This window comes from Amblyomma maculatum, chromosome 6 (assembly GCF_055883805.1).
Source record: "Amblyomma maculatum isolate TAMU_Amacu chromosome 6, ASM5588380v1, whole genome shotgun sequence".
NCBI classification, from domain to species: Eukaryota; Metazoa; Arthropoda; class Arachnida; order Ixodida; family Ixodidae; genus Amblyomma; species Amblyomma maculatum.
In genome coordinates this window covers 114,650,845-114,722,933 of record NC_139349.1, presented here as the reverse complement: position 1 = coordinate 114,722,933, position 72,089 = coordinate 114,650,845, and the positions used below count along the sequence as shown (strand labels likewise).

General features: G+C 44.2%; 2 protein-coding genes across 2 annotated transcripts in view; both read left to right on the top strand.

Moving 5' to 3' along the window:
- Positions 1-4,969, top strand: part of LOC146186628 (glycoprotein-N-acetylgalactosamine 3-beta-galactosyltransferase 1-like) — a 12,621-nt gene extending 7,652 nt beyond the window's left edge. Inside the window, exon 4 of the mRNA XM_084605714.1 lies at positions 4,616-4,969. Coding sequence (XP_084461840.1) covers positions 4,616-4,771 — 156 coding nt within the window. The 3' untranslated portion in view covers positions 4,772-4,969. The remainder of the gene's footprint in view (positions 1-4,615) is intronic.
- Positions 4,970-43,927: 38,958 nt separating this feature from the next.
- Positions 43,928-60,610, top strand: LOC146186627 (uncharacterized). The gene is made up of 6 exons (XM_084608067.1): positions 43,928-44,018; positions 44,068-44,439; positions 55,197-55,544; positions 56,081-56,101; positions 57,207-57,298; positions 59,127-60,610. The coding sequence occupies exons 1-6, from the start codon at positions 43,928-43,930 to the stop codon at positions 59,142-59,144; spliced, it is 942 nt and encodes a 313-aa protein (XP_084464193.1). The 3' UTR covers positions 59,145-60,610.
- The last annotated feature ends 11,479 nt before the right edge of the window (positions 60,611-72,089 follow it).

Genomic DNA, 72,089 nt, shown 5'->3' with positions numbered 1-72,089 from the left:
CCAAATAAGTGACGCGTCAGGTCATTCTCGGGGTCAACTTTTGTGTAGAATCCAAAACACCACGGATGCAAAACATCGACAAACAAAGATTGAGGTGGTAGTTATGAAGTACCGAAGGTGAACAGATTGAAATATTAGAGTTGATCCTAGTAGCGAATGGGTACAAAGAGTTGTCCTAAAATAGCTCGAGCATTACGCAATACAGACTTTTGTCCTTATTATATCCTTTTGTCCTTATTAAGCGTATATCAGTAAAGAGCAGAGTACTGAAAGAGAGAACACTCATGACACTAATAAAAGCGTGCGTGATTAGCAGAGTTAGTTATACGATTTCATACTTGGATATCAAAGCAACGGAAAAAGTCAGGATAGACGGACTCATTAGCTCATGCATAAAAAAAGTAGGGCTACCCAAGAGTACCTCAACGCACAAACTGCTCGCGTTGGCAGTGCATAATATGTAAGGAGAGTTCGCGTGGCGGTTATTCTCTCAAATAGAGATACAGCACGACGAATACGGGCAGGGTAAGTCTTTAAGAACTAAGAATAAACTCGGAGAAAGGTTTCAGAACGAAAGTGGACATTACAAGGAGAGATAAAGAATGGCCTGGTAGTAAGCTTCGCAATAAATTTGATTTACAAAGTGTGAGAGTAACTCAGAAACAGCTTTTTCATTATTTTAGTTAAGGAAACCTCGCAATAAGAAAATTCCGCAATATGAAAATAAAAAAAAAAACTACCAGCTCATTCGCGCACCTCAATTTTTCTGCTCTGAACCATGATTTCCGCGAATGAAACAACCTGCAACCCTAACTGGATGGCCCACATCCAGCGTAGGCTGATATGCTTGCGTTGGTGGCTTCGCATCAGCGTTTTGGCGCCGTCAAGGCGCAAGTTAGAACGCGCGCGCCTTTCATTCCAATGGCGACAAACACTACAAAGCTCTGAGCGTATAAATGAGAGGAGCATTATTTGTCAGTCGTTACCAAAATAAGGAAATATACTCGTGTTCAATGGTGGTGACACGGGCGAAGAAACCATGGCCAATCTATAGCTCTATAGCTCCACCGGGCCGTCGAGCCGATTCCGCATTTGAATTATGTGGCAACGTGATATTTGTAGTTTCGGGGTTTTCTTTATATAGTAAAAATCGCACACGTGAGAGTTCTTTATCGCAAATAATAGAGCACAGGTCTGTTGAAATGGTGTTCAGCGTAGCTATTCTCATTTATTGTCTACAGTAAATGTTTAGCAATTTAGGTTGATAATGTCAGTTTAGAATTTTGAGCAAAAACTTTCTTCTGGCACTCAAACTAGCTGCTGCCAATATTTAACTCGCTTCCTTCTCCTGCGCCTGAAATTTCTTTTTTGCATGCGTGTAAAAAGTAATGCACCCGATATTTCAATTTATTTCAAATATCATTCGATGACTACAACAGCGAACCTCAGCACTGATTACACCAAGGATAGTTATAATAATCGCCTGACAGCCTTTTATCACTATTACCAGGCTGTACAATTGTTCTTCTATGTATACAGAATGACAGGCTTTATTCTGTCATCTATTTTCCAGGAAGCATGAACAGGGAGAACGCCCTCCTGAGTGAGGTCCTATTTGTGAATACCGCGACGACAGCAGTCAGGCGATAGCTCGTAACAGCAAAAGAATGAGAAAATGGGTCCAAGGAGCAAAGAAAGTTAATATCTTCAACTCAGCCTTTAGACTGAAATCCGGAATAAATTAACGTGAAGCCTCACAAACATAGTAATTTGGCATGAAAGTTCTACTTTCCAATTACAAAATGTTTGGTCCTGTTTTGATTTTTTAAAGCAAAACACTCAATAAAATTTCATTTTAATTATGCCTTTGTTGGTGTGCAGCCCTTTTTCAGCTAGACACGTATGGGGTACTTTTCACCCACTCGAATGACTTCGTCAATATATTTTGTCGATTCCACAATTCAATTCCCGCATCCAGCAGAAGCTGCGCATTAAACTGCTGTCACAACAGTTTCTATGCACAATCGAGCTGTGCGCGTTGCATTGGTAAACCACGGGCCAAACGAGTAGACCATTTGCCAGGTACGGATACACCACAGGGCAGGAAGTACCGCCGACGTGACCAGACAGCGGCCGTGGTTGGGCCACGCGTGGGTAAGCCATTGCCAAAGCATGAGCCGACCGCGGCAGTAGGCTGGCCAAGTCGGCCATCTATGTCGGCTCGAGGTCTATTCCCGACGATCGGCCGTTCTAATGTCTTTGTCAATCCCCGAACTCGGGCGGAGTGAGCGGCCGATCTCGGGCCGATGAGTTTTAGCTGGCAATATTAGCAAGGGCCGAGCGCAGGCTGACCATAGGTTGGCTGCTTGGGACATAGTCCTGTGGCGGTGCTACTACGACTACCAACAACTTTCGCTCAAAGCTCGACAAACTTTCTAATACGGCAACTGCAACGCGTCCTGTTGCTCAAAATGTCCTCGACAAAGAATACTATATCACAACGCCCACATCAAGTATAGAAGTATTCGTGGGGGCCAGAGACACTTCTGGCATGACCAAGCATGGGTTAGGGTCAAGAACTTCACTGAAGGATACCGGCACGACAACAAGGGCAAAACGATCGTTTTTCTTTACGACCTGCAGGGATCCGTGTAGTAGTCGCCCTCCCCAACCAAATATAAGGCTAGCAACCAACCGAGGCAATCAGCCCACGCATCGACATTACCCCAGCACCAACCGGAGCTTCTAAGACCAGAACCGCACTCTTGAGAGCTCCAGCGAATGTTTTCCGTCAATGTTGAAGGTAATAACAAACTCCAGTGCCAAAGCTCCATATGATCATGCACGAACACGTTCGATCTCTTCGTCAGAAACCTACCGTGCATCGCCGCGGGAACGCCAGGCCACCCGCGACTACGTAGTTGAGGATAAGTTTCCTTATGACGTCATCCAGCCATTAAACAGGCCCTGGGAGGCACAAGTCATTCTGGTAGAGAAGACTGCACACTCGGCTTATGCTTCAGTTACCGCCACGTGAACAACTTAGTGAAAACGAATGTACATTCCATCCCCCGCATCGACGACACACTCGACTGGATCTGCAACGAAAATAGTTTGTTATCGATTGACCTTAAGAGCGGCTACTGGTAAACAGAGATGGAGGAAAAAAATCACGAGAAGACCGCGTTCGTCACTCCCGACGGCCTGTTCAAGTTCAAGGTTGTGCTATTTTACATGTGCGCCGCACCAGGAACGCTACAGCGCGTCATGGAGGCTGTGTAGATACATTTGAAGTGGGAAATATTGTCAGGTATGTATCGACGACATCGTTATCTTCTCGTCAAATTTGAAAGACCAACTGGAAAGTCTTCGCATAGTCCTGAGCCCCACTAAGTCATCGGGTGTAATATGAAAACCAGAAAAGTGCCCCATCAGCTACAGGGAACTGTGATTCCTAAGCCGTATCTTAACTAAGGATGGCGTTAACCCGGACGCGCAGAAAACGCTGCGATCGCATAGTTTCCACAACCTGGCGATAAGAAAGCTGTGCCCCACCTCTTTTGTCCATGTTCATAATACCGGACATTTGTGAACATTGGCGCATCACCAAACCCCAAGCGACAAACCTATAGTCGTCCGCGCCTGGCCATTGCCAATATGGCCATCAAAAACTCATCAGGCAGAGCAAAGCCTCCCACTTCAGCCCGAGGTCAAAGGTTAACAATGATATAGAACGGCCGACCTTCGGCTCCGGACCTCGGGCCAATGAGTATGAATGACTTTGACACGCTACTACCATGGTCGGGTCAAGCAAGGGCCATGGGTTACGAATGCATGGCCTAACCACGGCTGCAGTCAGGCTACGTCAATGGTATTCGCTGCATTGTGGTTTACCCATGGATGGCTAGTGCTCTGCTAATTAATCGTCCGTGATTTAAATAAAGTCTAAGCTTCAATCACGCATGGAAATTGCTGCTACTGCAGCATTTTTATGCGCAGCGTCGGCTTAAAGCGGGCTCTAAGTTGCTAGCATCGACAATATATAATGCCCAAGTTCTTTTGGGTAGGGGAAAAAGAAACCATACATAAGTAGTTTCCATCAAAGGAGGGGCTAATTTGGCAGCGTTTCACCAAGTTCAGCATGAAAGCAACGTGAAAGCGATGCATTCGGAAGCATGGAGCGTGCTATCTAATGGCAGTTTCAATCTTCCTGAAGTATCATTTGTTCCAAATTAAACGGCTTGGCTAAGGTCAACTGGTTAAAAACACCAGTACCATTTTTGTTCTCGTCAACTTTCCTACTCACGTACTTGCGTTTAAAGCCCTGTTTCAAACGGCAAACATTAGTTTTGACCAAATATTTATGTAAGCGGTACGAACAAAGTTAATGTCACTTTGTATTAAAACAATTGGTTAGATTTTATTTAAAAAAGTAATTTTTTATATGGGTTCTTAGCTGAAAACTATATACATAATCTCAACGTCTCCGTCTGTGCGATATATCAGACCTGTCAAACTTACCCGCATCTGTATACCGGTCACCTTGTTGACAATGTCTGGTTTCAAATTTAATACCATGAACTAAATACAGAGTCTTCATGCTCTATATTTGCAGGGTAAAAACTGCTGCAGCGACACGGCAGTGGCCTTCCACTACATGACGCCGCCTACGATGTACCTGTACGAATTCTTCCTGTACCACGCACAAGTTCTGGGTGGGCCCGACCGGCGCGTTCATAGTAGGCGCCCACCGCCGCCAACGGAAATATGAGCCTCGATAAATTCTTACAGGCGGCTATATTTTCCCGAAATATATTAGGCTGGCTTTTCAGCGTCACACTGATTTTTCTACATGCAATATATTCAACACCTGAACCAGTGTTCAGCGCTTTCGATTCAAGACCCTAGTGCAGAACATCTTATGCTAGGAATCGCTATTACTCAAAGCTGACGCGCACTATCTCAGGCAAAAGTGGCAGAATGCAGTAATTGCGAGGATTAGCACTGCACACTTAAATCCCTTTGGGCTTACAGCACACTGCATCCGTGCATGAAGGACCATGATTGCAATCACATAGATGATACACAGTTACTCGCGATTATAGCAGCAAGGATATAACTGGGTACTACTGCGACGTTATGGCACAGAAGAATGCCAGGTGAACAGGTAGTGTACAGGTGCCTGATATTAATTCCTGTCTGCCCCTACGAGAACACTTTTTGGAGCGCACTGCTTTCAGTCACTCCTTTTTGGCACAATAAATTTAATGACAACTGACAGTTAATGCGGGCATTGTTAGTGCAAATGTACGTACCTGCAGCCTTACACACTATATATCCCTGATTGCCTGTTCCCTGTCCCTAACCTAGTGTTACTATCATATTGATACCGGGAAACGCGTGACCTGAATGATGTGCTCACAGACAACGATGACGACCGAAGAATGCGTGGACGGCGTAGTGTTCTGAAAGATGACGACGCTGACAGAGTGAATACTGCACGACTCCTGAAGTACTTGCGCCGATCGAGTTCCGCCCATCGCACCGCCAGTTACAAAAATTGGAGGCTTATCAAGGTTAAGCCCAGTGGATGCGAAGATGTTAAGCAGCTGCCTCAGTGTGGATGGGGCTAAGTAACGGAGACGTGGTTTTAGGTTAATCGTCGTAGGCATCTTGACCGCATACACGCCCGGTGCAAAGACGCTGGCGCGGTTGCGGGCACAGAGACTGACGCGACGGCGGGCGCGCGCCGCTTCATCCAAGGTAGATATACAATGGTAGCGAAGGTTCCATAGGCTCCCATTGGTCCAAAAAATGGCGGCTCATGGGCACCGCCATATTGGGGGGCAACTACGTATGAGTGACGTTGAATGACGTCACGCATACGTATGTTTTTAGCGCGAATTTTAAAGTGGTCTTTTTATAGAACCCGCCTTTTCAAGCCGGTATCTCATGAAGGTTGCCTTTCAGTGCGCACCAACCTTTTCCAGTCAAATGTGCTGGAGTTCCTGCTAGTTATGGCCTTGGTAATGTGCAATTCGTAACCCAATGAAAGTTACTGGCAAAGAAGGCAGCATAGAAAGGCAGCAACACTTTCTGACGCTAGCTTATCTTGGCTGGCTAAGAATGCAATCATGCATGATTCGTAGGGGAAACCTTTGTGGAAATACTGGTGCTAGTACTTTTGAGTACAAGGTATGATGCACAAAGCACAGGCTCAAGTTCACAGTTTGCAATACAGTGTACGGCAAGTATGGTTTTCATATTCATGCTTTATTACAGCAACCAAACAAATACAGTGATAAAGCACACCAACGAAAAATACACGTCACAGGCAGCTCAAGCAGCAGTTTCTTTAAGCTGGCTATTCATCTTAATGGTCACAGTGGGGATAGAAAAAGCCCTGCAGTTCCACGAACGTTGCCAGGTAGGAAATTGAAAAGCATAGAAGACAGGGCTGCTTCAATTGAGGCAAACATGACATGACATAAGTAGGCGCATCAACACGGGTCGCAGCTTTTTTGACGACAGATACGCAGACGGTTCGAAGTGCTTGAAAAAAAACCCCGCAAGTCTCGCAGCTGCCATGGTGTCTTCTTCTCCGGGCTGACGTTGTGGTAGCACCCACGCTCACGCTCGGCAGCTGGACGTGATGCAACGTGCACGTTATTCACAATTGCGCCGTAAGGAATACTGCATACTCCAAACGCCAATGCGTCATTATTCCTGTCAATGCTAACTGCAGTACATTATATTTCCATTATATCTGAACTATGGTAGTAAATTCTCGCCCCAAGCTCTCAGCGCCTAAGAGTGCGGTTACGTACGCTCGTCCTCATGGCATGCGGGTAGCTATACTTTTCTATGGTTAAGGTTGACGAGAATGAAGTGCGTTTAAAGTTACCCTAACGATCATGCATATGCAGGATAGCAATAAGAAGACAGGCAGTAACTCCTGAGTGAGTTCAGTTAAAGCACCCTCAAGGCCGCGCATATACACGTGGCTGAATTTTGATACTACCAGTTGCGAGGGTCAAATTGGCTTCGCGGTGTTGGAAAACTATACAGTGTTGTGCTCGGACTTGTCAGGCAGCACAATTGGTTTTAAATTGGCCTTCCGGTCAGTGGCATGCGCGTGGTTGCTCCTGAGAGCCCGGTATCAAGTTAACGCTGGTGATAGCCGGCTGCATGAAACTCACCGTAAATCAGACAAATGATGGGCCTAGTGGGCCTCCTTCGCACAGCTCAGCACTTAAAGTGTGTGCCCTGTAGTGTATTACATAAATATCACCGAAAAAATGAAGCCACGTGCGCACGAACTGGTTACAGAAACAGAAGCCCAAAGAAACAGAAACAGAAGAAACAGCCCAACGAAAGCATTCGGAGCATACCTAGAGCAGACGCCTCGTAGCAGACGACACTGACAAGAGCTCACCTGTGAAAGTCCAGCTGGAAGCGGTGTAGCTTGACACCGACGCCACTGTCCATGCTGTCGCAATGTGCCACGGCGCATCGTTTCTTCACACGCCGCAAGCTCATCTTGAAATAAAGCGCTAAGCGCTTCAAAAGAACAGCGCGAAGCGTGCAAAGACGGAAAAAGACTTCGCACTGGCCGCACGTCGAAGGAAACGACAAAAACCGAGCAAACTGCCGCAGCGGTGCGGCGGGGTGCAAATTTTACAAAACGGTGACAGAGACGCGACGCGCAAGGACGACGAAAACTTCGCAAAAGGGGCATTTCGAGACTGGCGATAAGAAACCGCTTCGTGAGCTCCCGCGGCCACTGTGGCTGGGTGCCGAAACAAGGCCTGCTAAGTCAAGCTGCAAATGCACCGCACACTCATCAACAGGGGGCGTAACAAGAACGTTGCAAAAAATTAAAAATGGGGAGTAATGTTTTGCTAAAATAGTTTACCTATTTTATAAAACGTGGCATTAAAATGTGTATTTATTTATGTTGTTTTATAGCGTTTTTATTTGTGCCTTTGAATTTCATTACCTAAGTGTTTTGGCCCCCCCAAAGTGGCTGTGCTGCTGTCGCGCTGGACCGTTTTTGGGCCCAGCCTTCGCTACCATTGTATATATACCTTGCTTCATCCCTGGCGTGACGTCACACATCACTTAATGCAGCGATGGTGGCGCCGCCGCCGCGTCGCGCGCGACGGCGCGAACCGAAGCGGGGAGGCCTCCGCCGGGCGACGTGGGAGGATGTTTTTGCAGATCGACGATGCGCAATCACGTGACACACAGGTGACGTAGCCTACACGTCACGTACGCGTATCTCGCAAGGTATCTCGCGGAGTATTTCTTTTTTTTTTTCCTTGTAAGAGGAAGCGCTCGCGGCAGTGTCCACGCCATGGCTCCTCCTCCAACACAGTCGTCTCCCCTCCCCCATGGCTCCAAGCAGTAAACAGAATTTTTCTCCCCCGGGGGAATGAGTGAGCGCAGAGTTTGTGCGTTCGCAGTCTTTTGCTTTCGTTCTCTTTCTTACGGTGGTCTGGCGGGGTTAGAGTTGGTATTCGAAGCGACGCAGGGACTTCGAGTCGCGAGTCTGCTTCTTCGCAGCGCGCTGCAGGGATTGTGATTGCTTCCTCACTACAATGAAAACGTACAAGGGTACTGACCTTATGCGGGGCCTCAAATATATTGTGTATCTGCGCATGAGTTATTTGCACACATGCGCGCCCACACACATGCAGTTTTTTAGTGGCAAAAAGCAAATAACTTTACAGCATCTTGCGGCGCGTAAACGTTGATGTTTGGAATTAAGCTGTGGAATTATACAAGATGTTACTTAGCTTGCGGATACGTCACTACGTATATATATATATATATATATATATATATATATATATATATATATATATATATAGTTGTTTTATGTACATAATTGAGGCGTAACTTTTAAGGTGCTAAAGCGGTTGATTGAGCCAAGTAAACGACAGCAAATCTTCAGCACTGCCTCCGCTGCCTCTCAAGCCAAACCAGCCCATACCTCACAGCTAGCGAAAAAGCAGAAAGGAAGCAAGCGTGCATACTGCTTTACCGAGGGCAGCTCCAAGCCGTCAGTCGTTTGAAACCACGCTGTCTATTCTAGAGCACTGTACGGTCTCTGTTGGCTAGCCTGCCCACCCCTTTATTGGGGGGCTTTACCCGCCCCTCCTTTCAACCTCTCCCTACTAATAGGAAAAAAAAATACAGAAGAAAGCCTGCGGATGGCTAGATGCTCTCCCTCCGCCAGCTCGAAGCCGCGCTCCGACGGCCAAGCGCTCTTCTCGCTGCCCCAGTAGAATTAAAAAAAAAAGAAAAAAAAAAAACATTGACAAGACACGCAGAAGTTACGTAGCAGCTCTACGTCACTTTTGTGTCACATGATTGCGCGTTCACGACCGGCAAAAATACCCTCCCGGGCGACGTCCGACGGCGCGATATGAGGCCCCATCTGCAGCCGGTGTGACGTCATCACGTGACGTCACATCATGTGATCTCACTTCAAGGTCAATGGTGGCCACCGCCGGGAGGCGACCGACGGCGCGATATGAGGCCCCATCTGCAGCCGGTGTGACGTCATCACGTGACGTCATGTCACGTGACCCCACTTCAGGGTCAATGGTGGCCACCGCCGGGCGTCGCGCGAAGGCCCAAAACCTACGTTAATATGCTTCGCATAATAAATACATCCCCGTAAAAGTTTGGTGAAGGCCGCGGGTTCGACATGATGTGACGCTGGATCTCCTTAGCGACCGTAACCTCGGAACCATCATAATGAAAACCGACGCGGCTCCATTTACCTCCAACTGTCATCACAGCCCACCCCCGTGACCCTGGCCCATTCTGCGGTACATATGAGGTTGATGTCGAAGACTGGCTCTCGATTTATGAAAGTGTTAGCCAGCACAAGTGGGACGCCACGATGACGCTGGCCAATCCCATTTTCTACCTCACTGGCACGGCACGCGTGTGGTTCTAAACGCACGAAGCAGATATTCCCTCCTGGGTTGTTTGCAAACAAAAACTCCGTGACCTGTCCGAAAAGCCTCTTGGCCGTCCACTCGCCGCCAAGAGAGACATCGCCACTCGGGCTCAGACATCTCCAGAGCCTTATATCACCTATATCCAAGATGTTTTTGCCCTGTGCCGAAAGGGTTGGTAAATACATGACAGAACCTGATAAGGTGGGGCACATCCTCAAAGGCAAAGCCGATGATGCCTTCAATCTTCTACTCTGTCGGGACTGTACGGGTGATTCCGTTCTGCAGGTTTTCGAACAGGTCAAACACCGACGCATTGCACATCGCTTCGACCGGCTCCCCAACACCGCCCCTAGCTCCACGTGCGAGGATCTGCCCACCATAAGGCAGCCTGCGAACACTGAAAGCGTGACTCACATTGTGCGTCGTGAACTAGAAGCGCTCATTCCTGCTGCATCCAACCAGCCCTTCTTGGACAGCAAGCTAGCGACTGTATCTCTCATTCAAACCGTCGTCCGTCAAGAGGTTGCCAACTTGGGCGTCTCCTGTAGCCGCACCGTGGAACACCACAGTTCGAGGCCCGTCCCCAACATGGTCGCTGCCGTTAAGCCCCGCGGCACCTGCACACCACGCTACCGATGCCTCAATCCTGATGAGTGCGCACCCCTGACGATCTGCTAATCTGTTTCACATGCTCGCCATGTATGTATTCGACAGTCACTGCGACTGGGACATTAGTCTGCCTTTGGCACTTTTGCATATAACGCTTCGCGCCATGAGACTGCTGGGTACTCACAATTCTATCTTCTCTTTGGAAGAGACCCTTTACTGCCCTTCGACACTTTGCTTCACGCTGCTGGCCCCGTCACAACTTATGCCCGCGATGCCAGCCCGAGCCGATGCTGCTCGCCGGAATGCTCGTCGCAAGCTCTTCATTTCTCAAGAAGGTGAAAAACGCAGTTTCGTCGCTCACAACCAAGATGTTCACTATCCTGCCGGATCTTTGGTGTTGCTCTGGCATACGTGCCGTCGTGTGGGGTTGTGTGAAAAACGTCTGTCGCATTACACAAGTCCTTTTCGTGTACTGGGCCCAGTGACCGATGTCACCTGTGAGATTACACCGCTCCACCCTAAGTCACCGTCCGCTGCGCCCACCTCCAAAATCATACATGTGGCCAGCCTCAAGCCGTATTATTTCCCTCCACACCGCACGCCTAATACGCACCGGGACGTTGCCTTTTGCCGAGGGGGATAGTGTTACCGGGATACGCCTGACCGAAGTGGCTCACAGACAACGACGGCGACCGTGGAACGCGTGGACGGCGAAGTGTTCTGAAAGAGGACGGCGCTGACAGAGTGGATGCTTCACGGCTGCTGAAGTCTTTGCGCCGATCAAGGTCCGCCCATCGCAGCGCCAGTTACGTTAAATACATCCCAGTAACAACATAAACCAAGCCTACATTTTTTGATCATGGTTATACTATCGCCTAGTATGTGTGATCATGGCTTCCAGGAGTACAAAGGTCACAGCCAAGGCCAAGATCACTAAACTTGTGTGAAGCACTAAACCTCATTAAAACTGTGTAAAACTAAGGTGGCGAAATGAAATCTGATAGTGGAGGAAGGCACTGCAGTATTTGCTCCGTCGGAGTTGTGCCTGAAAATTTTGAGCAAAGTTAAGCCAAAGAGGTGTGTAACCTAACTAACAGGAGTCGCGTTACTGTAGAACCTTGCTTTTTGAACGTATATGACTGCAATTATACCGTCCTAGGCTCAATTAGGCTTGTCTTGGACATTTCCTAAGCTGTGTAATACTAAAGTACTTCTATTTGTTGCGTCGAAAATATAAGCAAGCTATAGATAGAATATTTAATTTTTTTATTATAGAAAATAAACGTACCTGCTGCAGCCAACATTCCCTTTCTGTCGTTGTTGCCTCTATATTCTAAGCGAACTATATAATCTTAGTCGTCCTCCTTTTCTGTAGTTCGATAAGTGGCACACTACCACATACGGTTATGTTACTGTATTGCCATTTCATTTTGAACAAAATTTACCTGCGAGGCCCAGCTTACTACTGCTACTGTGTATGTGTGTGACGTAGTTATATTTACACGAAACGACCCAACCAGCTACAATAATAGCTTACATCTTTATCCTGAAGACAGTAAACAATTTCGACGGATGTACTGTCTACAGGCTTATAACGTTCAAAGTTATGCGTACCGTTGAGACCCTATTTCATTGGCCGCCAAACTCAGAAGCGCACCTCTTGAAAGGAGAACCCTAGCGCAGCTGTTCAGTGGTTAGAGCGATGGACTGCTGTGCCCTAGGATACGGGTCGAATGCCGGGCGAAGAAAAAAGGCTTACATGTGCTTTCGATGTCAGTACATATTAAAGATTCCCCAGGCGTTAGAAATTTCCGGAGCCGTCCACTACGGAGTGTGTCATAGTCTGATTCGTTTTGAGATGTTAAATCCTATAAGTAACAAAACATCAAAGATGGAGCTGAAATAAATTATTTTGTGCGCAGATTAGTACTAGGTGCACCATAATTACTTGGTGCATACGTTTTGCGCTGTTGCTCTTACGGAGCTGTGCAATTTGAAAAAGAAAGACAAAAATATCGGACCACCTGCGATGCATTTCTCTTGGCGTCTTGTTATTATTTTGCGTGAACATATATCTCGATTTGTAGAACTGAAGCCCTTAATATAAAGACCTTGCTGAAATGGTGGCATAGAAAATGAATATTTGTCAGCGCAGGGGGAAATTAAATTAAATTTGTATTTAGACACGACTGCAGCCAAACTATATGAGCAAAATGTGTTTTAAACAAGGTTTTGCATGGCTCAGCAAAGCTACATATAGTATGATGGTTTTGAATTAGGGGGGCGGTGATGTTTTGTCTGAAAGAGTGGCGCCTGTGACCAAGCGCAGGTTCAGTTTTGGGCGAAAGTCCTTGCGATAACGTCGGGGCTTGAGGGCATGTGAAAAGCAGGGCTTGGCCACTGGGGGTTCATTTGATACAAAACGGCCAGAGCACCTTATATATACTCTTGAATAGAAGGTGAGCAATCGGTGCAATCTTGACCATGCAAAACCTGCAGGTCGTTGAAATAGAAAGGAATACTTTGTTAAAATTGCGATGTTCTCGAAGCTCTGTTCAGGAACCCCTGTTTGCAGACACTTCGAAACATTCATTATCAATTTTCAACTACATGGAAGCAATGAAATTTCCAACAAGGTACACGTTTACATGACGGAAAGAAAAAACAAGGCTAGTATTTGCTTATTTTGATTTACAGGGTTCAACGACCTTAAGCAAACCAAGATCTGATAGACGCCATAGTGGAGGGCTCTGGAAAGTTCAGCAGCCCACGGTCAAAATTTCCAGAGCACTCTTGTGCGCATTTCGCATGTCCCGAGTCTATTTGCAAACTTAAACTCTAAATCAAAACAATCTTTTTTCTCAGTTCAATATTTTTTACTCTTTTCTCATATATGCTACCTGTGTGAAGCTCTAAAAAACAATTATAATTATTGGATGCTTTTTGAAAACAAGTATATTTCCGGTTCAGTCCGGATAATCATTGATATACATGCACAAGAATTGAATTAAGGGAGTAACTACTGATTGCATCCACCCAAGCGCAGCCACAAGGCTACAACGGAAAGCTAAACAGCTTTTTCTGAAACTTCCTAGTTAAAGAAAAATTCGTCGTGGTCCGGGGAACGAACCCGAGATCACCGCCTTTCTGGGGAAGTCGCTCTACCAACTGAGCTAACCAGGACGGTTAGGAGATGAGGTGGTAGGGCGAGAGCGAATTAATCAGTAATTTGAAGTGGGAATGGTGCTGATATAATGTTTAGGGGAATCTCCCAATGCGGAGTAGATTTCTTTGAATATGAAGTTTCTGAGGAAGCTGTAAAGCTGTCCTTTGTAGTCGTGCGGCTATGCTTGGGTGGATGTCAATGAGTAATTACTCCATTATTACAAATCTGCTCTTTCCCTAAATATTCTATCAACTCCATTCCCACTTCGAGTTACTGATTAATTCGCCCCCGCCCTATCCTCTGCTCTGCTGACCATCCTGGTTAGCTCAGCGGGTAGAGCGACTGCCCGGAAAGGCGGTGGTCCCGTTTTTTATCTCTATACCAGGACGAATGTTTCTTTAACTATGAAGTTTCCGAGGAATCTGTAGAGCTTTCTTTTTTAGCCGTATGGCTACACTTGGTGGACCAATGAGTAGTTACTTCCTTATTACAAATATACTCCACTTCGCAGAAGCATATACTCCACTTCGCACCATGCACAAGCATAATTTAACACTATTAAGCTAAACCTTTCTTCGCATTCCTTTACTTTGTCACATCCTCCGATGCTTAGCCGACTATTAACAGGCATTCTGTGCACGTTTAACAATGAATAAGGCTAAATTATGCCGGCGCAAAGACAGCCGTGACTTCATAACACGGTATCGTCACTTGCAAATAGAAAAACTACAACATAACCGCCGCTAATTGATTTATTTGTATTTTAGGTTTTGATCAAACTTGCATAAGCAGCTTCAATGCGTCAATGACATAACAGCTGACTTTCGGCAGTTGGACTCATAACGTCAACAATACGTAGGGAAGAGTTTCAGTTATAAATCATCTCTTTTTCGTGCAATTTACGTCGCTATTCCTATCTGGTAATCTGCCACGCATTATTGTACAGGCATGGCTCTAGCGAACGTTTGCTGTCTCTCTTCCTTTGAGTGAAACACTAGCATCAGCGATAGTCATTCGAACAGAAGTTACGTTCTCAAAGAAAAAAATTGTAATCTATATGCGGCCCCTGGCGTTGCCTGCTGATAGCAAACAGACGTGGAGCAGCTTCCACAAAGTTTGGAAATCTGAGCCTTTATCACCTGAAATCAACGAGTGCCATAATAATTGTCAGTGCCGAAGTCCTGACGGAAGAAAAGAAGCTTGGCGAAGCAGTTCTGGCCATAAAACTTCAAATGGAATCAATTGAAGCTGTCGCGAATTGGTAATTCGTGAAAGCAGAAATGCTAGAGGCCAAGTTGTATATCTCGATCAGGAACACGCAAATTGTGAAAGAGTCACGCTCCTTTCGGGAAAATGTTATAAGCGTTTGTAGAGCATTACAAACACAGACAGTCATCGGAAGGGCCGCAAAAACAAATTGACTTACTTAGAGGTTGACCACAAGCAAAAAACAACGTAATAACTTCCGGCTGGCTGTAGAGAAGGCTGAATGAACAGTATTCCAGGAGTAATAACATGGAGATACATGCATGGTATCTCCAAAAGAGGATGATGAGGATCTGGTTGAAATTTGACAGAGCTTGGATGATAAAGTTAGAACTTCCGGTGTGGCAAGAGAAAACATTGAAGTTGCAGGTAGCAGGCGAGAGACGAATGCACACCACCTACCATTGTGAGATTTACACATAGGAGGACTAGAGACATGTGGATAAGAGAGAGGTACTTCTTTATAAACGACAAAATTTTCATCAGTAAAAATGAAACAAAGAGAATGAAAAAAGTAGTTAGGAAAGTTAAGACTGCACCAACCGAATAGGCTTATGAGCTTGTTTGGGCAAGCAACGTAAATGTCTCAGTGAAAAAGAAGTCAGGAGAAATGTGTTTAAAGTGGAGAATGAGGCGGACCTCACGAGGCTGACATAATGTGAAAAACGTTCATTTCTTTTTTTTGAATGGGAAATGTATGTCACGTTGAACAGCAATAAAGCTTAGATAGAGAAGTTACTTTAATACGCATTAACTTAATATTGATAAGTAAATATTTGGATACTGCAATGATATCTGGATTGCTTTCAATCCCTTCTGATAGATGTTTGAGTGAAACACATTAAAAGTTTCAGAATGTGAGCTGTATAATGTAAAGGGGTATGAACCGCGCTCGCTTTGCAGGCCAGATAAAATGGGCAGGACACTAATATTCCTGATCAAAACTGAGCACCATTGTGAGCGTTTAAGTTGCAAAGCTATGCCTTGCTGTGATCAGTAAATGCTGAAATAAATAATTATCTTCTAGGAATTACCAGTAGTTCAACCTTCAGGGCAGCAATCACAGGCGATCGACGGGACTATTTGAAGGTAGTGCTTGAGGATAGTTTGTTGCCACTGCAAACATAGCTTTTGCTCTTTGTTTCTACTTGCATTTAGTCAAGCGCAATGGAAGCTTTTCACCCCTACGCAGAACGCGGTCGATCTCATGACAAGCGGCACCCTCTCCACGTAGAGCTTTCTTTTCATTCTCCCAAAAAATTGCTGCGATGTCTATTGGATGTGGTCTATTCCCATAAAAACGATTATTTGGAATTTTTATGCGTGTGTTATTTTTACTTTTGTGCTCGTTTCAGTGCATGCGGTGTTTAATGGTTATGGAACAAAATTCCCTTTATTACAAAATCTTCGTATTGCCTACCTGGCATATGACGGCGACACAAAGTCAGCGGTATCGCCACCATAACTACTGCAGGTACACAAATTAAAAAAAAAAACGTATTACTGAATCAAAGTAAGCTTTTCGCCAATGCGCATCCACCTGGCATAAGATACCAAAGTTACAAGGGACACCGCAGTGGAGAACTTGGAAACTTTTATCCATGCGGGCCGGGATTGAGCCAACACCCTTGAGTTCAGGCTTCGCCTATCCATATAACCATTCATCCACTGCTGCACTTTGTGTTGCGTGCTCTCAATTGCTACTTATTTAGATTGTGTAGAAGACATATTTGTTATTTTAATTTATTATTATAATATGTAGTGGTGACGCAAAAATAATTCGAAAATGCATTCTATACAGCAGGGAGGAAACCATCCCAAAGTTGAGGCTGAACAAAAGGACAGCAAATGTACAGAAAGTGGACATAACGCTTGAGAAGCTTTTTAAACACTGAATAATCAAAAAAGAAAACATCTGCCAACATTCACTCTACTCATAGGAAATCTTACACGTGTCGTTCAACGGCACTGGTACACGTTAATGCGTTAAGGCTGCCAGCCCCGTTGAATTAAACCCTTTCACTTGCAATATGAGAGTTTTGCAGGGTTGCCTCCCTCAATTGGCGTAGTCATGCGTAGTTCATATACAGCCTTCTCTTACTGCGAAGGCTCCAAGATATGAACGCGATCTCTCGCGACGTCAATGGCATGCTTGGTGTGAACATCATCATCATCATCATCATCATCATCATCATCATCAGCCTGATTATACCCACTGCAGGGCGAAGGCCTCTCCCATATTTCTCCACTTAACCCGGTTCTGTGCTAGCTGCATCCACTTGACCCCTGCGAACTTCTTAATCTCATCCTCCCACCTAACTTTCTGCCGCCCCCTGCTACGCTTTCCTTCCCTTGGAATCCAGTTTGTTACCCTCAGCGACCATTGGTTATCCTCTCTTCGCACTAAATGTCCTGCCCATGTCCATTTCTTCTTAATTTCTACTAGAATGTAGGTAACTTGAGTTATTTCTCTGACCCACTCTGCACGCTTTCTATCTCTTAATGTTACCCCTACCATTTTTCGTTCCATAGCCCTCTGGGTTGTCCTCAACTTAAGTAGAACTCTCTTGGTTAGCCTCCACGTTTCAGCCCCATAGGTGAGTACAGGCAAGATGCAACTGTTGTATACTTTCCTCTTGAGCGATACCGGTAAGCTGCTAGGCATAATCTGCGAGTGCTTGCCAAATGCGCTCCATCCCAATCTTATTCTTCTTGTTATTTCCTTTTCATGGTCCGGATCTGCGGTTACTACCTGTCCTAAGTAGACATATTCGCCTACTACTTCCAGTATTTCGCTTCCTAATGTAAACTGCTGTTCCTTCCCGAGGCTGTTGAATATTACCTTAGTGTTCTGCATATTGATTTTCAAGCCTACCTTTCTACTTTTCCTGTCTAGGTCATCAATCATTATTTGCAGTTCATCCCCCGAGTTGCTTGGCAAGGCAATGTCATCAGCAAATCGCAGATTACTCAGGTATTCTCCATCTACCCTTATCCCTAACTGCTCCCATTCTAAGTCTCTGAATACTTCCTCTAAACAAGCTATGAATAGTACTGGGGAGATTGTGTCTCCTTCCCTAACACCTTTCTTTATGGGAATTTTGTTACTTTCTTTATGCAGAACTATGGTTGCTGTGCAGCCACTATATATATCTTCCGGCACTTTCACGTACGGCTCGTCTACCCCCTGATTTCGCAATGCCTGCATCACCGCCGAGGTTTCAACAGAGTCAAATGCTTTTTCGTAATCAATGAATGCTATGTATGAGGGCTGGTTATATTCGGAGCATTTTTCTATCACCTGATTGATGGTATGGATATGATCGATAGTAGAGTACCGTTTCCGAAACCCTGCTTGATCCTTTGCTTGATTGCAGCCTAAGGTTGTCCTGATTCTTAGTAAATACCTTATACGTAACAGGCAGTAAGCTGATTGGTCTGTAATTTTTAAGGTCCTTAGAGTCCCCTTTCTTGTGAATGAGGATAATGATTTCATTCTTCCATGGTTGCGGTACCGTCGATGACACCAGGCACTGCGTATACAGGGTGGCCAGTTTTTCTAGCACGATATGCCCCCGTCCTTCAGCAAATCTGTAGTTATCTGATCCTCTCCAGCTGATTTCCCCCTTTTCATAGTTTTGAGTGCTTTCTTGACCTCGTCCTTCGTCACTGGTGGAACGTCTGACTGTTTTTCCCTATCGCCAATCTCATTAGGGTCCTGACTATTTTGGCTACTGTAGAGATCTGTATAGAACTCCTCGGCTACTTTGACTATCTTTTCCATATTAGTGATGACGTTGCCCGCCTTGTCCCTTATCGCATATATCTGGTTTTTACCTATGCCCAATTTCTTCTTTACCGCTTTAAGGCTTCCCCCGTTCTTTACAGCATGCTCAATTTTCTTCATGTTATACTTCCTTATATCGGCCACCTTGCGCTTATTGATTAGCTTTGATATCTCGGCCAATTCGATCTGGTCTGTTGGATTGGAAGCTTTCATACTCTGGCGTTTCTTAATCAAATCTTTCGTCTCCTGAGACAACTTACCGGTATCCCCTCTAACTATCCTACCGCTTAGTCCTACCGCGCACTCAGTAATGATATCTCTGAAAATATTGTGCCTTGCCTCTAGGGTAATGTCGCCATCCTCAGTTAGAGCTGAATACCTTTTCTGTAGCGAGATCCTGAACTCTTCTGCCCTCCCCCTCACCGCTAATTCGTTGATGGGTTTGTTTCTTACTAATCTGTCGCGTTCCTTCTTCAGATTTAGGCTAATTCGGGACCTCACCATCCTGTGGTCACTGCATTGCACTTTCCCTATTACCTCTACATCTTGCATAATGGCGGGGGTTGAACACGTTATGAAGTCGATTTCATTTTTAGTCTCTCCGTTAAGACTTTTCCATGTCCATTTCCGGTTCTTCCGTTTTCTGAAAAAGGTATTCATGAATCGTAAGTTATTGCGCTCTGCAAACTCTACTAGTAACTCCCCCCTGCTATTCCTGCAACCAATGCCATAGTCACCTACTGCCTTGTCTCCTGCTTGTTTTTTCCCTACCTTGACATTGAAGTCGCCCGTTAGAACAGTATACTGCGTCTTTACTTTTCGCATTGCCGATTCTATATCTTCATAGAAGCTTTCAATTGCCTGGTCATCATAACTACATGTGGGTGCATAGGCCTGTACAACCTTCAGTTTATACAGCTTATTAAGCCTAATTACGATGCCTGCAACCCTCTCACTGATACTATAGAATTCATCTATATTACCCGCTATATACTTATTGACAAAGGAAACCTACTCCTAGTTGTCGCTTCTCTGGTAAACCTCGATAACACAGTACATGTCCATCCTTCAGTACAGTATATGCCTCATTCAGCCTCCCAACCTCACTTAGCCCTATGACATCCCAATTCATGCCCTCTAGTTCCTCTAACAGCACTGCTAAACTAGCTTCACTAGCTAGGGTTCTAGCATTAAACGTTGCCAGGGTCAGTTTCCAATGGCGGCCTGTCCAGCGGAGCCAGGCTTTCTTAGCACCCCCTGCTACGTCACAGGTCTGACCGCCGCTGTGGTCAGTTGTTACGCAGCCGCTGGTGACTGAGGGCCGGGGTTTTGTGGAGCTTATCATGAGAGGTTGCGGCCAATTACTGCACCAGGGTGGCCAACTCCTGCTCTGGAGAGGGAGTGTGTTGCCGGAGGTGTTCACCGGCATCAGGTCGCACCCCAAACCTGTGTATGCAATTCCATCGACACGCGGATTTTTTATTTTTTTTTCATCCGGTGGAGAATTGCGCGGCACCGGGGTTTGAACCCCGGTCCTCTTGCATGCGAGGCGGATGTTCTACCGCTACGCCACCGCTGCAGCTTGATGTGAACAATGTTCTGCTAAATCTTCGAATGTCTCACTCTGGCGAACGTTACGTGCAATGAAACATGGTCGTCGTTCTACTGACGCGGCAGCAACAGCATCCTTTGCGGCTAATTTGTCGCCGAGTGATTTCGCCAAGAAACTGCTCGAAAACGTCCCCAAAATACAATATATTGCCTTCATCAGCTGCAAATTTTAATTTGACAGGTATCCCTGCAGACGCATAGAAACTAAGATCTGCTGCCGACGCAGATGGAATTGCGAGTCCCTTCTCGATGCCTGAGCTGCATTTGACGATGCGAAACGGAAAACAGGCTCCGGCCTGGACAAAATTCAGTATGAGGTTTACAAAAACCTCAGTACTGTTGCTCTCCCTCAACTACTAGACACCATAAACAAAGTGTGGCTGGATGGTGTTGTACCTGAGAGCTGGAAAACCTCTGTCGAGATTCATATTCTCAAACCTGGAAAGCCTCCAACAGACCTTGCAAACGTACGACCAATCTCCTTAACATCAACGCTGAAAATGCTAGCCACACGACTTTCTTGGTGGCTTGAACAGCACGGCTTTAATCATCCTGCTCAAATTGGATTTCGTCCATACATAGGTACAGAGGACGGGTTGGCGGTCTAGGCATCAGCAGTTCTATCATCTACCCGCAGCCGCAATGTACGTACCATATTAGCAATGGTCGTTGAAAAGGCATACGACAACATCAGTCATTGATGTAATCCTGAATGCCATTGACCTGCTTCATCTACCTTCGAGAGTACACAGTTTTGTCGCATCAATTTTGAACGGAAGAACATTTGCAGCCCGCCTCAGTGGTGACACAGTTGGTTCATTCGTTTCAATACATGGCGTGCCCCAGGGATCAGTATTATCTCCGACGTTGTTCAATATTACTTTCAATACATTGGCATGCCACTTACATGATATCCCTGAAATCAAGTTTTTGCAATACGCAGATGATATCACGGTATGAAGCACTCACCATGATCTGCTCACTCAAGAGGCCGCCCTTCAATCAGCATTAGACATAACCTCTGATTACACATCCTCCGTTGGTCTTCAACTTTCTGTGTGTAAAACTACATACACGTATGTTTCTAACCGCTGGGGACGCCATAAACTCACTTAAAATCGAATTCGTCTCTCTCTATCAGGCACCCCACTAAGGAAAGTCCGAGCATGAAAATTCTGGGCTTAACAATTCACCAATCAGGATCAGCCACTGCTTTGTTTTCTCAGGCAAAAAAAGCAAGCACTTTGAAGGCCCGCCTTCAGAAAAGGGGTCCGAAAGCAATGGTCTTGCCCGACGAGTGACAATTAATTCGTCTCTTTTAAAAACCCCGGTTTATTTCCGGATAAACCCAAAATCATTGAACAAAAGGGACAACAAACAAAAGAAACGACACTGCGCTAGAGACATGCTGTCGACGCGCACGAAAATACACTGAAAAGGATAAAACCAAACGAGGGTCAGGGCTTCACCAGAGATTTGAAGAGTAAGATACTTAACTGCCTCAAGGGTCCAGTGTAGTGTACGCCCTACTGAAAAAATTGTATAAGGCAATAACCTCACATTTTCTCACACAGTCTCCCTCAATTCACATAAGAAATCACATACAAGTCGCATATAATTGCATAAGGTCTCATAGTTTCTTGTATATTATTATAAATTATGTACAATATTTTATGATTATGATCTGCACCGCATGAGAGTCTATGCGATTAGAGGAGATTTTATGAGGTTATTGCCCCGTAGAACTTTTGATTTTTCAGCAGGGCGTGGATGCAAGCCTGCGAGGCTGTGAAGCCAGAACAGCAATATACTGTCCACGGAGACCTAGTCTGAATCAGACCTCTACGTTTCAGCATTCGGAACCACTTACAACTTTATGCGCTGAGCTCGTGTCAGTTCAGGAGGCACTCTGCTCCGTTGTTTACATAGTCATGCTCCCTGCAGCCCGCATTGTCATCCGCACTGACGCACTTCAATCAGTACGTTTGCTCCGACGTGTCAGCCGCTGCCCTAATATATGCCAAGAAATCCACCAGCTTGTGCCGCGCATTCCTCAGTCAGTACGCATTGAGTGGGTCTCACGGGACCTGCTGCCTTCCCAAAGTTAAGCAGATTTAGCGACCCGCCTCGTGAACCAAGATGCATCAATGCAACGGTTCCTTGAAGTGGACGACGCTACCCTCCTTTTATCAAGAAAGGGACACCTGCGGCGCTGCACATGTGCACTTATCCCTGTGTGTGGTATCCCTTCCCTGCGGTCTCACCTGTGCTGAGGAGGTTGCTTTTAGGAGGATCCGGGTCGGTGTTGCCCTCACACCAGTGGCCACTAGGACGGGGTCTCACCTCCGACACTTATATCCCCGCCCAGAGTACCCGATCTGTAAAAACGAAAACGTTGAAGCCGACATTCACCACTGGTTGTGGGACTGCCCAGCACTGAGGCCAACACAAATCTGGCACTTAAGGATAGCTGGCCTTTCCGCAACCAATCCTGCCTCATATATCGCTTGAACGCAGGGACCTCATCATCGCTCACTCCTGGGCTTCATTAAATCAGCCAGCCTTTTTCCATTCATTTAAACATTTATCCATCATTCACCTCATACCCTACTGATGCCCTGCGGCAATAAATATCGATAAAAAAACTCATGATAACGTACCGTTCTGCTCTTCACAGTATATATATATATATATATATATATATATATATATATATATATATATATATATATATATATATGTATATATATATATATATATATATATATATATATATATATATATATATATATATACTTTTATATATATATATTGACACATGCCATTCATAGACGACGAAGATTTGAACCGGCGATTCGGAGAAGACGACGAAGCGAAACAGTGCTCCGCTTTCGTGCTGCCCTGACTGGCTGTTGGTGTCCTTCGGTGTCAGAGTGCCAGAACGCCTTCTGTGTAACGTTACGTTACAAATCTGGTGGAGGAATCGCCAGGTATCGATCCAGTCCTGCAGAATCAACCTGCCAATACGGAGCTTACCCCCGTACATCAACGCCTCGGCCGCCGCCTACGTGGAGAGCCCCCTGAATTCGGACCCCTTCCGGCTGCTACCAGAACGACGCATCCTCAGACGGCCGTCGAACCTGCTGCAATGACATCTGAGAGCAGGCTTCCCACCCACATCCTGTGTCATCAGCCGCGAACACCCCCCTCCTTTCATGGCGACGTGTTCGAGGACGCCGAGGACTGGCTTGAGAACTACGAGCGAGTTGCTCGTTACAACGGGTGGACTGATGAGCGCAAGCTCCACAACGTGTACTTCGCCCTTGAAGAGTCTGCACGGACATGGTTTGAAAACCATGAGGCTGCCTTCCCATCCTGGGCAGCCTTCTGTCGTGATTTCAAAGCCACCTTTCCTAGCGCCGACCGCCGGGAGCGAGCAGAAGCTGCGCTACACTCGCGCAATCAGCGCCCGAACGAGAGCGTGCGTATGTTCTTTGAGGACATGACACGCCTTTTCAAGCGTGCAGACCCACAAATGCCTGAAGATAAGAAACTGCGTCACCTGATGCGGGGCGTTAAACAAGAACTTTTCGCCGGACTGGTGCGCAGTCCACCGCGCACTGTGGCGGAGTTTCTCAGCGAGGCAGCGACCATGGAGACAACGCTGCAACACCGAGCCCGTCAGTACAACCGTGACGTGAACGTCATTGGGTCCGACGCACCTCCTGTGCATATCGGCAGCGACATGGATGCGCTACGAAATCTCATCCGTTCTGTCGTGCGGGAGGAACTGCAAGCGCTCCGGATGCCTTGCAACACAACAGCTTTTCCTTCACTGGCTGAAGTCGTCCGGGACGAGGTGCGTATGGCAGCTCAGCAAGTTGCTGACGTTCCCCAGCAGCGCGTTCCCCACCAGACGATCGACGCGAGGCCCACCTACGCGTCCGTATTACGTAGGGCTCCCCCGCCGGATCATAGTATCAACGCCGCAGCTCCAGCAATGGAGCCGCAGGGTCCTCGCATGGAGGGACTCGCATGGAGCCGCATGGGGCCTCACTACTCCCCTCCGCCAATCTACCAGCGACCCCGTCAAGTATGGCGGCCCCGAGACCGTCGCCCCCTGTGCTATCATTGCGGGGAAGCCAGCCACCTTTACCGGGCGTGCCCGTACCGCCGCGTCAACATGCGGGGTTTCGCCTCGGAGGAACTCCACCCTCGGAATGACGAACGGCCTACTGAGATTGCAAGCGACCTTGCAACGCGACAGTATCCCGTAACGTCCGGTTACCAAGAGCGTCGGTCTACGTCCCCGACGAGCTACCGCTCTACAAGTCCCCATACTTCCCGACGCCGCTCCTCTCCCAGCCCTAGCCGGGAAAACTAATACCAGCGGCCTTCGGAGGCAGGGTCGCTGATGTCGGGAAATGTGAAGATCCTCCGTCATCGTCAGGCCGACCCGACGAGATTTCGCTTGTGTCAGGTAGCGACAGCATCCGGCATACTACCTCCGATTTATGTGTAACGATTGATGGAGTGGATGTCACCGCGTTACTCGACACTGGTGCCGATTATTCAGTAATGAGCCGTGGTCTCGCCCGAGAATTGAAGAAAGTTTTGACACATTGGTCCGGCCCGAAAATTCGCACGGCGGGAAGCCACTTGATCGAACCTGCAGGCAAGTGCACAGCGCGGATCGGCATCCGTGGTTTTGTGTATGTCGGAGAATTTATCGTGCTTTCTGAGTGTTCGAAAGACTTGATCCTCGGTCTAGACTTCCTGCAGACCAACGGCGCTGTCATTGACCTGAAAGAAGCGCGTGTTTCCTTTTCGACGAAACGAGCCGTGGCGCGCATTGAAAACGAAGATCCGGGTCTGAACGTTTTGCGTATAGTCGACGATGACGTGAGGGTTCCGGCACGTTCTAGTGTGTTGGTTCTTGTAAAGCATGACTTATTCCACGATTACGAGGGCATCGCGGATGGGCACCTTCCGCTACTACTCGAGAAGGAATTAGCCGTTGCTCGAGGACTCGTACAACTCCAGAACAGTTGTGCTACTGTCCTCCTGACAAATTTTGCTAAGGAGATGCGGCATCTCGCCAAGGACACGGCTGTTGCCGTCCTTCACGATGTTACTGCCTTGCCTCATTTATGCACCACCGGAGCGAACCCTAAAGAGGAGGCCGCACCTTGTCATGCTCTGCAGACCGTTAAAATTAACCCCGACTTGAGGCCCGATCAGAGGAATCTTCTTTCGGCTCTTCTGAGCGATTTCGCAGACTGCTTCGTCACAGGCTCTAAGGTTGGTCGTACTCCTGTCGCCAAGCACCGAATCATCACCGATGAGACCACGTTACCGGTATGCCAGCGCCCGTACCGGGTTTCTCCTAAAGAACGTGACGCCATTAAAATGCAAGTGGATGAAATGCTTGCGGACGACGTGATCCAGCCTTCGACGAGCCCATGGGCATCGCCAGTGGTCCTTGTCAAAAAGAAAGATGGCACCTTGAGATTCTGTGTCGATTACCGAAAGTTAAATAACGTGACGAAAAAGGACGTCTATCCGCTGCCCAGCATTGATGATGCCCTCGACCGACTACGCGACGCCAGGTACTTCTCCTCATTAGACCTCAAAAGCGGATACTGGCAAATTGAGGTGGATAAGAGAGACCGAGAGAAGACTGCATTTGTGACGCCCGACGGCCTATACGAGTTTAAGGTGCTTCCGTTTGGTCTTTGCTCTGCACCGGCCACGTTCCAACGTATGATGGACACGGTTTTATCAGGTCTGAAGTGGCAGTCGTGCTTGGTGTACTTAGATGATGTCGTTATTTTCTCGCCTACTTTCGAGCAACACTTGGACCGGTTGCGCATCGTGCTTCAAGCACTCAAAGGCGCGCAACTAACGATCAAGCCTGAGAAATGCCACTTTGCTTTCAAGGAACTACGCTTTCTCGGCCATGTTGTCAGTGCACAGGGCGTTCTCCCTGATCCCGAAAAGACTACCGCAGTGTCAAATTTTCCACGCCCCACCGACAAAAAGGCACTTCGACGATTTCTAGGTCTTTGTTCATACACCGACGCTTCGTCCAAGATTTTTCTAAGATAGCTGAACCACTGACAGCACTAACCAGAGAAGACATACCCTTCCTGTGGGGCGACGATCAAGAACAAGCCTTCCAGGAGCTTAGAAGCCGCCTACACAGACCCCCAATACTCGCCCATTTCGATGAAGACGCCGCAACCGACGTACATACTGATGCCAGCAACGTTGGCCTCGGCGCGATACTCATTCAGTGGCAAGGCGGAATAGAACGGGTTATAGCCTACGCGAGCCGAACACTCTCACGATCAGAGACGAACTATTCGACAACAGAGAAGGAGTGCCTTGCGGTAATCTGGGCCATCAGCAAGTTTCGACCATATTTGTATGGACGACCCTTCCGTATTGTCAGCGACCATCATTCCTTGTGCTGGCTGGCAAGCCTTAAAGACCCCCCTGGACGCTTAGCTCGTTGGAGCCTCCGTCTTCAAGAGTATGACGTCACTGTTGTGTATAAGTCGGGATATAAACACCAAGATGCGGATTGTTTGTCACGCGCGCCATTGGACTCCACTGCAGTGGAAAACGCCGACGATTTTCCCTTCATTGGGGCCATTACCCAATCACATATGGCTGACCTTCAACGCAAGGACCCGGAGCTGGCGCCGCTCATCGATTATCTGGAAGGACACGGTGGTAGAGTACCGCTTGTTTTTCGCCGTGGCTTGCAGTCATACGCTTTACGAAGTGGAGTTCTCTACAAGCGCAATTTTGAAAGATCCAAAGAGACATTTCTACTCGTAGTGCCTACGCACCTACGGCCTGACATCTTAAGCGCTTGTCACGACGAACCGTCCTCCGGCCACTTGGGAGTTAGTCGTACGCTTGCAAGAATTCGGGAGAAATACTATTGGCCGAAATTATTACCTTCAGTGCGATCTTACGTAAAAACCTGCCGTGATTGTCAACGCCGAAAGACTCCACCCGTGAAACCAGCTGGATTTCTTCAGCCGATCGCTCCACCGAAAACTCCTTTCCAACAAGTGGGGATGGATCTTCTTGGTCCTTTCCCGAAGTCAAGTAATGGAAAGCGTTGGATTGTTGTCGCGACGGACTACTTGACCCGATATGCTGAGACCGCGTCGCTCACAAATGGAACTGCCGCCGAAGTCGCAGAGTTTTTTGTCCACGACATTGTGTTGCGTCATGGCGCTCCGGCTGTTATCATTACCGATCGCGGGGCAGCTTTTACGGCCCGCCTGACTAAGGCTGTACTGAACCTTACACACACTAGCCATAGACGGGCCACGGCATACCACCCACAAACTAATGGCTTGGTGGAAAGGCTAAACAGAACTCTGGCTGACATGCTGTCTATGTACGTGGATATAGAGCATAAGACCTGGGATCAAATCCTCCCATATGCCACGTTCGCATATAATACGGCACTTCAGGAGACGACGCGGCTCACACCCTTCGAGCTTGTCTTCGGCCGTCGAGTGACCACTCCACTGGATACAATGCTGCCCGTATACACCGACGACGAAGATGAGCTTGACCTGGACATCGCTAGTTTTACCCAGCGTGCGGAAGAAGCACGGCAGCTGGCAAGGCAGCGCATATACCTACAACAGCAACTAGACGCTGACCGTTACAACAAGGGACGGCGCTTCGCTGCCTACGAGACTGGAGACTATGTCTGGATTTGGACGCCCGTTCGTCATCGTGGGCTGTCTGAAAAATTGCTGCGCCGGTACTTCGGCCCATATCGTGTCCTCCGCCGCCTCAGCGACGTTACTTACGAAGTTGAGTCCGCGACCCAAGATCCCTCAAGCCGCAGACGACGCAAGTTCACTGATGTTGTACACGTCGTCCGGATGAAACCCTACCACGATCGCCCCGCTGACTATTCTTGAGACATGATGGTGCCCCGTTTTGTGTTGTGGTATCCCACACCAACCTAGCATAACATCTGTCAGCTCATCGCATCAAGCAGCATTTGCAGCATCGAGGCGATGCTGCCAAGAAGGGGGGCAATGACACATGCCATTCATAGACGACGAAGATTTGAACCGGCGATTCGGAGAAGACGACGAAGCGAAACAGTGCTCCGCTTTCGTGCTGCCCTGACTGGCTGTTGGTGTCCTTCGGTGTCAGAGTGCCAGAACGCCTTCTGTGTAACGTTACGTTACAATATATATATTCACTACAAGTACTTGCTAGCTTTGTAAATGGTGGGAAACAAAACGAGCTGCGACAAGCCGAGGGATTGCAATGAACAAAGGAAGTTATTTACCATTTACCCACACCTCATGTTTCCTATTTTTACTTCCAACCCCCTAACACAGCCACGGTGACAATCACAAAAAAGTCGCCTCGTCAACAGACGATGCCCAGTGGGTGAATGACCCTACTCATTTTCTATGAGCGGCAGTGTTCCTGCAAAATAAAAACCATGCGTCCGTCAAAACAAGCGTGCCAATATTCTAGCGTAACGAACGTTTTTGGACAGGAAATGGTGTGCTAGCGCCCGTTTTCTGGTTGTCTTAGCTACGCGCCCTTTTCCAATGAGTGGCGATTTCCAAATTGCCTCAACTTTAAGTATATTTTATGAGTGTAAGGTTACCATGCAGCCCCTGTCTTTAAGGAATCGTTAGAATACATGAAAATGAATCGGACATTCCATAGAAGGTAATTTTTTTAACGACACGAATTGACAACCTTCAGAATTGTATGACCACAATACAATAAACAGCTCTTTCGAAAAGGTTCCGGAAGCCAACATCCATGCCTAGAAAACTCTTCGAAACGAGCCCGGTGACTGCCAAGCCTGCGGACACATTACTTCGTGTTCCTCGTCCCATATTGTATGTTAGGAACAATGTTCCAGTTGACGGCTGAATGTTCGTATCCGCGATATATGACAGGTCAGTATACTCCCTGCTCCTCCCTCCCTCCCCCCCCCCCCTACGTTTTACGCGAATTTCTTCATTCGCTAGAGAACTGAAACAAATATAAAAATGTTCACTGGTCTTGCCACTCTTGTAATAGTGTATGATACATTGTTCATAACCGAGAAAAATAATGCATCAAGGAATTAAGCCAAAAAAAGCAATAAAACTCAGTGTTGTAAGTTTAAACACTACCAACAAGATGCTCGAGTGCACCATAGGGTGACAATCTTTTGACTGGAAAATAGCGCAAGGGAGAAATGTCAAAGCAGAGAACCCCAGTACGAGCGCCGACTCACAGCTGAAAGTTAATTCAAAGACGTAACACAATATATGGAAAAAGTGACCACCCTATCAAGAAGTGTACAAGCAGAGCACCCGTGTTGCTACGTAGGATGAAGGCACGCAATTTCGCTTTTATGTAGAAAAATGAATGGTTTACTAACGCACAACCTTTTTTTCTTCATATGGTAGGCCTCCATTTTCTCAGGTGTTAGTCGGGTCGGGTGCTAATACTGAATATCACAATAGTGCAGTGAATGATAACAGAATTTGCAGTCACGGACGTGGTCAACGAGATTTGTAGATTTGTTAGGCTCCAATTTATTTGCATGCTCCTTCAATAGTGTATCAATGCACCGCCCCGTCTGCCCGATGTACACTTTTCGACATGACACCGGGACTTTATAAACTACAGCATCAGCGTGAAGGTGCTGCTTAGTACATAGTTTCGTGCTTAACCCCACATGATATTTCATGTTCCTTTTGGTGCTCAGCCTTCCTTTCCTTTCCAGAATATCTCCAGTACCTTTAAGTTTCCTACGTGCAGAAAACAACAACCCTAATGCCACAGCTTTTTCCTACATATTTAAGATTGTGTTAGAGGCGGTGTAGATAAGGGAGAACGGCTATCGTTTTTCTTTGCTACCCTTTATCAGCACTAAGCACCAAAGCTGGACTTTTAAGCTTTTAAAAACAGAACATCATCGGGCAAACTCATGCCTTGAGTCTTCCAATTTGATTATTGAAGCTGCCGATTACCATATGTTCACAAGATTTGGTAAAGCAGACATCAAAGATGAGACCATAATTCGGGTTTTTACTGTCTTAGAATGATGGAATTTAAAATTTAACAGTGGTTTCTCTACGCTAGGTAGGTATTCCCAGCAGATATGGCCCGTCTCAACTTTTAAACGCAGATCTAAAAACTGTAGCTTGCTATCACTGGTGACCTCAGTGGTGAACTATAGAGAGATATATGAACTATAGTCAATATGTTCCAGCAACTCGCCTGTTTGGCTATAGTGACAATCTTCTTTTTTTTTTTTTACAATTCAGTCTGCGTTGAGAAGTATCATAGCATTATCATTAATATACTCTCCGTACCTTCTGCTTCCGAGAGAAAGAATTGGTACCGCGGATGCACTCTCTCGAGTGCATACAAATATAACACAACAGAGGCTATTAAAATTACAAAGGAAAATGAGATGAGTTCGATATATACCGACATATGCGGGAATTGGGCTGAAACCAGGGCTTTCCGTGACGAGAAACATCCTTTCGCTGCCCCCAACAAGGACTTCCTTATATACTTATACCAAAGAGGTCCTATTCAGCGGCGGAAGTAAGTACACATCTAGAGCCTGTGCGCGCGTGGTTCCAAATACAGCGAGTGCCTCCGAGTCCACTCTTTGTAATCGCTCGATAGGTGGCAGCAGCTGTTGGAGGCTCCCTGATGACGTCACGATCAGCTGAATGGACCACGTGGCCTAGGACGGGGTTTCAAAAGAAGCTGCGATCGACTGGCGAGCGCGAGTGAACGCCACAGTGCGGTCGAAGATGCGTCTCCGAGTTTGTCCCTGTCTCCACGGCCGAGCTGCGGTCTCGGCTTTGAGACAAACGACCCCGAGTCGCGCTCTGGCGATGCTGCGACGAAAGAATTGGAGTTCCTGTGCTGTTCTCTGCCTGTGAAGTCGTCGTGTGTGTTTTTCTGACTGGAGATCTTGTTTCAGCGGAATCAAAAATTCCTCTAGCACGTGCAGCGTGACTGCAAGTGGCTTCTATATTCTTCTATCTAATGGCAAAGACAATGCTTCGTGTGGTCGACAGGACCTGGTAGCGAAGTGAGTTTGTTCTTCCAGTTAGTGGAGGAACAACCGCACTGCCTCAAAGAGCATTTGACGCCATGAAGCCGCAACCACGGGTTCTGTTATTCCTGCTTGTGTTGTGCTGTTTGCGAGGTAAGTTACCTAGGCGCACAATTCAATATTATGCCTCTTGGGCTGGTCAAGAAAGCCAATTATAGAATTACTGCGATTAGGGCTAAAATTCCGTAAAATTTAACGCGTTTTCTCTGAAATGATCGAAGTCATGGCAAAATTAGTGCAGTTCAATCTTGTGCCCCCTAGCTGTTTTTAAACGAATAGTTAAGGTTCGTGTGATGAGAAATTATTTATTCGGAATACAATGTTTTAAGTTTTATGACAGGAAAGGCCGAAGCCTTTAGTATCTAAAATACCGTTTTACGTGTACTTCTCCACACATCGGTCTGAAAGTTTCCTTCCGTGGTCGATGCTATAAATGATAAAACTACTTTTGTTTAGAATCTCCGTCTAAAGAAAGCTTTGTTGTCATCTAGATGTCAGAGTGACAACATTCTTGACGCCCGTCGAACAGCGGTATAAAGCTTCTAACTCAGCCCGAAATATTACGTATAGAAGATACATAAGTAAATATATGTGATGTTTTGTTGCCTATCAACTATAAGCTTGGAGATAGAAAATATCCAAAATATTTCTCTGATAAAATAGGTTACTAAGGCGTTTTACCGGATCTTTACTTATAAAGAATTTTTACAGCGGGAAAGGAAGCCTGCTTCGTTTCGACAAGAAAAGCGCACCTTACGTATAACTTCTTTTTGCCGTCATATAGTTTTGGCAGGAATAAATACCTATGCTGAAAGAACGCAAGTACAAAAGAACTACGGCTATTGTTACCAGTCCAGGGAGCGCTCTAAAAGCAGCTGGCGTTATAAGCTCCTATGAATGAAAGATAAAGGCGTAGCATATTCAGGAAGTGCTCTCGCACAAAGTTTTCTGGTGACGTGTTCCACGAAACAAGGCTTAAGCATGCGAAATTGCGCGTGACTTACGAAGCGAGCCCTTACATAGGACGTTTTAGTTAGTGCAAGAGGGTTCGACTCTCGGGTGGCTGTCGTATATTTCGTCCATGGCTGTATTTTCTTCTGATCACGCAATATAATCACAGAACATATCTGGCCATGCTACCTCTTGGTATAATTTAAGCTGGTCATTTCTTTCTATGTTTACTTACGTCCGCTATCGAAACAGAAAACGAGACAAATTCAAATTTTTTATTTATCTAAAAATAAAGTTATACATTTTTCGAGCCATAATCGCGATTCTGTATTCGCGTTTTAAAACTGGAGTTTGCACGCTACACACAGTGCATGACACTTCCCAGAGAACACAATGTACCGGTGGGGACAGCAGTAAACGGAGCGCGCTATTTCCCTCTCAAATTTTTCAAGCGCTTCATAACTGAAACTGGAAGTCGTGGTATGTGCGCGTTGCTACTACACGCCAAGCGTTTTGATTTCGACGGATTTTTTTTATCTCCATTTCAGCAGGCGTCATTTTAATTTGAACGGAGGGGCTTGCTCCGTTTACTTACATCCGCACCTGTACATATTTCAGCGGAAAGTGGTTCGATCTTTACTGACAGTTCTAAGCTTCGGAAGCCCTGTTACAGTTATTGCTTTATCTGTCGTCGATGTGGGTAGCTCGGAAGGAAGAAGGTATCTACACAGTGTGAAAGAGCACTGAACAAGCTAAATTAGAAGGGGAGCCTCAGTTCGCACGTCAAGCCAACGTTTCGGCAAGTAGGCTTGTCTTTGTCTGGAAATGTGGACAAGTGGACTTGTCTTCAATCGACCCCACCCAGACGAAGACAAGTCCACTTGTCGAAACGCTGGACAAGCTTGTGAACTGAGGCTCCACCTCTATCCTTCTTCAGTGCTATTTCATGCTGTCGTGGACATATTAGTCTTCGTCAGTCCGGCTGCTCCTCTTCTAAGCAAGCTCTTTCGAGTAACAAGACAACACCTTATCACCTTCCAGCTGAACAGCCCTACGCAGGTAGAATACCTTATTGCTTTCGGTCACTGAAGACTTCATTAGTGCACAATATAGCCAAGATGTTAACCATCGCTTGCTGATGCCACGAAAAGGGGATCACTATGTCCCTACATCCGTATTGACTGTGTAACAGAGACGAGAGAATGACTCTGTACCCTTTGCAATAGTGGATACTCCTGCGCTAACCTGGCGCTAAGCATAATATTTTTCTGTTAAACCAGAAAATTGATAAACGTAAAGTTAATATCTTTTTCCTCTTGCTCCCTGGCTTTCTTCAAACGAACCCAGCTTTCCATTAAGGAAATCATGTGTGTGGTGTTGCAAGTTTCCATGTATATAACGCTCGAAATATGTACACTACATACATTTCTTTAGGAAAAGGAACAAAAATGCCAACACTCTTCCGCTACACTTGTCTTCACATCATAACCAGTGTTTATAAATATAAAGACAAAGGCATTCCTTTTCTTGGTACTACGTTTTCTCAAAATATTCACATTACAGACGGTGTCCGGACGTTTCCATGGTCACCCTCTAGAGGCATCTTTCACTGAAGATAAGGACGCTTGTTTTTATTGAGCATGCTTCAGGAAAGGTGATATGAATACTTTCTATGAAAAGATTGAAATGCAGTCCGGAACAAATGGTTGAAAAAAAAAAAAATTGTAGAGACACCTAAATCTGCTTTCGTGCATGTATGCGAAAGCATTATACCTCGAAGGTGGAATGCCTTAGGCGTGAAAATTCCTACATATGCCTTGCACACATTTACATCCCTCCAACATCACTTGCAAACATGTGCTATATGCAATGAGCTATCTTACGGCACCACCCAGAACATTCTGTGTCAAAAGGTATCGTCATTATGGTGGTACAAATATAGGGAAAACTGGCGCCATGCGGAGCTCGGCTAGTGTAGATTATGTATAGAGTCGCGTTAAGTGTAGGATGCCCGATGGGGTGATGGTTGTACATTTTGAGTGCAAAAAAGAAAACGGTGATGTCGGTTGTGGAGATGCGTCTATGCATCATATGATGCATCATACCCTCATAGGCCAAATTGATGATGTATCTTTTACTTATCATTTTTCGTGGCGTACGCTTGCTGGTGGACATTTTTCTAGCCGTCACTCGGGCACGAGGGATGCCAGATGTTTCATAATGCGACAGAAATTGCTATCGCAAAAAAAAACAACACTTTACTGATACCTGCATGTAATACAAAAGCCACCGAACGTGGTTTCGGCTGTTTATACAATGCATACTGTTCCTCTACTGTCTTTGTTCGCATCTGAGAAGAGCAAGATGCGAATATACGTGCAATGGAGCATCACCGCTCAAGCAGTGTGATTTAAGCGCACATCGCCATTTTGGCTTCTTGTGAAAGATGTTTCATCCCTACAAGTTCAGTGCTGGACAACCGGCTTTCTTTGACCCGAAAACTGCACCTCAGAAGGCAAAATAATTTTCACGTGCTAATTGCTCTGTATGGACGGTGTTGAAAACGGCCCACTCTTCAACACAACTACTCAGTTTGCTCGATGCCTACGCCAATCACTAAGAAAAATAGAAAGATGACGATTTTTTCACTGGGAGGCTATGTCCAGTAGCCTGATTACAGTAACGCTTAGCAACGTCTGCAAAAGTTTGACCTCAGTGGCATTGAGGCTTTCTATCAACTCTACTTGTTCTTTTCTATGTATTTTCTCCAGCAATATTTTGTGTATGCAGTGCTGGAATGCTCACAGAAGCACCAACACATCTTAAATACGTTGAAACAAGGGAGACTAATAATTTAGACTCCGGAAGGGAGGTATTGGAATGTGTTAGCTTATCACCTTTAGAATCCTGCATAAAGAGCTAGCGCTAAAGAAGTACTTTCTCGGCATCGGGCCTAGGTGTATATTCTCAGAGCCAGCGAGAGAGAGCATCCCAACATTGCAGCTCGTGCGAACTGCTCTATTGAACTAAACCTGCTTCGCGCACTCCACATCTATGACGTATTTTCCCGCTGACATTTTCGTCATGCAAGTGGTGTTCAGCATTCGTGGCAAGTTTTCAAGCGTTTGTGCTTTTTACAGTGTGACATAGAACTAATACAGCGGTTTTTAATTAGAACATTGCCACCTTGTTTACTGAGTGCGCAGTCGACAGTCTGTGTGAGACCTCCATAAGCAGTGCGTATAGTGATAGGTACAGTGACTACCGCGAACTGCTTCACTGAAATTAAAGCTTACTGAAGAGATCATGCATTAGTTATTATATCAATAATAAGACTCAGCTTCGCGCTCTTTGTGAACCCTGTGCCTGGCATTCTGTGTATCGAAATACAGATTTTGCAAGATTCTCCAGATAAACTGGCTGGGCGGATTCCTGTAAGGATAACGAAAAATGGCAGATTCCTAGAAAGACTCCTCATTAAGACATCGAGACGGAAACATATGTTATGTATAAGTCTGCTTTCTTCACCGACGTGTACAGGTGTTCAGTTATTAATAAAATCGTGGATATTGTTTGGTGTTTAAAGGTAAGTAAATTCTTTTTGGGGGGGTTGGGAGAGGAAGCGGCGGCCATATTCCTTGTGGCTACAAGGATTAAAGGGAATGTTCTATTTTGTAACCCGATATCGTTCCTTCTATCTCAGATGTGTGGAAGGCCGCGCGCATTCTTTTTTTTCTGGGGGGGGGGGGGGGGGGGGTATATTTCAAAATAAACGCCGCAATAAGCAGTTACACACTCGCCTTCATTTCCCTTCAGTGTTAGGTCTTCCACTGTTAAACAGGTTCATATACTACACTACCGAAGTCTCAATCTATCATGAGCGAGAGCGCGGTGCTTCCTTCAGGATTTGAACAGAAAATATTTTGTTTGGTGCTCACATGAGACGAGATAGGCTTTCTTCGTCACAGTCAATAAAGCTGTCCTTTGTTAGTCGAAGATTATATCCGAAGCCCATAGCCAAACCATTTTGTACTTGAGAATTTCTTGTGCGACTAGACCTGACTTCTATCCAATTTCATGGTTCTGTGTGGTTAGTTAATAAATGCTCTCTGTTTTCAACGCACTAAATTATTTAGTTGCTTGCAGTCAACAACTATGCATTGCGTAATAAGGAATTCACTGAGTTCGGGGGGCAGCTTCCACCTATTGGCAAATGCTGACTACTAAGTTTGAGCAGGCTGTGCGTTTCTTTGCCTTTTAAAATCAACTAACTGTATATAGCACAGAATGTTTTGTAAACGAGTTTTCAAAAAGAGGAGCGAAAGTGCAACACCGCAGGGGCAACTATGCACAAGACGGTCTACGCGCCAGAATGAGAATGTATAGGTTGTATCTGTGCAGTGAACTCGAATCCTTTGAAGAGCAACGCATTCACCACAGCTTCGCTCGATATATCAGCCTTAACTCCTACTGCGAACGTAGCCCAAAGTGTATGTTGTTGTCTTCTACTCCTTTTTTTCTCCGACACCCTGCTTTGCACACAAGAGAAAAGGGCAAATAGATGGAGAAATAAACACCATTCTCACACCCGCCTTCTTTGTTCAGAATGGCGCACCGCATGCCCCCTCTTGCCTCCGACTTCTTCCCGAATATCGCCGTGGGTCGAGCCAGCGTTGCGTGCGGAAACGGGGCGGCCGCGAAAATATATCGATCCGTGGCTTGCATTGCGGCCCTCTATTTTTCCTTTCTCTTCTCTTTATACTTGGGCCGATCTGCTTTTCTTATTTTTGCATCAGCAAGCTCCTCACTTTCTATTCCTTGGAGGTGATGTCGGGTTTCGCCTGTACGAACAACCCAGAAACGTCTTAATCTTCATGCACGACATATATATATATATATATATATATATATATATATATATATATATATATATATATATATATATATATATATATATATATATATATATATATATATATATATATATATATATATATATATTTATATATATATTTATATATATATATATATATATATATATATATATATATATATATATATATATATATATATATATATATATATATATATATATATATATATTTATATATATATATATATATTTATATATATATATATATATATATAAATATTTAAATATATAAATATAAATATAAATATAGAGAGAGAGAGAGAGAGAGAGAAAACTTTTAATGTGCATAATAATGGGCATAATAATTCGCAGGAGCTGGGTGGTCGGTGCCCCTAGTCCAGGGCTCAGCTGGCAGCAGCTGACTTGCGGACTAGCAGGATAATCCAGGCTTGCTGGTCCAGGTTGTCGCTGGTCAGGGCCGCCTACCACTGCTCGTGTGTCGGGCATGGCACTATTAACGTTGGGTCAGGTTTGTCCTGGCATTCCCAAGAGATGTGATAGAGTGTGGGGCTTGCACCGCACCAAGGACAGTAACTCGTGTATTTTGTTGGGCTTATCTTATTTAAAATGTGAAGATTAGGGAATGTGTTTGTTTGTATTTTTCTCCAGTCTATAGCGTCCGAGGAAGGAAGTTGTTTGTGTGGTGGTGAGAAAATTCTTCCTTATAACCGTAGGTGTTCCAGCCTGTCGCCGTAGGGTGCTAGGAGAGGGGTGGGGTAGGGATGGGGATCCGCCCGGTTTGTGAGAGCTCGGGCTAGATCATTCGCTACCTCATTTCCTTCTAGGCATTCGTGTCCAGGTGTCCATGTAATTGTGTGCATCTGGGAGATGGAACGTAATATTGCACACGCTCTTCTGTGAGGTTTTCCGGCCAGGTAGCCCCTGCAGGCTTTTTGGGAGTCTGTCACTACGCGTGATGACTTCTTTTGGTGGTCTTGTGTTTTTATGGTGACGGCTATTGCCAGTGATTCCGCTTCCGCAGGATCCTTGGCATAGATCGAAGCCTGAATAATTGGCCTCTTCTGGTGGTCAACTGGAGCTATTGTGAACTTGCCAGGCTCGCCGTAAGCCCCTATGTCCACGTAGACAACTTCCGCCTCTTTAGACAATTGTTTTTCCAATGATTTGACTCTGGCTTTCCTTCGACCCTTCTGTAACTCATGGTGCATCTGCTTGGGTATCGAGTTCACATAGATGTTGTTTCTTGTGGATGTCGGAATTTGTGATTTGATCTCGGAAGTTCTTAGTGCCTGCCATAGCCCTAGTTTTAACAGGATTTCCCTACCCGCCTGCGTTGTTGTTAGGCGTTGTTTCTGACTCTCTAGAACCGCCTCCCTGAGCTCCTCGAAGTTGTTGTGCACTCCGAGTGCCCAAAGACGTTCCGTTGATGTTGTTGGCGGGAGGTTTAGGGCCGTTTTATAGGCTCCTCTTATGATAGTGTCAATGGCCCTTTTGTCAGTGATTCTAATTTCGTGATATGGGAGGCCGTAGGTAATCCTGCTAACGACTAGGGCTTGTACAAGGCGGAGGGTGTCCTCCTCCCTCATCCCTTTCCGGTGCCAGGTCACCCTTCTAATCATTGTGGAAATTTGGTTGACTGTGGTTTTGAGTGTTTTGATTGTATAATCCACTCTCAAATTGCTTTGCAACCACAGCCCCAAAACTCTGATCTTGTCCTTCTCTTGAATTGTCTGGTCTCCTAGAGAGAGCTGAATTTCTCCTGGGGACTTGTAATTTCTTCTGTGTAGCCTGATAGGTTCGGATTTTTCTGGGGAGCATTGAAGACCGCTCTCCCCGGCAAATTCCTCGACTAGGTCTATAGCGGCTTGCAGAGCTTCTTCTTTTTGCGCCAAGGATCCCTGAGTAGCCCTTTATCTCCTCCAGGGGCAGTGTTTCTTTTAAATGTACGGGCGGCTGAGTAGACCTCCGCCAGTGTTATGGGGGACATATAGAGAGCGCGCGACACCTAAATTAGTCATCAAAGTCATCCACCCAGGCACATAGCGTTTGCAGCACTATTTGTATAACCCTTATTTTTTAACTATTACTGTCTATATTTAACAGTTCTTACTGTTTCTGCGTTTCAACGCATTTCTAATGGCGATCAAGCTTGAGTGAAGAAAACTGGACAAATCATGATGCAAAAATTTTGCCGAAGAGAACAGTGCGAAACTATGTGTATAGAGCGAGGGTGTATATTTTAACTTGTCTTCTTATGCTACCACTAGGTGTCTGGCGTCACTTATACATACATAATGAAACGTGTTGTAATTAATTTAAGAATGCATGCTATGTATGGCTGAAGGTTCCCGCAGTCATTATTTCTGCTTTGTCTACAAGCAGCACGTATAAATAATACCCAATGGAAAAGGAAGAGTATGCGCTTCGTCAGCCCTTTCACTGCGTTTACGTATGCTAGTTTTGTGATGGCTTTTTAGTATTGCTGCGGCTGCTACATGTTACGTTCCCCTTGCATATCGACGTTTTCAGGCAATCTCATCCTATTGGCATTATTGACATTACGCGAGTAGGCAGCTGAGTTCCAGCAGGTCTAGTAGCCTAAGAAGCAAAGCAACAAATCCACAAGCTTTACTCCTTTCTGAAGTAGAGAGGGACAAATATTATGCTACAATGCCTAAATTCTAAGCAATGCATATATCTGCTGCTCTCCCATTGTTGTATGCACCGAATAGCGCTAGTTGTCGGTCTCATGCAGCCAATGTCGTGTCTTGTCAATTGTGGGTGCTATGTGGAATGATTTACGATGCGGTTTACTTGCCAGAAGTCTTACTGATATATATATAAGCGCAGTGACGCAATACACAAACTGCTACTAGAAGACGTCTATTACACACATCTTCGCTTTTCATGACAATCAACCAGGCATTATAAAACATCTAAAAATATAGCTTCATTCTTGTTAGTCAGGATTCCTCGCAGAGCAACTCTGCTACAGTGAAGCGAGTAAACAAGCCAACTCGTCATGTTTAGTGTTTCCCTATCTGGTGTTCTGTGCTCTGCTGTCTCGATGCTCTGTGAAAGGCCCTTCTTTTCGATAACTCCTCCATGAATGCTTTTCTCTTCATCTGCGGTTCACGGCGCAGTAGGACCAGGAATATGTTTGAGTAAAGATTAGTACACTAAAAAAGAAGTGCGAAGCGAATAACGCGATCCTGCAACCAACCTTGTGCTTTTGCCCAATTCAGCGTATTATGATGGCTTAAGAACACAGCTGTATGTAAATAACTTGAAACGTAATTTTTGTTTTCCGAAATAAAAATTATTGATGCATTGACAAAAACAGCAAAACGTTTATCTGACTGACACACAGCACTTACATTGGGAACATAAGCATCGACCGATTTCCATTCGTGGACGTGTTATTGGCAACGCGGAACTGCCTGGTTGCCGTACAAATCTGTTCGTTATTAAAGAGTGGCTGGGGGCAGAGTATAGTTAGCGCCACTGCCGGCCCGCGAAGTGACAACCACGCTATATTCGCAGAAAAGCAGGAAGCTTTCGGTAAACCGGATATTGAACGGCGCCCGCTTCTGGAACGAGCACATAGACGCTGTTTCCCTTCTCCGTCGTCGCCACCTGGTTCTCTGCAGAACAGGAGGAAACAGTTAACTAAGGCAACAAAACAGAGAAATGTCATTAATATATTGCATTGCGTATGCGATATGGTTGCAAGTACATAACACAACGCGAAGTGTACCTTCCGTTGTTGCGCGCTTTTGCTTCGTCTTGAAAACAGCTTTTGAACAGCAGTTCCCGCGAACTTCTACAGGCAGCCCGTGCATGTAATTTACGAAAATGGGCGCAAAATTGATCTGGCAAAAGCCACGGGCGTGAGAAAACAATAAATGATTCTAATGTTTGTTGCAAGAGTTTTGTGCTATTTCTATATTCCTCTTCTACGGTGTCTTTCTTTTCCTGCCACCGCGTCTAGCTTTTTTATTTCTGTAGAAATAGCCTGTTCCTGCTGCCAAACAATGTTAGACTTATTAGGGTAGAGAAAAGCTACTCGACCAATTTAAGTGTTGCGTTTACGAAGGATGTGATGGTGAGACGAAACTTTCTGCGCTCAGGTGGCTATGGCGAAAAAGGAGATATTGCGTTAAATTTAGAGCGCAATAGGAATCGCCTTTGTCTCTTCTTTTTCGCCTCTTTTTGTCGCCGTACTTTCGTCGGAGAGGAATGCTTTGTTTTCGCTGCCTACAGACTTAAATTTCGCGCCCAGCAAAGCCCCGACTTAAATTCTCAATGATTATAGAAAGCAACAAATACTGACAGCACGCAGTAAAGGCCTAATTATAAGAAAGCGCAGTATTGAAAGATTTTGCGCCGGGTTTTGGACTTTCCATAAGCAGCATAAAATAAACGCGATTAAAGTGTGCGGTAGTAAATAATGACCAGATAAAACCCGCTATTACAATCTAACCTTCCTCCTGCGATCTACCTGACAACCGAAGTCGAGTCGTCGCATGGTTTTTGTACATTCGCCTTCAAGATTGCGTATTATGTGGCTGACAGCAGTAGGTCGCAGCTTAGCGAAGAGCACGGGCTAATTAAGGAGTGAGGGGGCTGAGTTCAAGGGCGCTTGAAGCTCCAAAGCTCTAGGGCAGGGATGACGATTGAAACTGCCGCTTGATTCAAAGGTTACGTAGCGGCACGCCGATGAATGGGACGACACAATAGCAGCGACGGAATGTTTAACACGACCTCCTAACATAAGGCGAAACATCCGTCCCGCAAAAGTAAACAATTCTTCGTCTTCAGTATAGAACGCAAAGGGATTTTTTTATCCTTTTACTGGTCCGTTGGTTCCACGCACATATAAAATTCATGCCTATGAAAACGCTTCTATATTTCTGGCCCTTTCCCTATCCAACACCTCCATTCTTGCACCGTCCCTCCCTTGGTGTTCTTAATCGAAGAAGAAAGAGCGTATATAAACCCTGTCAGTGATGATTGCACTGATCAAACGATTACAAGAGCCCTTGTCGAAACTTCGGCTTGCATGCGGACTACGGCTTCCCGCCCACCCTTTTTCAGTTATGTTCATAGCCTTCATCGTCTTATGGTTCACAGTAATATTTCAACCTTTATTAACGCATTAGGCACTTATTTAGCAATATAACGCTAAAAATAACAATTGCAGGACATCTCGGCAAGCAATATTAAGCTAATTATAGCGAACGTTCGCTGTGTTTCAGACACTTGAACGAAATCTCGGCACTCCTTCTACTGAAGTGCCTGATCATCTGGCAGTCCTGAACACCTGAACTTGTGCGTTCTTTTATTGTATGTTGAATGTTTATGCAATGCAGCAATGGAGCTGGTTGGCAGAATATTTTTGAGGTAAATAAGTACACCGTCATCTATACGAACTTACAAAGCCTAAACATCATGTCTTTCTTTGTAAAAAACACAAATATGCACCTTGCTTCAAAAAATCTGTTATCGTAGCTCATGAGCGAGAGAGAAATTAAAGGCAAATTCGGGCACTTCTCAGATGGTTAAAGGCGGAGTAGAGATTGGTAGAAGCGCCTTTTCGGCGAAGCTAACAGATGAGGAGGCAAAATTACTAATTAGCGAATATTACACGTCAGTGTGACATAGATGGCAGTATTAAGTTTAAATGACTTTAACCTGGCATACACATGTACTCTAAACAGGTGTTCCCTATAATGAATAAAGCACGTTGCAAATACATGCTTTTCCGGTATATCTCCTTTAAACCATGGAATGTTTTTACGTAGAGTGTTAAATTCATAAACCTCGAACGTATAATCACACACACGCACTTCAGGGCGTACATTGCGTATTGTGCTATTTAGGTATAATCTACTTTAGAAAACAGTTGGCAGAATATCTATGCCTGTGTTATTAATGAGAACAAAAGCGTTAAAGGCAGCAAATGGTACAGGAAGAAGTACCAAACAACTCGGGCTCTATGAGTAACACACAGTGCATTGGCTTCATTAACACACCCTCTGTTCATTGACAGCAGTTTATTTGTCTATGTTTAATCAAGAACATGTCATTCTTATTTCCTCTAACTATAGCAGCTATGGTTTTGGCTTCACAATTTTTTTTGTAAGCCTTTCGTGCCTGCGTGCGTGCTGATATTTGGCTAACTCCAACTGTGATACTTTCTGATGTACTTTTTAGGCTTGGGCAGTCACTAATATTTGAAGTGTTTTTGTATGTATGTTCTCTAATCTCTAATCTAAAATTCCAAAATCTCTAATCTATGTATTTCAAAGTTCTGGTTAAGAGAAAACATTTTTTTATCTTCCGTATACAGCACAGATCGAAGTTCCGATCCATAGCAAATACTTTTTTTAAGTTCTGTGAAGAATACCTGCATTTAAAAAGCAGGAAAATATTTGCAGTTGTTGTGAGTAGGCAGATTCCAAAATAAATATTATTTTTCAACTTCGTTCTAGCTCTTTTTTTCACATCGCAGCCTTAATTAAGGAACATGGTGGTGGTGGTGGTTTTTAGGAAGATGAAGGGGGAGTGCACTGGCCGGTTGACTGCCGACGGTGTCGACACCGCCACTGCCGAGTGCAGTAAGGAACATGCGCTATTTTGTTTTGTTTTTCCTAACCTCCTGCGCAGCCTTGTGCTTGGCCGTAGTCATCCGACGTCTGAGCGTGCCTCGATGGGTCCAGAACGGCACGGACACGCCCGTGGTGCTAGACTGCGAGTACGTGTACAATGAGAACGACCTCAAACTGGTGGTCAAGTGGTTCTTCAACGACGGACTCGAGCCTGTGTACCAGTGGATACCTGAGATGAGGGTACGCGAAGCATTCGGAGTGCTCCAGGGACGCCTGGACGACACCTTCTCTGTGAACTCTCGTGACATGTACTCACAGTACCGTGCAATCCGCATCCTGAAGCCTACATGGGAGCTCAGCGGCAAATACACCTGCGTCGTAGCCTCACTAGCCGGACAGGACGCACGGCACCAGGACATGACTATCTTCGGTAAGTGTTTTCTCCCTCGTAAGGCCGTATACACCGTGAAGAGGCTGGTGCATCGCATTACTTCCACCTTAACGCCATACTCAAATAATATCCAGATGTGTAGATGACAAGATCCTTATAAAGTAGTATCACTTGTGGTTCTTTAACCTATGCGCACTTTATTCGCGGACGCTTTCAAGAGGAGCTTATTAATTTGTGTCTGATGATTGAGCGCCATTAAAACGAAACAACTGAGAATGGACAGGAGCAATGGCTGCCATTACGGTGCTCTTTTTATAAGACGCTGATATTGTGAATTTAAAAAGAGTACATTCATTAACGAAACCATGGTGTGCAAACACACAAAACTTCGAAAACTGCCACAAAAGTCAAAAGCAAAAAAGATTGCTTTGGTTTAGTTTGTGGGATGTAACGTCGCAAAGCGACTCAGGCTATGAGAGACGCCGTAGTGGAGGACTCCGGAAGTGGAGCACTCCTGAGGACTCCATCGAAAAGCGGCTGCCGAGGGCGGGATCTGATCCCGCGTCCTAGGGCACAGTATTCAGGCGCCGTAACCACTGCGCCCCCTCGGCGGGGTTATAAATATGCTAAGCGTACAACGTTTCACACTTTTATCAAATCCGTTAAGAATACACTTTTGCCCGCTTAGTGTATTTGTAATGTACTAATTATGCACTCTATAAAGTTTGTCTCGTCATTAATGTACTCATCCATGGCCCTTGTTTTTTCACGCTCGCAGAAACTATACAAATATTGTGCCGAAATTATATTGCCAGTATACTTAGAATACACTCATATTGCACCAGAAACATTTTCACTTTTTGTAGCGGTAAAATATGGTGAAAATGCGACACATATATCTCACCAATGCTGTTTCAGTTCAGTTCAGTTCAGTTCAGTTCAGTCGTTCAGTCGTTCAGTCTTGTCCGACTCTTCATGACCCTATAGAGCATGTCACGCCACGCTTTCCGGTCTCTCACCATCTTCCTAACATCACATAACTTCATCTGCAGTGCCTCGAGGATGCCATCTAACCATCGCGTTCGCTGTCAACCCCTTCTCCGACGACCCTTAACCTTTCCCAACATCAAATCTTTCTCAAGCGACTCCTCTCTTCTCATCAGATGACCAAAGTAGCTGAGCTTTAACTTTAGAATTTGACCCTCCAATGAGCAGGCAGGGTTTATGGTCGACAATATCGACTGATTTGATCTTCTGGCAGTCCAAGGAACTATCAAGAGTCTTCGCTAGCACCACAATCAAACGCGTCAATTCTTCGGCGGTCACCCTTTTTGCACAGTCCAACTCTCGCATCCATACATCAAAACTGGAAAGACCATAGCACGAGTTATACGGATCTTGGTTGGCAGACTAATGTCTCTCCTCTTTACTAGGCGGTCAAGGCTAACCATTGCTCTCTTTCCCACAAGCAGGCGTCTCCTAATTTCATGGCTGCAGTCTCCTTCCGAGGTAATCTTGGAGCCCAAGAAGAGAAAATCTGTCACAGCTTCCACTTCTTGTTCATTGATGCTCCAGGACTTGATAGGGCAAGACGCCGTGAACTTTGTCTTTTTAATGTTCAGTTTAAGCCCAAACTTCTCACTCTCTTCTTGAGTCTCTTGAGTTCCACTTCACTTTCTGCCATGCTGTTTACAAAAATGAAAATACACGACGCATTTTCATAGCTGGCTTGCAAGAAATAATAAGGGTGATTATTCACTAAAGTCCCAATAAGCTATTTTTGTCTCCGTCTTCATGCGCCTTGCGATGTTTACACAAGTTGATGGTACATGCATGTTCAGGTGACAGTCGATCTTCCCTGCAGCCTTGCTAGCCCCGGTAACTACGCGATAAATCATCCATCTGTGCGCGTGCATGTGAAAACTTATAGGCACATAACGGGAGCAATAGGCATCGTGTAGCAATAGATGTCGTCCCTGGCAGATATCAATGTGGAGCTAGATATGAGAATTATACATGTATTAGTATTTTTTCTCGACCATTCTTAGCGCCACGTTCCCAGTGCAATCTGCCACGCAATTACTCGTTTCAAGTGGCATACAGCTGTCAGTCAAGTTAGACGCTAGTTCGGACAGAGCATTAAGGCTGAAGTAATAAGTGTGCAGTTTAAACATACATTTCTATCAAGAGCGATGCTCGGATTGTACTTCCCACGAATTATTTCATGGTTTGAAAACTACATTTTAATATATTCCTAACGTACTAAAAATACATGTATTTTTCACGTTTTCACTTCGAGGTCTTGCATTTTCAACATATCCTTAAAAATTGTATTTTTAATATCCAAGACAATAAATGTACTTGAAACGAATTAACTTTATATTTATAAAAGCACATATTGAATACATTCCTAACACGCTAAAGACACCTATGCATTTTTTACGTATTCCAAGTATGCAGGAAGCCTACTTTAAGGTCTAGCATTTTCGACAAGTTTTCATACTTGTTTTTTTTTTTTTAGTTTCTGGAATTTGACGTACGACCCAAAGCGACCCAGCAGAGACGCCATATTGGAGGGGTTCGGGTATTTCGACCACCTGGGGTTCTTTAACATGCACGGACATCGCACAGCACACGCCAAAAATACGTTTTGAACACCGAGCATATATAACTTCAAATGCACTTGACACAAATTAACTTTATATTGACAAAAGTACATTTTTAATGCATTGGCAACATATTGAAAACGCATATGTTCTGTTTTCCTATTCGAAATCTGCTCGAATGCTGCTTTGTTGGTGGAGGCACCCCGAACCTCCACTGAGACGAAACTTGGCAGAAAGCTAGCTCAGGAAACCACAACAGCTGATGACAGACGTAAGCATTCTTCATCTTCCTCGTTATAATGGCACATACCCACAGTGGGGGATTGGGCAGAATTCGTTGTAGGTGACATAATATAATTGATAATGTAATGTCGCTTTGATTGTATGATAGATAACCTAATAATTAGGAGTTAGGGTTGCTGAAATAATTTGAAATTTTGAGACGATAGTAATAGAAAACAAAGCAAAAAGGATGAAAATTGTAAAATAATAAAAATAATAATAAAAAGTGTTCTGGCAAGCACCAACCGTTGCTCCAGCTTCGTCGTCTCTCACTCCCTTGTTCATCTTCGTCCTCTTCAGTGGCATATACGTAGCAATATATTTCCAATACCGTCTAAGCAATTTAACTAACATATTTTTAATATATTTTGAGCGCATTCCTGTATACAAATGATATTTAAAATACATTGCGAATATCCCGCAATATATTACGAACGTATTATGCTTGCTAAGGGATTGGACGCTCGTCTTGCGTGTTTGGACAACTAGCGCTGGGTTAATGAAAAGCCGCCTTATGTTTTATGAGGACGCATGACTTACTCAACACTAGCTTTTCCATCCACAATGACTGACGCGCACTACTGGCTTATGAGAAAGCTATGTGGCAGGGTTGTGTAACACTCATGTCACACATAATGCTTACGCCTCAGTATTAATTATTTTATTGCTCACGCTTTACTTAACATATACTCATCGAAAACAGAACATCAAAGTCCTCTAAGCACGTTTATTAGAATCTCTCGTTAGCCGCCACAAACGCGGCTTTGCAAAACCTCGCATTTATGAGCTCCAATCTGCTAATGAGTAGCTTATCTGAATGATCCACATAAAGGTGAACGTGACGGCGTGAAATGCACAAACCATGCGAGATAATTGCCAACTAGAAATATCCCAAAATATTCAATACTTTCAGCATGCTTTCAAAAGGGATATACAAACATGGTATAGTAATTATGTAGAGGATAAAGTTGCAGACCTAGACACGCTTGTTGCAGAGAGCTTTAGATGTAATATTCTATCCGGTTATCATTAAAGACCTTCAATATATCACCACCAATTAGCCGGAAGCATCTGATTCAGGACACATCTCCAGTCTCTAAAATCATCAGTGGAGCGGAATATTTAGCCACCATGGTACTGAATCAAGCTGAGGATTCTTATCAGCAGCATACACAAAATTGCTGCTTGATCCAGAACAAGTAGTAAGTGTTTGTGCAGGGAGATGACGCCATTATTCCAAGAAAATTGTGGACTGCGTTCGAAAGCTTTTTGAGAGCATTCACAAATTTCTTTATTTTGATTCGAAAGCCATTTTATAGCTAGATATATATCAGCATCACTGATAAAATAGCCATTGCCACTAACATTACACAAACACACCAGTCGCCGTCGGCTGCAGTAGGCAGACAGCGGGCGCATGTGAAAAGAAAGGGGATTAGTGGCGAAATTGTGGTATCATTGTAATGGACTTTCTGCAACAACCACCTCTACGCGCTCGCCTTTTCATTTCTCCTCGCATACACACTTCGTTACATTACACGGGAAGTGGCCGTCACCATCTGCTCGCTATGTGGTTGGGCGTCCTCGCAAGCATATAAATGGAAACCAAGCGCTTCGTGTAAAAACAGCATCGATTTAATTGGTGGAAAAAATCTTCGTTCCATTTCCAATCTTCGTGTTAATTTTCAACGCGCCCGATGACATTCCGCAGAAAACGTTCAACCACTAAATGTGCGGGCGATGCGGCTAAGGCGTGAGCAAGAAGCGGAGGTTTGCTTGAAGTGATTAAAGGTTCTTTGTTCAACCGTCAAAGCGGCGTGCTTGTCTTCAGCGTCCCCGAAGGACTTCGACTATGAGAGTTCTGGGCGATACGACAAAGCGCGAGTAAGTCGCACAGCCATGGCCTCAAGGTCGAAACGAAGCGGCGCAAATGCGACGAGGGCGAAGCAACGAGAAGCAGGGGTAGCATGTCACAAATGGCAACAGCAAGAATCGGCGACAACGCGAGCTAAGACTCTATACATGGCGGCCAGGAACTTGCATTTCTGCAGCTGTAGTTCTCGAATCCTTCCTGTTCAAAAGCGGACATATTCGAAGACAAATCTCGGCTGCAAATCAATAATGTATTTACATGTGCGGTCGATGCGGCTAAGGCGTGAGCAAGAAGCGGAGGTTTGCTTGAAGTGATTAAAGGTTCTTTGTTCAACCGTCAAAGTGGCGTGCTTGTCTTCAGCGTCCCCGAAGGACTTCGACTATGAGAGTTCTGGGCGATACGACAAAGCGCGAGTAAGTCGCACAGCCATGGCCTCAAGGTCGAAACGAAGCGGCGCAAATGCGACGAGGGCGAAGCAACGAGAAGCAGGGGTAGCATGTCACAAATGGCAACAGCAAGAATCGGCGACAACGCGAGCTAAGACTCTATACATGGCGGCCAGGAACTTGCATTTCTGCAGCTGTAGTTCTCGAATCCTTCCTGTTCAAAAGCGGACATATTCGAAGACAAATCTCGGCTGCAAATCAATAATGTATTTACATTGTCGCAAGTATGTCATCCTAATTTTCAGCACCGATCTTTTTCTTTATCGCATGAAGCCCTTTTATCAGTGAAAGTTATCCGCTCTGAATCACGAAATTTAAAAAAATAACACCTTTTGACTTTGGGACGCTCGGAAAAGGCCGATATTTTTACAGCATGTCGAGAATCATGCCGAAGCATTTTCAAAGCACAGTGGAAGTCTAAAGGTCGAAGCCTCACGTTGCAAGTTTTAAATCAGCATGGTTTGCAGTGTCCACGCAGGGTGTCGGCGTACAGCCTCCTTTCCGGGAAATAAAAATACTGCTCACGCTTCTAGCCTTGGGCCTGAGCAGTTTTCTAGGTTTGAGTGTACTCTAACTCCACTTTCAGAATAAGGCAGCTGCAATTCCGTATCGAGGTTCTTAATGCGCGGTTGGTTTTCTCCCGCATATAAAGAAATCCTCTGTGATGTCAAAAAAGAAACGGTTTACTGCACACTTACACTATCGCGCAGTAGCACTCCAATTCACATTCAGTGAATAAAGCTGAATGTCCCAAAAAGATACCAACTATGATGCTGCATACACCTGTACAATGTAGTACATTGAACTATCAGTGTAATTTAAGAGGTCATTTATACAGAAACTATGCAACAATGTCTGGCTAACTTGTAATTTGCAGTGGCGCTAGGAATTTAAATTCAGTTCAACATAATTTGCAACCTTGTTGTATGCTCGAATTTAGATCCTATGGGTACATGATGGTTTTAGGCTAGATGAAATATATGAAGGTTCTTAGAGATGCCGGCTTCCCGACTGACAAAAAAAAACAACATCGATAGAGATATTGATTAACAAATTGTCAAAACTTGCGAAAATGACAAGAATATGGTAGCTGACTCGGGAGACGTGTTTTGCAATGGATAAATATATTAATCACCCGTGCGTCAACACCATACCACACAAATAAACAGGGTTGGCCTAAACGTTGAAGTCAAAGTCCGCTCCTAGGAAAGGCCACTTAGTGAGTTGGAATGTAGTTTATTTATTTAACAATACTGCCGCTCTCAATCGAGAGCCTAGCAGACGGGCGAAACGCATGTTATGTTACAAGCATACAATATAAAAGAAATGAAAGAATTCTAAACAGTTCCAATAAATGCGGACAACAAAGTATACAATTTTTGGGAAGAACAACCGAACAATACTCGCAACAGTATGGCAGCATTTCATAAAAAACAAAGAAACAAACAAAATAAAAAGATAACAATAGTCGGAGTACCCCATATTAATCCTACGAATTGTTAGTAACGTGTAAAGGGAACCGGGAATAAAAGTAAGAAGCATTAATGTTCTCTTGTGATTAACTCTAGTTGGGTTACGAACTGCTGCCAACATCGCACTCGCTGAGAGATATCCCAGTTTCAAAAAGGAGTCCACAGCGCGTCTAGAGAGCACGAACCAGAATATTTCGTTGTCTTGTGGGCTTTCAGCGAATTTGAGAGAAAAAAAAAAACCTTGTGCAGAACATATACGCAGGATATGTGAGTAATCATACGCCTTTTATTTTGTCCTGTGCCCTGCGTGAGTTGCTCCCATCAGTGGGAGATATGCTAATAGTGTTCCGGTTGTCTTATGCCTCTTGACATAAGCTTTCGCCCCTCCCGCATCTGTCACCACGCTTAAAGAAAGGAGAAAATAAGAAAGGAATGTAATGCTGGAATGGGAAAAAATGTAAAAAAAAAACGCAGAAAAACGAATGCAATGAAGAAGAAAGAGTAAAGGGAGCAGATACGAAATTGAAGACTTCCTGTGCCTGCGCCGAACAGGATCGATAAGTCTTCCGAGGCAGCCATTAGCAACATGCAAGTCGGGAGCTTAACTGGCGGAGGACGAAAAATGCGCTATATATGCGATCCGCGGCGCTCAAGAAGTAGTCGGCGGTTTTCGTTTTCACAGCAGATGACGCCTTAAACGCCGGCGCACTTACGATCTCTGATCACCCTGAACAGAAGCTATGCTTATTGATGACCTCGAGAAGTACGATGCAGCTACGAGGTAGCAATAGGGGCTGGAAAGAGAGGTCGATGACTGCGTCTAGCAGTGATACTTAGACGAAGATCAGCATTACTACGCACATGGAACGGGGCCCACTGTGATATTGATCCCATTCTTCTGCTCTGAATGCGCTTATCACATCCTAAAATATAATGGCATTTTCTTTTTGCACATGCAACGAACCGTAATGCACTTCTATATCGCTTCAAACCGACATCTATTATTTATCCCTGGAAACAGATTTGCTTCAAACGTGCCTTTTGAAGTTTCTGTGATGCAGCAGCAAAGAACACGAGCAGCTGCTCGAATATGGTATAAGCGAATAGGTATTAGCTATAATTGCTATAATATTAGCTATTAGCTATCATTGATTTTGCAAACGTAGCTGCATTAAAAATATAACGTGTCTGTTATGTCTCTTCAACATGTTACTTTGCACTAGGAGAAGGGGGAAGAAATTTTGGAAAAGTGCTGAGGTTTAATAGAGAAATAAAAACCAAGCTTTCCCCGCCCAACAAAGAAATTCGTCCTTCTCCACCATAAAATGAGTCGCGGGTATATAAGTGCATATTCCGTCCTAACAACTGCCTTCATTCAACTACCATACGGGGCAGCAAGCCGATGAACTTAGAGAACAGAGAGAGAAGATGGGCCAGGCCTGTGAGATCATTTATTGAATCGCGATGTGAGATGATTTAATGAATATCAAACAGAGATAGTTTGGTATTTTTTAGCCTTGCGCCAATGCGACTTTTCTTATAATAATTGGTTCAAATCAGGGAAGTCATTCTGCCAATGGTGCCATGAGTGATTACGTTTGGATGTAAAAAATTTGTTTTTTCAAAGAAACCAACGAATGAAACGTTTTCGTTTTATAAAGGAACAAATTATTAAGGTGCCCGAAGGCTTTTATTAAATATCTATCCAGATGTAGCGGCTGATCATCTGGCAATAGAAAAAGAAATGCTGCCGTTGAGTAATCATAGAGAAAAAATATGTTTTCATAATTTTATGGCATATTACACATCAGGATTCAGCATTTCGAAGTAGAAGCATCGACGGCTTTGCAGTTTCGAGATTTGCACTTGGGCTTACTATCTGTATAGTAAAGAGAGGTACGAATGCATGCCTCCCACAGATATTGTCACACTCGTAGAAATGTGCTGTCACAACAGCAGTAAAGTCTCTAGCTTCCTTCAGGGGCATAAAATTCTTTCAGATTATATAGATTTCTGAGCTGCTGATCTAGCTGGCTATTCTTGCAGCTTTTTGATTATATGTGAGCCATATAGGATAGACGTTCCAGGAGAAATTTTCAATTTGCTTATTCACAGGATTTCGTTTTGTGGCGTTAGCTATAGTGGCCGAGGTTGAGCAGTTTCCCGTGGCTCCTAGAGAGCAGTGCTGCGCAAGCGCGAGGACCAGTGACGTCACACGGCACACAGCTGACGCGCCCTAGACGCGCGCGTGCCTCGCCGTTCTGCACATTCGAAAGTAGTGATGTCTTAGCCGCGGCAGACGCACTGGCACCGTCGCATGCCCAGCTATGCGTCTCCGTTGCGTAGTATCATAACGCTACGTATTACCTGGTGTTGCCAAGCAAAGCCACTTCCATTTTTGAGCAGTACACTAAAGAGAAATTTATGAAGGATAGCCGGGCGTGTTACCTTAACATAAAATGGAAAATATTTGTGACAATAACACCATGTCTACTACTTATGTCTTGAGTTAACTGCTTAGGTCATTACCTTTATATTCGAGCATTGGCATGATCATTTCGGCAGATTGATTCTGTTGTGATGATGACTGCTAAGATGGGGTAAAATCATAATAACGACACAATTCACTTTGGATCTCATGTTTTTGCAATAGGTCACAAGAATTGTAATCGCATTTTGATTTGTTCGCGAAAACGGCTGTAATGCTATTTACATTTCCCATGACGATGCGACAGGACGCAATGGATGTTTGCATCGTAAGTTGGTTGGAACTGCTTTGCAAAACGATGTCGTGCGACTCAAATCATGTACGAAACTGGTCGTGTGAAACTGGTCATGAAGATGTAGACACTTTGAGTGCTCCTTTTCTGCCCTCGTGCCACGCTTAAGAAGACGCGTTAACGAGTGATTTGAGGCATGGGCTATTTCCGCGGAATGGTGGAATGCTCGCGCCATCTAGCTCTCTGCCTTTGTCTTTCCGCGCTGAGTTGGGGGAATCTCGACTAAACATCTAACGCTCTATAGCTATCTCGACCTCGCATGTAGAGCACTCATCCGGCTCGCAAATAGTAAAATAAATACGCTGTTGAAGCAACGAAGTGAGTCGAACGTGAACGTGAACGTTTCTGAGGAAAAAAGGCTTTGTAGATCAATTAATGTACAGCTATAGTTTATTGCGGTACGAGAAAATGAGAGGTTTCGAGTTTCCCTTATGTCAGTTGAGTTTTCTTGTGCATAATATTTATATTACTGAGCCCGTGACTCCTGTTTGGCTTAGTGAAGTGACAGTGCTTATGTTCGATACATGGGAATATAAATCACTCGTCAACCGCTCTGAAACATCATGATTGTAACCTGGAAACTTGTACAAGAACTAGCGAGACTCCAGTTCAAACTTATACGTATGATATGCAGAGACAAAGCAATGTGGCGCTTAAAAGAAAGCCAGATGAGTCGTATCTTGTATAAGTGCCAGATAGGCGTTAAGCCTGAGCGTCACGTTACTGCTCCAAAGTTCATGAAAAATGCTAACGCAGACTGGAGCATCTGCTAATATTCTCATAGCCGTCCTTAACACGACGGCTACATTTCTGTACCACCTAGAGCAAAGGTCACACTTTCCCCGTACACAGGAGTACGTATTCACCCTAATAAGGTCCGTTAGCATTCAAGCACAAATCTTTTCCTCTTAAGGAGATTCTTTTAAAAAATTCAACCAGTATATTTGCTTAGTCGTTATTATAAATGTTCGGGCAAGTCGACAGCGGTTTGAATGCAATAAGCTGCTTAAAATTTAAACAGACGCACATTTTACTTACAAATACAACGTAAGAAGATCAAATGCTGTGAGGAACAAGTAACGTGAGTCCTAATTGTGGATACCGTATGAAATGGTATGTAAGGACCCTAGCGAACTGGGCAATCAGAGACCTTGTAGCGGAGGGCTCTGGATTAACGTCTGCCTTTCGGAGATCTGCAAGGTCTTTTTACAACACGCAGCAAACCGATGCCTTTTGCCACCGCTTTTTAGTTCAGTCTTTTAGAAAGGCTGAGTTAGGTATTTATACTGTTAATACTTGTCGTTTCATATATTCTCTTCAATCGTCCTCTTTTTCAGTGCCGGCGAAGTCGTTTGCTTTCAACTACAGCAGCTCGACGCCCCCGTTTGAGCAGCAGCCAAGGTCTCACTCGGCCGAGCAGACGGTCAGTCTTTTGTGTATGGCTCGAGGCACTTATCCCAAGCCGGAGCTGAAGCTGTTCCTGATCAAAGGAGGAACGCGGAGGCCTGCAGGAGCAGCCGGAGTCCGCACCTTCACTAGGGCTACGCTGGACGGGCTATTCGACGTGGCATTGCACGCCGACATGGTGGAGAGCCAGCTCTCCTCCCTCGCAGACCTCTTCGAGTGCGTGCTAGAGATACCGTACAGCAACTACGCGCTCACGCGCAGAATAAGCCTCGCACACGGTGAGCTGTTGTGGTCTGGTACTCGCTTATACTTCAATTCAGAGAATAGCTTTGCGGTGGATAATGTTGCTACATGAACGCGAGCAAATCTAGATTTCATGAGCACCAATATTAATTACGAGGATGATTTTCAATATTGTACAATACAGCTAAAACAAAATTTATCAAGAAGATCGAATCACCCCTTGCGAGATAAAATGTTTCTTTTAGAGTCCTCACTTCGTTCGGTTCGAGTACTTGACACTGCCATAGAAATCCAATGAGAAAAATGTTTGTACAGTAGCAAATACATTACGATTGAAAACTACTAGACTACATTGGGAATTTCAGTGCACGTATGGATTTTTATGATGGAATATAATATATGCCAGAAAATGCTGAACTAGGAGATTGAACAACATTCTTCAAGACATCTGAATAAAATGAAATTCAGAGCCCTCTTCGTCAAGAGGAGCAAGGACTAGATTCGCATACTTAACATTTTGATGAAAATATATTCTCTAACGTACACATTGTGCTTTTCGTTTCTTGCGCAGAGCTGACCTGGGGTGCCTATGGTAAGTTAGCCTCCTTTTTCATATTGCGACCTTGCCTATCTGCGATGAAGGAGAATGTGGTGCTTGAAACTGTGTTCATCGAGATGTACGATGTTTTAACAGTGTATTGGCAAAAAAAACTTGAAATAAAATTATTTTCAAAAATTAAAATAACAGGTTGAATATACAATAAATGAAATGTGCAGATGTTTTGTGCCCAATGCAGAGCAAAGTTTCAAAACAAAAACTCTTTTACATGGTCCCCATCGCCAGCGCGGTTTATAGCATGTGGCTTTGGCTTCTCAAATTAAACACTGTCACTTCCTGCCCTCTGTGTGCCTTTTTTGGTACTCACATCCATGGAGAGGCGAAGATGCTGCATGCAGAAGTATTGAAATCTGCGAACATGTCCCCTTGTGGGTCACCTGTTCAATCTCTACAGGAAGGTTCTCATCAGTGACAATCTCACCAGGACCAAATTTATACAACTTCGAGATCGAAATAAATGGCTATGAGTCCGGAATCTTTGTGCAAGTGAGAAAAATTGAATCTGATAGAGAAGGTGATCGGAGTATCTTTCGAAACATTGTTCAAGCAAATCACACCCGAGTTCCGGAAGGTCCTTGCAAATTGCTAGCACAGGTAGTATACCCCAGCGATACATCATTATTTCTAAGAACGGACACTAACGTGAAGCCTACTGTATCGAGTAATTGCTATACATCGAAGAAATGTAAGAAATGCACCTGCCCCACAGTCTCAACCGAACACTTCATCTAGAGTGTGTGCGCTTTCATCCAACGAGTAGGCGACGGCGATGGCTGTAATGGCGATGCAGCAAGGTGGCACGGTAAAGGCCTGATTCATAACATGCATGAGCGGGGAGCACTGCTTTATCTTAGCGTTCATCTGCTATTATAGTGTACTAAGCAAAAATACAAGAATTATCTCTCAAATGTTGGGTCATTGACCCTCACACGAGTCTGTCGTGTGCCCTCACAGGTGTTGGCCATGATGCATCGTCCATGGACACTGTTGCTTTTATGGAAATATTTCGTGAGGTATCAACTGTTGCTACTTTATGCAACTAATTTTAGTGTTCTGTGCTCTTTATCCCGATTTTCAGGTTCTTCTCAGGCGTCTTCCTGGGCCATTCTGTCAATTTATGTCGTCACAATGAGCTTCAGCATCTATACTATTATTATGGCTCTCCAAAAGGTGCGTTGGGGGAGCAGTGGCAACTTAGTATTCCTCTGCAGTTTCTTACGCTGTTCAAAACTCATGTTTGATCATGCAGGAAATAAACTTCCTTTAGAAGTGCTTTTGCAAGTTCAGCGGCAGCCTTAATTTTACCGGTCGTTCTTTCAGTAATACAGCCAAGGATTTCGTTGGGTAGCGCCTTGAGCGCTTCTCTTACTTCGTGTTTTCACACTGCAGGCGTCTATCTCTATTCATTTCTTGTGTGCACTCAGTCAATGTTGCATTTGACCACTGTATATATCGGGAAGGGTGGAGGGTAAATTTTATTCCACTGCGTTAAAATAAAGCGCATAGAATAAAGCAATCATGAAATATAACTGGCGTGCAGAAGCCATACGTTTTACAAATTCTTGTTAGCGATTAAAATGCTCTTTACTATATTTTGCTATTCCTCACATCTCACTGCGGTCAAACAGCTCTGTTGCGACTTCCAGCATGACGATATTTGCAGCGAGCAGCTCTAGAAGTCGAATCGATTATTTCAAGCAGGTCACTCTCGGTTTTGGTTGTTGGACCCCTTCGTGTATTAGCAACACTAACGTCCTGCACTACCACATTCGTCAAAAGCAGTAGAGCTTCGCACTTTATGTCGACATAATCTGTTACCAAAACATATCGATCCTGCCTTACTAATCATTCTATGTGATGCCATACCGTATTATACCATGCCAAAATTGTATTACGTCTTGCAGTGCTATACAGGTTTGCACCATGTGACCGCCATATTATTTCACCTACCTCGCGCTTAGCGAAGCTCTCGTTGCCTTGAAAATCATTATTTTTTATTATGATTACAATAGTTTAATTCATCGCACCATTCATAGAAACTAATTTCACTGCTCCTTGTGTGGATGTCCTTCTCCAGCATCCTGTTGTAAGCAACAGATTAAATTGTTTATTTTTGATTCAGAAAGACATATTACCGGTGAGCTATTTCATCATCTTTTAAAGTTTTACTTACATCGTACTTTGTGAAATATATAGAAACTGGTTGGCAAGTTATCTGCAAAGCAGGATAAGCTAAGATGGAAACGCCTCTTCCTTTGAGAGAGGCAGTTATCTTCCAATGATGGACCATGGGAGTTTTTATTTATTCCGGATATCGACGATCTTCGCAGCACAATTGTTCAGGCCACACTAGGCTCATTATCAAAAAATATCCCTAAAGATCTGCTATATTGCAAAAATTAAAGGACGCGAGCTGTCCACGTGTCCTGCATCTCACTGAAGTTGAGACTAAATGCAAAACAAAGACTGCAACTATATTCTTCACGCCCAAGCGCAGGGTTATTGAGGTTTTCTGAACACCGTGAAAAAACGGCCGTAAAAAATATTTGCTGATCTAGACGCGTTGTCTAGCTGGAGAGCAATTTGTAGTTTTAACCTCACATATCGGTGACCTAGAGTTCCGCCTTTATTCTTTGGTGTGCATATCAAAATAAATCAGTTTAGGTCATAATATTGCCTTTAGCCTTGTTATTCTTGTTGAGGTAATTTGTTGTCTAAATATAGCCTGGAGCCTTGTCATTTGTATCGAGATAATTTGTTTTCTTAAGCCGCATACCAATGTTTTATCACCATCACTCCAGCGGTCACCCTTGCAGCTAAGTCGCGCAAAACAGTTTCTTGCAGTAACTTTCTTTCAAGAAAATTATATAAAACACAGTGACAAAGCTTCGGTGTCTAATTTAGATTATACTCTGAACTATTATTTGGGAAGTGTATTCTCGTCTTTAAAGTTTGTAAGCGTGTTAGCCCTGCTTTACTATTGTGCGTGTTCTTTCAGGCGGTGATGATGACGTGAATCAGATTGCCTGTGACTCTCCATAAGAAGCGAGTGCTATGGAGGCTGGCGGTCAGAGACTCTATACCGTGCACTTCGATAATGGACTCTACAAAGAAGGCTGCTCATTGGAAAGACAGTGATGTACGCAAGGGTATTATCAAAGTGGACTTGCTTTAAACTGTTCCAACACGAGTCTCGTAGCATGTTTCTGAGGACATAAGCGCAACGGTACAACACCATCAAAGAACCAGCAGATCTGCAACTTCCTTCTTTAACCACGCTCCACAATCTACACAATCGTCCAAGAGATGGCGCTCGCGCGCTTATTTTGTCACTGGTAAGAGAAATGGGATGACGTTGCATTGTGTTGCCAAGGTATACAGACTGGAAAATACAGACTATTTTAGACATAGACTTGCCCGACCCTTGTTGTCAGACTTTTCTCAAGGGCTGTATATGTTGTTAGGTGGGTTTTAGAATTGAACTTATAACACATGTTACAGGGTAGAATAGGCATGAAAATTCGACAGCTCACAGAGGTGAGTATAAAATCTGGCTGGAAGAAGTTCGTAAAATGTTGAAAGGAGTGTTTATATTGGGAATATGCGCTCCAAATAAAACGAGGTGCTGAAATCGTACTCATCTGGAAACGCTTCTGAAGAGGAGAAATTATGTGTGTGCGTGCAAAAAAGCCAGACTTGCTCTCATTTTCTTGAAAATTTAAGATATGTGTGTTGTTCACTGTGCTGAGTTTCCGCTGTCTCCACGCTTTTTGATGCCGCCGTAGATATACACGGCTCTATTCTGTTACCCGTCTAAAAGGAAGGAAATGATTGCCAAATGCCTGCGTGAGGAGCAGGGACACGTATTCGAAGGCATTCAGCTTGTTTGGCAGCCATGCATACTTAACTACATGCAATACGCATAACAAGTACGTAATTGCGACAGAAAATATTTGCTGCTTTTTATTTATATTGATATTTTTGCCGTACGCGGTCGCAGTAACCACACGAATAAAAAAATCTACTCTTTCCTCGGAAACTGATTTGTGTCTGGTATTCAAAGTTCAAGCGTACACGATTCATTCGAACTTTATTGAGTCTCGTTCATACATGTAAATGGATAGCTCTATTATCCAAAAACGATTTTCCAAGTGGTCAAATTTTTATGTGTTTATGTAGCCTCTCCCTCGTGATTATCGATTAATGTTTGGAAGGTATCTTGAAGGCGCTTATAAAAAGTAATCAAACTGTGTGAAACTTCTTTACATCGCTTTCCTTTCATTCGTAATCAAGCAAGCACTTCTTTCTGCATTTGTCGTTCATAGTATGCAAGTTATTATTCATTGCCCAATACGCCTCAGAAATGATCCCATACAAACTTTAATTTACGTTGCAAAGACAGGCCTCGGTAAGTATTCAGTCCAAATTATTCGGCGAGAAAGATGAGGCATATAAAGGCAGAAATAACTATTGAATCACGTTAGCATTTTAAGGAAACAAAAAACAAAACACATCAAGTCGGTGTATCTCATTTTGATCCCGTTTTTTCTGGTCAGTGATACGTAGTCGTCGGGTGATTGTACAGCGTTATTCAGCTGCCCAGTCCGATGAGTTTCAAGGACAAAATGTGCCCTTCCAGTAGAAGTGTTTAGGTGTCAAGAATAAGGCCATGATGATAAAAGTACTGATAAAAAAGAGAAAAACAAACAAAGGTAAAACGTAATGCTCAGCGCGGTAACTAAGTGCGATGCGAGTCTAAAGATAGTGTCGCGTTGCATAGTGTATTGCGAGTTTTTCTATTTGGGCGCAGTGTTTCTTTTTTCTAGTTCTGTAAAAACATGCCTTTTGTGAGTTTGCACGTCTTGCTTACCTGTGAAATCGCGTACTACTTTGCTTGTCGTGTGGCTTTTCGTAAAGCGCGCAAACGTCGTAGGAATTTAATCGAAATACATTCAGAAGCAACTGCACATGATTTGTTTATGTCATGGCTCATATAAATAAAAATGAGTTCGGCTGTTGGGTGTGTGTTGGGAATTTGGTGTTGTGACGTTGATTTGAGGAGCTGAAGTTGCTCTCCTAAACTGCATTCTTCTAAAGATGGCGGGTATAAGTCTTAATTCTTCAACTCTTGGATGGTGTGAATCGCCACTTCAGACTCCCTCTGCGAAACTCGAAAGCATTAGCAGTATTAAAAAGAGCAGACAGAGAGTCGCTCATGTGCGCATGCTCAACTGTTTCGTTTTATGATCAGGCAAGAAAGGCGAATAGATTTTTTTACCCTTATAAACTGTAAAGTGCCTCATTGGAATTCTTTTGGGGCGTATAACAAATACCCATTTACTATTTATGGTCCCTGTCTCAATATTACTCTTTAGTAGGCATTGTTTACACTTTCAAATACTCCGTCACATATATTGTTTCCCTAAATACATAGATAACATGACTCATGTGCTTGCGGCTCAATTATTTAAAGATTTACCTAGTGCAATTGCTTCCAGTTTATTAATGTAATATTTTATCGCATTCTATTGTCATCATTTTATATTATTTTTCTTCAACTGATGGATTTAGGGTTTGGTTTGACGCACCTCATGTTAAGTTATAATCGTCTTCGAGTTATTGCTACCAGACCGCTTACTGTGTCTATTTTTTCCGATACTTTTCACCGATAAATATTTCCAGTGCGGTACACGTCGCAGAAGTGTTCTCCTACAGTGGCGTTGTTTGCGTACAAGTAAACAAATGAGTACGAGGTAGGACATTTTTACTGAATAATTTATCAGAAATAAAGTTGTAGATTCGAAAGCAGAAAACATGCCCTGCGCATGCGAAATTCTTCTCCTTCATTTCGGCTAGAAAACCATTTATGCCCGTTTGTTCCAGTACCCATTCGGCTCTCATGTTTCTAAACATAAACATTTACTGTTTTTTTTTCTATAGCTGGCTATGTTATTGTTGATTTAAGAACGTATTTTTTTGTAGCTAGCACGTTTCTGGCCCAGTGCTGTTTATAACAGCGACACCGCTGTTACAGAGTGCCGTTCTATGGGATATTGGTAAATTACCGTTCAATATGAGATAGTACGTTTCAAATCTAATCTGTTGCATTCTTAGGAATCTGTCAATCTATCTATCAATCAACGGTGACTATATGGCTTAATCAAATGTGTTTTTTATCACTTCAGTGCCTCGCTATACCTGAAGGAAATACACATTAAAGAATGGGCCAGACTAAGATAGGCTGCTTGGTTAGGTATTATTAGACGGGGCGGGAAAGATTAGGTAGACGCTTGGGCTTCTGCATAATCTATGAGACATAGTCGCCGTAATATGTATCCAGCTCTTATAACATTTCGCATCACTGGCAGCTCCCATCGCTGATTCATATGGCGCAATGAATGCTAGTTATAAGTTCGATGTCAGGTGGGTTTCAAATACAGTCGAAACACACGTAAGAAGCGTTATCATGACATGAAATTTCATGATCCTAAACTCATTAGCTTTTCTATGGCCCCACCGAAGGCGAAGATGAACTGAAACAGTAACGTAAATACTCCACATGGTGTTCGACAACAGACGAGGCGAGTGTACACTCGACACGACAGTTGAAAACAGGTTTCGTCGCTGAAAGCTAAACATACTTCAGATGGCTAATTTCAGCGTACATGGGAAAGCACACAAACTGAGGTCAATGAAAACGGGAGCACAGACAGTTGCTCATGTTCGCCACTTATAGGCTAGGCTTTCCTGATATTTCGGCAGACACAGACATTCAGCAGCAAGGGCTACCCGGGTCTTAGAACCGAGTATGTATCAATATCGGCAAAGTGGAAGAGCGTAACATCAACAATGCCGATATGAAGGAACAGTTCAAGGGTAGTTTTCAGTAAGTTGTCCTGTTTTTGTTCTCTTAACAATGGTTCTTAGTCTCTGTTCGCGGATTCCTAATGAGACCGCAGACTACCTGTGTGGAGAAGCAAAACTTTATTAAATGTGACAGCAGGAAAAACAAAAATAACAAGTATGGCCCAGCACTGTAAGCATGACACCACCAGCATTGACCAATCCGCACCGTTCGTGGCTGCTCCAGCTGCGGCGGCGTGCGTAAAAGACGGTAAGTCGCGTGACACATGCACACCTGATAGCATCCACTAGAGGGTGCACCCTGCAGCAGTTCCTGGATTCCTCGATTTCGTTTTTAAGCGAGTGGAGCACAAACATATTTGCTCCATGCACAGCCTCGAGTTGAAGCGCGTATTAGATAATTAGCAAACTTATTAGAATCTTTAAAATGCCCGGATATAAGCTCAACTGTTTTAGTGTCACGGGTAAGAATAGACATTGCGAATGAGCTCACTAAGGTTTGCGACTTTTGGTTTTAGATGAACCAGCGCTACTACTGCATGCTGCAAAATTCAATCGCGGGAATTAAGAAATGTATTTCTGATAATCACCCCGCGCACAGTTTTGGCCACGATTCAATGAATATGCTTTTGAGGCCATTTTGATTATACACTTGTCGTTATATACTTTTTGCATTGCTAATGTAGCTCAGAAACGTTATCACATGGTCGAGGATTTCATCTCATTTCCAGAATAAGATTCAAGCCCACATAGCGTTTAAACACGAGGAGGCACATTCTGGCTCTTTAGGATTACCAATATTGCAAACAGCGAAGGCAGAAAGGAACAGTTCGTAGCGCCGCCGGGCCGAGGAAACTGACACTAACAGTTTTTCATTGCTGAGGGTAAATTAGTTTTGCGAGCGCTTTCGCAAAAGCACGGTAATCTATGTAACACTACCTGTTTATTTAGCGGATAATGGACGGGTTCTTCCTCCGGTAGTGCTGTTGTGAGTGCGACAACCAATGCACGAATGAACAGTCAAAGTTGTGTTCTTTGCCGAATGAACTATGGACGACCCCGGTGAACATGATGGGCGAATAATGTTTTCCCGAAACAGATATTCAATGTCATCAAGGATATTGTAAGGTTAAACAGGCATGATATGTGAGGCAAAAGTAGCACGTCATTACTGATGGGATTCTCGACGAGAGGAAAATGTATGTAAAAATGCCTCTGTTTTCAAAACAAATCCGGCTTTTTAAGAAACTGATGTTTAAGGTAGACCCTCAAGAGAGAAACACAGGTTTAAGTAATGGTATAGCAAAGAGAAATGAATCTCAGGCGCATAAAGATTAAAGTGAAGATACACTAATGACCACATCACAATCAGTTAGATGTGCTCTTTTCAGGGATATAGTATAGAACATAGTAGTATAGAATATTAGAGTCGTATAGAACATACATTTGGGAAAATGGGTTATGGGTTAAAAGCGGGGTTAGTCGGGTCCTCAATCCGGGACTTCGCTGGCTGATGCCGTTGCCCTAGCTATGGCAAGCATGTTTCTTGGCGCCGCAAGGTCGAAGCTGGACAGGACCACCTCCTAATCCGCCTACGTTGGGTTTTCTTTACGAGGTATAGTCTGTTTTTTTTTTTTTTTTTTTTTTTTTTTTTATAAGTCCATACCATATTGTCACGTGGTGGTGACAATGCCGTAGGTCACAAATGAACAGACAGGTAGGTGAAGTACTTTAGTGAACTCTTCATTGGGCTGACTAGCGCCCGCAAAAGAACTAAGAGTATCAGCGGCGGCTATAACACCAAACGTGCTCGTCGGTCGTCGAACTCGTCGCACGCGCCAACGCTAAATTTAAAAGCGGCAAATAAACATCTAGATAAAGCCGCAGGCGTTAACTAACGTAATCTGGAACACTGAAGAAACACACGCGAGTGGCAGAATTCGTTTAGATTCTTCTCGGACCACCTTGTGCGACAAAGAGAATGATAATGCAGCATCTCGTGACGAGCATGAAGAAAAACACAGGACAGAATCGACCCTCACGCTAGAACCACTGTGATAAGGCCGCATGCCGGCGGCTATCAAAAAAGAACAAATAACGACTTCTTTTGCGGCAATATTGTAAAGTGCTGCTTCTGGCCGCAAACGTACATTCAGCTGAGAAAGTACCCGGACTAGTTGTTTGCATTCCAGCAGGGCTGTTATAGGACGATGTTTGTAACCACCTGAGGTGACACTCCTCTGATTTATCGAGTCTTTAGCAGGCACTGGGAATGTTTGTGTCACTAAGCGGACGTGTTGCAATATCCCGAGATATGTAGTGAGGGGCTGGGGTGATCACGAGAAGGGAGTGATGAGGGATTCCGGGAAATGAATGCTCGAGCTGCGGCATGTGCAGAATTCCTTTCCCTCTACCCCTTCATGACCAGGTACCAATATTCTGTGTCTGGAACCGGGTGTCTGGCTAAAGATAATGTTTTACACGCCAAGGAAGAAACCCAGCCTCGCATGTAGTTTATATAGGCGGTTTTGGCAGTCGTTAATGATCTGTATGGAATGTCTGTATGTTGCGGATAATGCGCTTATATTAAATCCTTCAGGCACTAAGGGTTCACAATGAAGTGCTTTCAATATTCGCGGCGGCAATGAGCTATCACTGTCAATAGTGGAAGCAGTGCCTGCGTGTCGACCAGTAATTAGCTTTGTTATCATTAGTTCGTTATATAGCCAGTTCATTAATGGCGACTTTAGGCTCTCTTACTGGGTGTTTTCTAAAATGCGAATATTAAAGGCGACGTCCAAAAATAAGCGTTGCTCGCAATGCAGTATTTTGTTCCCACACGCCTATAAATCTCTTCAAGTCGTCGCTGGGGTGACAGAATATTATTAACGCGTTCATATTGCGCATCCCACCCTGACTGGTAGCCACCCTTGCCTTTTATATAGTTGCAAACTGTTGTGAGATGATGCATACATGTTGAAAACAACCTGTTCATGTTGTAATCCATCTTAGACTGATGTCATTTGAACAGAAATGTCCATTGACAATTATAAATTCTGTTATTTCACCAGTATGTTGCTTTCATGACATCACAACTAAGTTACTTGAGTCTTTTAAGCTGGATATTTTGTCCGAAAGGTCAGCTTTAATTATTGTGGTGCCAATGAGATATATTATTTTGGTATCAATTTCCCATTGGCAATCCACCGCAATGTCTAAAAGCTTTTCTTGAAACCTTTTTCATGTACGCACGAGACGTCATCGACTGAGCTTCCCTTTTCTCTTCCTTGTCAATCATTTTCTTTTCTGCCTTGAGGTGAAGGAACAAGCCCGATATATGTTATGTAAAAAAACACTCATTCCCGCATTGATTAATTTTTGTCGATGTTTTACCCTAAACAACAGCACGAGAAAGTACTAAGATAACCGCAACTACTTCCAGCCACAAACTTTTCTCTATCGCTGGCCGAAGCTGGCCGGAAAAAGCGGAGCGTCGTAAAAAAAAAAAAAAAAAAAAACGACAAGAAGTGCCAAAGAAATGGAGCTCGGGTAGATGCAAATATTGATTTAATAAGCTTGGACAACGAGCCCACTAAAACTCACTCACCGCGCCGCAACTCTCTATTTTGAATAGAGGGGCCTATCTGCCCCCCGGATTTGTTCTCATCCTACTTGTTGCTTGCCTCAAAGCTCTATGAATACGTAGTTTAATTTCGTCTTCGATGTTTGCGTAGGATCTCACTTGCTTATGCAGAGCTGGACCAAGATAGAATTGAGTGTTGGCATAGTGCAGGCACGCTTTTCCTATTTTGTTTCGGCGCACTCCTCAAGTGCATTCATCCATTAAGCTGCTTATTCAGGCGGCGTCTTCCTTTCAGTGCACAGACTCCAATCTCATTGTGTACCGGTTGCGACGCAGTGAAGTAGCTGCTTTTGACAGCTGCATTACATTTCCTGTTCTCGCTCCCTTTTTGTAATTTTTCGGTTATTTTTTTTAGATCGTAGGAAAATTGTCAATTTCTGGTCAAAATGTTCCATATTATTTCTTCAAGGTTTCGAGATAAATCGTATTCTGGCGGTACCGCTACGTTTTGTAAATAAAACAACCATCCTTGAATTGTCAGAAACATCATTAAAAGAGCCAAGTATTTATCACAAATAGTTAGTTATGCGGTCAACTATCGCCAGTGTACCTGGACAACGTTAAAACCTTCAGAGAGCTTCGGAGCTGAATTACGCTTCGAAAAAGACAGTGAACAAGAGCGAAGAGGATCCTGAAATAAAGAAAAGAAGGTTCTAAAAAAATGACTCAGAAGCATATGCCTTTACGTCATTCGGTCACGTTAGTTGGGCCCCCTTTAGGTTATGAACATATGAAGTGTCTTTTTTTCCTGTTTACAGAACTTTATCTTCACCTCTACGAGATAGAAGGTGGTGCGGACAGAGCAGGCGGGTCATATACAGCAAGGCGGGCAATATCCTCATGATACCGCTCAGTGATTAAATGTTTCATAAAATAAAACTAACGCACCCTTTTTTTTGGGGGGGGGGGGTCCAATATTTATAAACTGAATACCGTCAACACAAAAACTGAGTCAAGGTTTTAAGGATTTTTTTTTTTATCGGCAAAGCATTTCGAAATACTTCATGTGAAGAAAACGCATTTTCAGCTCGTAAAATTTGCTCAAACATTGTATATTTCTGATTTTTTAAAAATGACGTAGCTCACGTTTCTTGTACAGAAAATAAGCAAGCCGTTTGTCTGTTACATTCTGTAGACGAAGTTAACGTTATTTAACGCAGAAACAACCTCGGTGAACTCCACAGCGATACTACGCTCAGTGACACCAATTTAACAATGTGAATGGCGAGAAGACAAATTTACGTGCTAAACAAGCTAATTTCGAGGTTAAATAGAATAAAATGCACTGTAGATAAAGAAAACTTAAAAAACCGACTCCGCCTTTACGTTGTCAGCCTCAAATTTACTCATAATCATCAGTGGTGTCAGATATAGTCGCGATCGTGGCTTCAGGTTGTTGAGGGATTATGCGTTGGCGACGAAGGTCGTCGTAGTTTTGACACATCGTGACAACATCACGTAAAATACGGCACTCTTTGGCCATGAGAATATTAAATGCGCCTTCGTGGATACCCCTCATGAAGTGGCGAATCTTCTCGCCTTCAGTCGTCGATGTATTTACACGATGGCACAAATCTAAAACTTATTAGATGTAGCTAGTGAAGGTTTCTCCTGTCTGCTGCATACGCTCGCTTAAACGGTGTTTTACTCGAAGCTTGCGGACCGCAGGGCGACGGAAGGCATCCGAAAAACGAGATTTGAACGAGATCCAAGTTGGAATGCCAGCCTCGATCGTGATTCGTGAACCACAACTTTGCTACTTGTGTGAGGTAGAAGATCACGTTGCTAAGCTTGAAGATGTCATCCAACTTATTGTGGGTGCTTACGCGTTCATACGAAGAAAGTAATTCCTTCACGTCCTGATAGTCGGTACCGCTGAAGAACGGCGGGTCCCGCTGTCGAAGCACCCCGGAGCATGTAATAGAAGGGGCCGAGGGAGCGGGCCCGGTAGTGTTGGTGCTGGAGTCAGTCACTGAGGTGGGAATTCAGCGGCTGCGAAGCTCCAGGGCGAAGAAATGGAAGAGATAACCCGCGACCTCCACCAAGTGTTGAGCAGGGATTAAGGCACTGGTAGGGAGCAGAACCAGAGCGGTGGTGGCTTAGCTTCTACTACTTCTTCTTCTGCCTTTATATGGCACATACCCACCAAGGGGGATTGACCAAGGTTCAGTGTGGACTGACAAATGGCCTACACAAACTGAATTATTGCATTAAAGTAATTGTCAACGAAACAAAAACATAAGATTTAAGTTCACAAAATTGATTGAAATAAAAAATACGAAGTAAAAATTTTGAAGTTTGTAAATTTGAAATACAATTAGCAAGGGAATCTGTCCGTACCTGTGATGTAGTTATGTAAGTATTGACAAAATTGAGGCAACGCAAATCTTTTCGCATTCGCACCGAAGGAGAGTAGAAGCGGGAACGACAACGTAAATCCCAAGCGTGCAATTGGAGTTTCTAAATGCACCCTCCTCTGATGTGAAACCTTCGGCAAGCGAGAACGAAGTGATCAATATTTTCAATCTCACCGCAAGCCTCACAAAGGTTTGTGGGGCTGATCCCGCCTTTGCATAAATAAAGATTTAGGCGAGGAGTCCTGCATCTCATGAGAGCCATTGTTACCTCATATTGCCGTAATGTTGTCGTCAGCTGCTCCTCAACATCACTTCCTCTTTCTCAGCGATCTGTCCGCATAATCGGAACTTCGTCTTTACAATATAATGTTTTCGACAAAGCTTATAAGTAAATTTTAGTTGTTCCTTTGAGCACCGACCTCTGCCTCATACATAATGTCCTTTTTGCTTTACAATGCACCTGCACAAACCACGCTGATACATGCTTCCCAAGGTTTAGAATAACGATCTGTAAAATTATAAAAAAGCCATATAGCCGAGGATCATTTTTGTGTCATGATGAACTAAAGTTGCGATGCTCCGTGAGGGAACCGCAATATGCAGAGACTGGCGGACCCGAATAAGTACGAAACAATAAATTAGAATGAATGCAAATATTCGATATCGTAAATCCGAAGACAGTGCATTTAATATGTAGGCTACTGAACTGTAGCATCCGTCTCAAGGGGGTCAGAAAAGGAGGAGCAAACAGTTATCTTGCCAAAAAGGAACATTTAAAATACTACCTCGGCACAAAAAGGGCCAAAAAAAAAGCGTGAGAAGTAGTAACTTCATATTGTATTGAAAGGGAACCTTCTACTTTTCTGTTACCTTAAGAGCATAGAGGCATGAAATCGAATTAAGCATCCAGACGCGAAGCATTTCAGTAATGAACGTATATTCTTAAGCAGTTACGAACGTTGTGGTTAAGTGCTGGCAGAGATATAGTTTGCGGGTGGAGGCATCCCAAAGAATCCCAGTTTGTGGTGTGTGTTTTTTTTTGTTTTTGCTACGGCCATATTTACCCCCGATATTCATGTCTAGTGAGTAGGTTTCGCAGGTAAAGTAAAACATTTGTTCTCAGAATCTCCCGGAAAAAATTATTTCTCACAGCACGACTACACTAACTAGAAACAGAATTCCCGCTGTAAATAATAATCTATCGTGCAGATATTCATCGCTCAGAATTCATCACAAGAACTGGTAATGCCTACGGTATCTAAAGACTAGCTTCTTTGCCCACCGGCCAAAAAATGTTCAATGAATTCAACGCACGATTTGAGTGCTTTTGAATTTCGATTTTTCCTTACATACGTAGACATATACTTCAGCAACATACGTATACAATAGTATCATGTTCTCTTTTCGACGGCACGAATTATGCAGGCGAAAGAAAATGCCCAGTTGCAAACACTAATACTTTTATTCAGAGCAAAGTTTCAAATAAAGCGAAGAAGTCAGATTATACTCTGTTAGCTGCTAAGAGCAGACGCATTCTAAAATTCTAAATGGAGAGAGTTAACCATGACTGCCATAAACCATGCCAATCCAGTTCCCGGCTGCTTTCGCAATCTCCTCTGAAGAAGATAACAGCAAGTTTTTGTTGTTTTTGTACTTTTTTTGTAGTATCATGGATCAGCCTATAAAACAGAGCTGAAGTTTGAGTGGTCGCATTTGTGAGAAATATCGTGCTTGCTTTTTTGTAAAGAACCGATATTTACACGCATAACAAGGCACCCGCGACATAGACATAGTTACGGAACATTTCCTCGAAGTTGAAGTCAGAATCCTCTGAGGCGGCTTGACTATTCGCGTATTCGCGGAAATTACAGCGTATCTTGGACGCCCAATCAAACCTTCATCACATCCCCCCCTCCCCCCCGCCCATACAATACCTGACTAGGATGTCTAGAGAACAACTACTCCTTAAAATGACCTTCAATCCGCCCTGACTTCCGCCAGTTGCGCTCACACTGTACCAAATTTTTTTTTCCTCTTATCTCCTCTCTAACTCCCCTTAATTTGTTGTTTTGCACCATAGTACACCCATTTACCCTAAAAGACTGCCAAGTACCGGTGCGGAGAAAAGTAGACGGAGCCAGAGTTTCTTTTCAAACATTTTTAAGCATTGAATGATTGAAACTGGCAGTCCTGGTATGCGCGAACCGGTAGTACACGTCAGTTACATTTCACTCGGACAAACATTGCTTGCTTATCTCTATTGCAGAAGGCGTGATTTTAATTTAAACGGGAAAGTGTGCTCCGTATAGTTATATCCACACCTGTACCTGCTCTCTGCGTTAATGTATCAGGTTCTATTATTTATGTTTAGCCTTCTCTGCTTATTTTAGAATACCTAGGCGATGCTTCTTTAAGGAGAAAGTAATGCCAGGAACCTTCGCAATCTTCATTTTGTTGTTTCTCATAGCCCCTCCCCCTCCCCCCCCCTCCCGCATGCAGCCTTATCACTGTTACTGTAGCGTACGGAAAGACGCTGTGCGCTCTGCTTCTTCATGCTTACTGTCACGAAACACCGCTTTATCATTTTCTGTATTTTGTGATATACGTAGAGTTTAGCCTCGATTGATAAAGTCAAGCACAACTGCTTCCGTTTTATTCCAAAATATTGCAGCATCCCTTAGCAGGCTTATCTCGATGTTTCTGCGCCGAATTTACATTTAGCACAGCTGAATTCAACGACATTTTTTTAGTTCGACTACCTACGAGCACATTTGTTGCTATTGCAGCCGCCCGAATGCTTACCCTAGTGAAAAAGCTCTACGAGTCACAATAACCTCATACAAATTTCTCATACTAAACTCCTACATATCTCATACCTTCTCATACAGATATCAATCAACGTATGAGAATTATATGAGATTGTATGAGATTTGTATGAGTTTAGTATGAGAAATCTGTATGAAGTTATTGTGACTCATACGGTTTTTTAGCTAGGGTATTTATTTCGCGGGCGAAGTCACTGCAGTAAAAGAATATCCCAGTAAAATCCCAGTCTCCTAAATCCTCGCCTACGGTCTTTTCGTTTCCATGTGACAAT

Excerpts from the sequence above, each read along its gene's own strand:
- LOC146186627 (XM_084608067.1), top strand. The coding sequence starts at position 43,928 with ATGGTGGTGGTGGTGGTTTTTAGGAAGATGAAGGGGGAGTGCACTGGC. Across the intron at positions 44,440-55,196 it reads CCAGGACATGACTATCTTCG|TGCCGGCGAAGTCGTTTGCT; the intron begins GTAAGTGTTTTC and ends CCTCTTTTTCAG. Across the intron at positions 55,545-56,080 it reads CAGAATAAGCCTCGCACACG|AGCTGACCTGGGGTGCCTAT; the intron begins GTGAGCTGTTGT and ends TTTCTTGCGCAG.